The 70,880-nt window shown below is 37.9% G+C and overlaps 2 protein-coding genes and 2 pseudogenes across 2 annotated transcripts in view; 2 read left to right on the top strand and 2 right to left on the bottom strand.

The window, feature by feature from the left end:
• ADGRL2 (adhesion G protein-coupled receptor L2) overlaps positions 1-20,702 on the bottom strand; it is a 416,957-nt gene extending 396,255 nt beyond the window's left edge. Inside the window, exon 1 of the mRNA XM_037739295.1 lies at positions 20,614-20,702. The gene's annotated coding sequence lies outside the window, so the exon portion shown is untranslated. The remainder of the gene's footprint in view (positions 1-20,613) is intronic.
• Positions 5,053-5,493, top strand: LOC108305752 (annotated as a pseudogene).
• A 22,444-nt stretch (positions 20,703-43,146) lies between the features above and the next one.
• LOC108305760 lies at positions 43,147-44,905 on the top strand (annotated as a pseudogene).
• A 635-nt stretch (positions 44,906-45,540) lies between these two features.
• LOC108305898 (60S ribosomal protein L36-like) lies at positions 45,541-45,987 on the bottom strand. Its single transcript, XM_037739424.1, has one exon. It carries the CDS (start codon positions 45,957-45,959, stop codon positions 45,642-45,644), a length of 318 nt encoding a protein of 105 aa, XP_037595352.1. The 5' UTR covers positions 45,960-45,987; the 3' UTR covers positions 45,541-45,641.
• Positions 45,988-70,880: the final 24,893 nt, after the last annotated feature.

The raw sequence follows: 70,880 nt of genomic DNA on the forward strand, positions 1-70,880 counted from the left end.
CTTCATTATTCAGGCAAGGTAGCCAAACTGACTTATATTCTATCTCAAGGCTTTTAAGTAAATCAAAGTTTACTTAGATATCTTGTGACCTAAAGTCTGGTCCTCCAGTTACATCACTAGTCTGTCTTGATGAATGTCATCTTTTTAAACAAAAAATATATTTTATTCCACTCTGAGGAGCATGTTTTCTCTCTCATTCTACCACTGAACTTGGGCAAGTCATTTGAATTCTGAGAAACACATTTCCTAATCTATTGAATGAGCATGCTGTATTAGTCTCTAAATTGTGATCTTCCGGATATAAAATTCTGATAGTCGGCATGCAGAACTGCAAATCAGGCAGCAGTTTGCCCTGCTGCTGGTGTTCCTGAGAGCCTCGTGCATATTTGCCTGGGGCATCTCTCTGCCTTTGCCCTAAGTTAGGTCTAAGAGTCCAGGGGTCTACTCTGGGCCTGTCTGTCCCCTTCTTGTCTATGCTGGCCAGAGAACAGAAGAAAGATTTCAAGAGAGAATGAGCTATATTGAGAAGAATAAAAAGTTTGAGATGGATTAGAGCCACTGAGATGCTTCTAGAAATAATGGGCAAATGTCCTAATAACTCTAAAAGTTCCTCTGGGGTTAGTTTACAATTCAAGGCTTTGGCGCCCGTTTGGTCTGACAGGCTTTGCTTATTTGCACATGTACTCTTAATGGTACAGTCCTATTCCAGGCTGGACATCTTAAGTACAAACACTAATCTATGCTCCGGAACAGTCACCAGCATGTCTGATTTTGAAAAAAGCATCACATTATATTACTGTCCTAAAGTCAGCAGAAAAATAAACGCTCAAGTGCAAACTAAAAAAGCATGTAAATACAAGTTGTTTTAATACGATTTCTCTTGTAAAGGCAATTTGATACACATACTTCTTAGGAACTAAAATAATAGACATCAATAATACATGGCTACACATTTAATTTGCTTTGCAGAAGTAAACAAACATGCCTGTATTTTTCAGATGGAGTCTCAAAACTTGGGAAACATAGTTTGAACTTTTAAAATGCGTTATTTTAGATTACATCTGACAAACCTGCATTTGTATCCCTGTCTCTGATATCACCTGAACGGACATCACTTAGGCTTAATGAGCCTCGGTTTTCTCATCTGAAAAATGGAGACAGCAATCCTTAGCTGCTTCTTAGGGACAATGTGTGGTTAACAATACAGGATGAATTTTTTTTTTTTTTTTTTAAACAGTCTTGCTCTGTCATCAGGCTGGAGTGCAGTGGCACGATCTCTGCTCACTGCAACCTCCGACTCCCTGGTTCAAGTGATTCTCCTGCCTCAGCCTCTCGAGTAGCTGGGATCACAGGCACATGCCACCACGCCCGGCTAATTTTTTGTATTTTTAGTAGAGACAGGGTTTCACCATGTTGGCCAGGATGGTCTCGATCTCCTGACTTCGTGATCTGCCTGCCTTAGCCTCCCAAAGTGCTGGGATTACAGGCATGAGCCACATCACCTGGCCTGATTAAAAAAAGAAAATAAAACTGTATAGAAACATAAATTAATATGTTGATTTTAATTAATAATGATTAACCCTAACGAAATTCTAATTGCATTATTACTGGAATTATTTTTAATCCAAGAAGAAAGTTGGAATTTCATTCATTTACCATGAAAAGCTTTCTCAGATAACATTTACACATTCCTTCTTTTGCTTGAGGAGACTGTTGAATAGGTGGGGTATAGGAGGTACTCACGTTTACCTTCTACCTCCAAGAACTGCACTGTGTTACAAATATGTTAGAGCACACAGGGGCCAGGGCTGATAGTGCTGTTTCTTTCTTGTTGGATTAAATTCAGCAAGCATTTATTGGGCTCCAACCATGTTCCAGGACCTTATTCACCACAGTCAAATGGATGAGTGTACTAAGGGCTCACTACACATAGAAAAATGATTTTCCTGTGTAGATATCCTTTTCCCAAAAACATGAGTGTTGGGGTGTGGTGAGGACAGAAAGGCATACTTGGGAAAGTGAAGTTCAGGCATTGGTTGCTTAAGATCTTTGTACCAACAGACATTCAACTTATTGTAGAAGTTATAGGATAATGCCCTGTTGCTGAACAAAGGCTTCAGTGGCCTCTGCTAAAATGTAAGGTCCACTCTGCTGATTAGATAGAATCATTGAACCTTATGCTACCCTATATATACAATAGAATCCATAAGCACCCTCCCAAGAGGGGAGGCATTTAGATGAGATCTCTAAGACTTAGGTATTGTATACCATGAATGAACATGAAAGGCTGGTTGCATAAATAGCCATTCATTCTGTCAACAACATTAATTGAAAACTCAGGGGTGCATAAAGCCCCATTCTGTTTTATTGAGTAAGCCAAAGAATACCTTCACATCTGTAGTAAAATATTTCACAACTGTGAAACTGAGGCGTGAGTGCCACTGATGTGAAGAGGCTGCTTAATGATAACACACATCAGCTGGGACTTTTCCACATAATGTTTGCCTGACCGCTTGTGTGTCATAATTTTCTGCAATATACATGTCCTTTAAACATGTTATGGCACCTATAAATACAAAAATTTGTTCCAGTGTCCTCAGCAAAATACCACCAATTGGACTGAAAACCTTGGCAATGTATACTGGCAGAGTATTAGCATGTTTGCTATGTAAAGGTCCATGTATTGATATTTCTTTGCATTGTATAAAAGCTTCAGGTTTTGAATAATTTTGTTACATGTACAGGGTGAAAAAATCTAAATTATTGTAAGACCTTTAGAAAGAATATTTATTCATGCTTAATATATTGTTTTTTCTCTAATCTTTCCTTCTTTCTTTCTTTCTTTCTCTCTCTCTCTCTCTCTCTCTCTCTCTCTCTTTCTTTCTTTCTTTCTTTCTTTCTTTCTTTCTTTCTTTCTTTCTTTCTTTCTTTCCTTCCTTCCTTCCTTCCTTCCTTCCTTCTTTCTTTCTTTCTTTTTTTTCTTAAGGCAGAGTCTTGCTCTGTCACCTGGGCTGGAGTGCAGTGGCGTGATCTCAGCTCACTGCAACTGCCACCTCCCGGGTTCAAGCTATTCTTCTGCCTCCGCCTCCTGAGTAGCTGGGACTACAAACGTGCACCACCAAACCCAGCTAATTTTTGTATTGTTAGTAGAGACGAGGTTACACCATATTGGCCAGGCTGGTCTTGAACTCCTGACCTCTTGGTCTACCCACCTTGACCTCCCAAAGAGTTGGGATTATAGGCGTGAGCCACCGCACCTGGAGACTCTACTCTCTTTCCTAACCTACACTTTGAGAACAAGGAATGATGTCTATTTTACTTTATCAAAGAATCTATCCAAACAGCCAAAGGCCTAAGTCCCTTCACGGTCTTGTCATATTAGTTGTGTGTCTGTGGTGGAATAAATTGCTTGACCTTGCCGAGTTTGCCTGAGACCATTCTGCCCCACCCATCATTCACCTCTGCACCTTGAAGGCTGCTTACTCTGAACATTTGTGACTCTGAGAGTGAGGACATTTTTCTGGCTCTGAGAATATGCTCAGTTTACCAAGAAATGCAAGCCAGAAGTACCCTACAGTTGTTACCTCTGGAGGCAGACTTCAACCAAAGATAGGTGGAGAGTTGGTAGAAAAATATTCCAGCTTCTTTATCCCTTAATTGAGTTAACACTGGGTTTCATTCTGTACCAGCTTTCATAGATCCCTAGCACGACCAAACTTCCAAGCTGGAAACCACCTTAAAAACACATCTTTTATTGGCTTTCCTCCCTTCTGTCTCATTCCACACTCCCTATCAATGCTTCCTGGGATCAGCTCAAACAGTGGTTTGACTTAAGATTTTACAGCTTTATGATGGGTTTATTGGGGGTTATGAAATGCATTTTTGACTTATGATATTTTCCACTTAAGATGGGTTTATCCAGATATATCCTCATTGTAAGTCGAGGAACAATGGAATTTGCATTTGAATCCTTAACATTTCTAGGGGAATCCAGTTAAGGTATTTAATTTTCTCATGTGTAAAATGAAAACGATAATGCCTGTTCTAACTATCCACAATGTTATTATGAGGATCAAATGGGATAATATATGTACACATGCTTTGAAAATTGTGAAACACTAAATAAATTCACATATTTTAATCATTATTGCTGTTGCTATTGTTTCTTAAACTTTAATTCAAACATGTAAAATATTTGCAAATATCATTTTTTCTTTTTTTTTCATATGTACTTTCTGCTTTTGTAGAAGGAATTGTGTTTTTAGCAAATGTAATTCTTTAGTAGTGAGCTAAATAGAAAAAAATAACCGAAAGTAATATGTAAGATAGGAAGTTATTGACAAAGGGTAGAGAATCAGTACCACAGGATGAAGAGAACTTTTCAACTACTACTGTAACACCCACAACACCCACATAACCCTCTCCCCCAAATGACAGATGTCAAAGACAAAGGATTAGAAAAGAGACAACTGGCTTTTCCCTATTGTTACATACTTTTCTCAGGAAGAATATCTTTCCATCTTTTCTTTGTTTGGAAGGTGCCTTTTCATTATCTTATAAATTCACAGGGCAGGGACTGTGCTAAAATCCTTATTTTGTAGAGCTCTTTAAAAATTCAATCGTGCTATTCAAATATTCAAAAAGATAAGGCAAAATCGTCTCACTAACCAAAGACAGACAGATGGGGGACAGACAGAGGGAAGAGTTCAAGAAGTGGCAGTTGTACATAGCAGTGTCTACTCATCACCCAAAAGCCAGGACCAATATTAAGGCAGAAAACTAGAAACTACTTTACCCTGTGTGCTGCTTCACCAATAAAAGCAAATATGTGGGAAACTTTTCAGGAAAAAAAAATTGTTGTGCCAAAATTTCTGTTGCTTGATCCGCTTTAATCACTTCACTCATAAAACCTGTCCAAAAAAAAACAACAACCCAAATCCCCGGGATTGTGGAAATAAAAATTCATAAATTAAGATCACAGTTTTCTCCCTCTTTGAGGAAGATGTGGTTGTAGGTGGTGCAGAGCTTTAGATCTGCCGCTCCTGCTCCTGACTCACCGGTGTTTGCTCTTGCCGAGGAACAAGTCGGTCAGGGAGCGACGCGGCAGCCGTGGCTTTTAAGGATTCTGGAAAAACACCTGTGGCACCGGAGATGGCAATTCACTAAATTGGAATCACTCTAAAGAGCCACAACATAAAATCTCTGGAGAAGGTGTGTGCTGATTTGATCAGAGGAGCAAAGGAAAAGAATCTCAAAGTGAGAGGACCAGCTCGAATGCCTACCAAGACTTTGAGAATCACTCCAAGAAAAACTCCTCGTGGTGAAGGTTCTAAGATGAGAATCCACAGCGACTCATGGACTTGCACAGTCCTTCGGAGATTGTTAAGCAGATCACTTCCATCAGTATTGAGCCGAGAGCTGAAGTGGAAGTCACCATTGCAGGTGCTTAAGTCAACTATTTTAATAAATTGATTACCAGTTGTTAAAAAAAAAGGAGCCTAGTTCCCAATGTATAATGGTATTAGAAGGTAGGACTTTCATAGGTGACGAGATCATGAAGCTAGAGCCCTCATGAATGGGAGCAGTGCTCTTATAAAAGAGACCCCAGAGAGCTCCCTCACCCCTTCTGCCCTGTGATGACTGGGAGAAGACAGCTGTCTATGAACCAGGAAGCCGCCCTCACCAGATGCTGAATCTGCTGGCGCCTTGCTCTTGGACATCTCAGCTTCCAGAACAGTGAGATACACATTTCTGTTGTTTATAAGCCACCTAGTTGATAGCATTCTGTTACAGCAGCCCAAATGGACCAAGACACTCAGATAAGAACTATGCTTGGTAATATATTTAATAGCCCAAAAAGCTGTGAAAGCAAATGCTAAGGAAACACATTCATATTGCAGGCTTCTGTAATTATTTATATCTTGCTAAACTAAATAAGCTTTATTAACGGAATGAAGAGCTTAGCACTTCAGTTTTTGTGACATTGTAATTTTCTTAAATGTTAATCAATTTTGACCACATTTGCCCCAGTACTGAATGTACTTCAGTGCAAATTTAGTTGTAGCTTGTGGTTGACTGCCATGTTGAAATAACGATCTTTGGTAATTGTTAATGATTTTAATGAAGTTGAGTACATTCATAGCAGTTACAGGAATGCCACCCTACAGAATGAAGCCTGTCATTATAGTCACAACTTGCGTCCTGTAAAAATATTCTTGAGATGTACAAGTAGGTACATTGCTTACAATCCTTCAGTTGTCTAAATGTTATTACTCACATGTTTACTGGGAAGGTACAGTTAAGAATTGTCCTCTAAATTTGTTCCCTCAAAGGCTTTTGCTTATCTTCATTTTATATATTGACTGACTTTTTTTGTGTGATCCTTGGTTCATAAAAGGAATTGCATTTCTCAGTTTTAAACTGGATTGAGGAGGTTACTTTTTCCCCTCTGCTCCTGTAATACTTAGCTGGTACTGCTAGCAGAACACATGTCACGCTCTATTATAGATAGCTGTAGACGTGTCTGTCACCTCCATTAGACTAGGAGTTCCCTGAAGGCAGTAACCACCATTTCATTTTTGCCTTCTTAGCACCTGTCAGTCCCTGACATCTAGTCAGTGCTCAGTAAGTGTTTGGTGATTGAATCAAATAGACACAATGCAGTGTTTTTATATTAAATGTGTTTGCTGCTTCACATTGCACAAGTTGTTATTCTATTATACTTAGATTCTTGTAAAAGAATAGGTTTTTAAACCAGAAAAGCACAATCACATTTGGATTGAAAATGATTTACTTTTTCAGTGTAATTGGTTTTTAAAAGCTGTTTGCTGTCCAATGGCTTATCAATTTTTAAATATTTTCTTTCTGAAATGTAGAATTTCAAAAGATTTCTAATGTTTTTAAGATGGACTTTTACATTGTCAAGAGGACACATAATAGGTGAGACCAATCTTTCACCTGCTAAGATTGAGAATTCCTACTACGTTATGATTTGTTCAATTCAAGCCACTGGTTTTAAGAAGGAAAAGGAATGGAATAAATGTTTTTAAAAACTGCAACTGTTGAAAAGTTCTGTAATATAATCTAAAATAAATATACCAACTTAACTTATCCTTATAATAAGGAAACTGGTAGTTTCAAAAACCATCTGCAGAATAAATATTTATGGAGCAGAATGACAACTTGACTTATCCAAAGCATTGGCATACATTTTCTTAGTTAATGTTTGATGAAGCATTTCCACTTTCAATTCTTCAGTGAACTCAAAGAGGGTTTCAATAACTATTTTTGAAAGATAATGAGGCCATGATCCCTTTGCAGATGTTTCACTCATCAAATAATTGTGATCTTTCTTCCAAATCTCCCTGGTTGCTTGATTCCTATTTTCTTGTTTATTGAGCAGTGATTTATGAAGATGAAGAGAAGTGCCAGACAGATCATGATTATCAGATGTTTCATCTAACTCCAATGTACAAAATCTTGTACTCTGCATTATTATAGATTCAAAAGTATATTTATAAATCTAAAAACTGGAAGTTTGTACTCCCCTGAGGCAGTGTATATAAATATATAATAAACAATATTCTTTATGTGTTTCTACTTACGTACTTAGTTGCGTATCTATGTGTGGAACTATACAGAAGCCTCGATTTTTGAACTCTTTGAAGCTTCTTGCTTATGGTCAGCCATGCCAAAAAACTTCGCAAAATTTAGTCATCATTTTACCTTACAAAAAACTGGAGCCTCTTTAGATTCATTACTAAAGGAAAATCATCTCAGATATGGATGGAGATACTCTTTTTTAATGGTTTTTGCTTAGAAGCATAGGTACCCTTTTAAAGTGTCTACAGAAGGAACCCAAGAATATGGTTTTTGCAGAATTTTCCTTGGGGTCTGGAAAAGAGACTTGATTTTTTGCTGCGACTACACTAATCTAATTATATTTTCAAATATTTTGAAGTATAGGAATAAGAGGTAATAGAGCCCAGACCCCAAAAGCTACATTTAAATAAGATAGTCGATAAGTTAGTAATCACAAACAAGGCAACATCAACAATAATCAAGTGTATACTATGCACTAAATACTATTGTAAACACTTCATGTATTAGTTCATTTTTTTACCCACAGTGATCTCATGAGTTAGATACTGTTAATAGCCCTGATTTCCAGATTAGGAAACTGAAGAGGCACAGAAATTTAAATATCTTACCCAAGTTCACAGCTCTAGTAAGGGATAGTGTGGGATAGAAACTGGAGCAGCTGGTCTCTAGGGTGATTATTACACTATTTAATAGTGAGCAGCAGGTGATATGAGAACTTTGAGCTATGTGTGTTTTATCTTGCTACTGCCCGTATTTCCTATAATTGCTCCCCAAACCATCATTCCGTTCTAGTCACTTTGACTATATTGGTTCTAGTTTTGACAAATGGGCTAAGAATACTGATAATCAACACCTATCAAATATAAAACCAAAATGAACAGGAGTTATTTGGCATCCTTTTTGGCATTATTAATATTCTTTTTATTTTGACCATCCTATTTCCACTTTTTAGAAATTAATGAAAATGGCTCCAGGTCATAAACAGAAATGTAATTGGGGTGAACGTGTTGTCCAAAAAAAAGAATAGGAGAGTACTCATACCCAGCTACCTCCCTTCCCTGAGAAGGAAAATTGCTCTACTTTGGCCATTCCCACGCCCAGGCAGCCAAGAGCCAACAGTTTACTGATATAAGGAATCCGAACATTCTTCCTTCCCTGCCTGCACCCTCTTCCCCACCCCTACAAGCAAACTATAAGGACGAACTGACCTCTGGTGCTCCAGAGCTTCCTGTAGGACCAAGCTCTCACAGTTTTCAGCTGAACATGCACTCTTGCTTAGGTTTTCTCCTTTGCCCTCTCCTTTCTTCCCCTTCTCCAAAATCATTCCCTTAGTAAATCAGTTTTATAAGAATCCTTTTCTTAGTTTCTACTTTTTGAGATCCCAAGTCAAGCTGAATGATACTGGAAGTGGTCCTAAGAAGCAGAGATTCGGGAGGTGGATGGCAATAAGATTCTTATCACTGGTGGCGGGTGCATTATTGCTAGTCCCTGGCATTATATAGCAGTGTGATTGGTGAGATCAGAAATCAGCAAACTATGGCTGTGGGCCAAACCCAACTCACTTCTTTCTGTAAATAACATTTTAATGGAACACATTTATTTAACTATTTTTAGACAGAATTGAATATTTGAGACAGAGACCATATGATCTCAAAGACTAAAACATTTACCATCTGGTTCTTTACAGAAAACATTTGCCTACCTGTGGCTGAAATTTTCACCCATGGTGGCAAACTGGCCTGAGATACAGGTGTATCTCAAAATAATGAGCTCAAAATAATAAGCAAAAGGCTGAGATGCAGTAGGTAATGCAATGTCTCTGGCTTTGAGAGGTATGGGGAAATTGGAACTCTAAAGATATGGCTACCTTTTGCTAAATATCACTGAGGCATTGAAGTGATAAAATAATAGGCTATATTAGTTATCTACTGCTTTGTCACAGATTATCACAAATTTGGCAGCTTAAAATAACACAGACTTATTATCTCTATGTTCTCATGGGTCAGGAGTTCAGGGATGTCTTAGTTGAGTTATCTGCTTTAGAGTCTTTTACAAGGCTACTATCAAGGTACCACCTAAGGCTAGGGTCTCACCAGAAGGCTCAACTGGGGAAGTATCCACTTTCAAGTTTATGTAATTTTTGACAGGATTCAACTCCTTGTGAACTCTTCACTGAAGGCCATCCTCAGGTTCTTGCCACATGGGCCACTCCAGTATGGCAGATTAATTGATCAAAGCCAGAAAGAGGGGGATTATTCTAGCAAGAAGGAAGTGACAATCTTATGTAGTCTAATAATGGAAGTGATGTCCCATCACCCTTCCCATATTCTGTTGGTTAAAAATAAGTCACAAAGATAGCCCATACTTAAGGGAGTGGATTATACAATATCATGATCACTACAAGGCAAGTCTCATTGGAAGCCATCAGAGAGTCTGCTTCATATACAGACTCAGTTCCATTATTCGGAATTTAAAGCAAAATTTGAAAGTCAGAAAACCTCATTAGCATCATTTAAAGAGACATTCTTCTCTTGTAGCTAGAGAGCAGACAGATTTGGAGATCAGCCTTATGGCTCATTTGTAGAAGTGGAAGAACTTTAAAGGAGGCTAAATTCTCAGCCAAGGCAAGTTTCCTTTGCAAAATTTAGGCCTCTGAACAAAAGAAGTAGTACCCTGAAGTTTGGGATAGGGATATCTGAGTAGATGAGCATCTTATAACTACATCCTCCCCTGAACATGTGTGGCTCACAAAAATGGCTAGTAAGTCCCCTTTCCTCTTAATGGAAGAGAAACCTCCATTCATGAAGTCTATGCCAAAATCTCAAATAAGGCAGATGCCTTATAGGACAGTCCTCCAGATCTGCCTGTACCTTCCCTCAGGGAAGTCAGACTGATAATTTGGGCCATATTTCAGCATGACTTAGCCAGAGAATTGATGGTGTGCTAAGGACAGAGATGAGTTATATACTCCAAGGGATATCTAGGACTTGACTGCAGTATACCCAAAGAGTATGCCTAGGAGTGAATCCTGAGGGTCCTGGCAGAATATAAAGCTAGGCAATGGACAGTTTTCCCATATGGGGTTGTTTTGTTGTAACACAGGATTTAATACCTAACAAAGTCTTATATGATAGGTCTAGTATAAGACTGGGATAGCTTTTGGTAGCTTGGAAAAACTGATGGGTCACATGAAATGAAGTAGAGATCCCGACACTATAGTAATAGGTTGTAGAGAAAGAAATAAACCCATAAAAAAAACTGAGCATGAAAAAATGGGTTCATTACATAAGACTGAAAAATCCATATCTGACTGTATTCCTCAGGAGAACCTGGAGGACATGCTGTTTATTAACATGATGAAGAATTTGCTGATCAGGGAGATTCCAGCATTGTGGAGAAGCACAGTCCTTCTTAAATCAGGGATAGTAGGGGTCCATTGTAGCAAGAGGGATGGTAGGATTCCAGACTAATAGGGACCACAAGGAATAACTTAATTGTCAGAAGCAAAGTGAGTGCACTCACCACACTGGGACACTGAGTTGAAATGGCTGCTGTGTAGGTGGGGGTGGGAACTATCCTAAAGTATACATGGAGATGGTTGCTACGTGAAAGGGCAAGATAGACGAGTCACCAACAAGGGTATTGTTTCATATATATAATCAAGAGATAGAAAATAATGAGCAAAAGGCCGAGATCAGGTATCTCAATGGAAAGTCATAATTTCTTGTCTTGTCTTCATACCTGAGTGAATTCTCATACCCAGAAACTATTGACTGAAGGAGATGCTGGTCCCCATGACACAGGAACTGCAACATTACAGTAAGTGTGTGACTCCTCAGTTCTTCCCCAAAAGGACAAAGAGATATTTACTCAGAAAACTGTACACTGGAACAAAGGGAATGCTCAGATCTTCTTAGGATTGGTAGATATAAGATATGAGTTGATGCTGGTAGCACCACCATGGGCCACTGGTTAGAGTATGGGCATGCAAGTGTCAGGAAATAAATGGAGTTCTGATCCAGACTTATCTCACAGTGGGTCTACTGGGTTTACACACTCACCTAGTAGTCATTTTTTCTAGTCCCTGAATGTATAAGTGGGATGAACCAGTTAGAAGTTGATAGAATTCTCCCATTGTTTTCTTTACCAACTATTGTACTATCAAAGTGGAACTCTTTGAAACTATCCTCTATGGTCAAGTTAGTAAATCAAAACCAGTTATCACATCCTGAGGAAAATTGCACAGATTAGTGCAATAAATAAATAAATAGATACTACTCTCAGAATAGATAGTTTCAACGATTTAAAGGATGCATAGGTGAGCATCTCTTATCTGCACATAGCTGAGCAATCTAGACCATATACATATTAGGTGGATCATGGAGTTATGAGTAGACTACTGCCAACTGAGCCAAGTTGTAGTTTCAATCACAGCTGCTATGCTATATGTAACGTATTTACCAGGACAAGTTAACCAGATACAAGATATTGTTCTGGTTATTGTTCTGGCAAATGTGCTATTATTATTATTTATTTTTTACCAATTTACTGTGTGAAAATGTCCTGTTTTTAATAGCCATTAGGGAAGGAGGATCAGAAGCAGCTTGCATATGGATTAATAACAAGAGTCATGATCTTGTCTCAGTGCTATGTGAGTTCTCCAGCTTGGTCCAAATATAGTCTGTAGGGATTGGGATTGTATAAACTTTCTACAGGGCATCATATTTGTGGACCATATGGATAACATCCTGTTAATTGGACCAATGAACTCACTTTATAGAAAAGGAATATAGCAATGCGCACATGCTCATGGAGTTTACTGGTCCTACTACATGCTGGCCCAGTTACAGCACCAGCTTAGAGATGGCATCCTATGAGGACAGGTATTATCTTTCGGCGTATAGTGTGCACTTTAAAGCAACAGATATTATATGGTTCTCTGTCTTCAGTGATTAGAATACTTGAGTACAGGAAAGAGTAAAAAGAAGAACTCCACTCAGCTATCACTCTCAGGGACCCATTCCTGCAACTTCAGGTTTTGTGAGTCTAGAGGTCCTAAGTCCGAGAGGAGGGAAACTTCCACCCAGGGAATCTAAGAAAAGTCTCAGTAAACTTAAAGCTATGGCTATTGCCAGATTACTTTGAGCTCCTCGTGCCGGTAGACTAGCTGGCACAAAAAGTTACTGTATTGGCAAGATAAATAACCTGATTATCATGAGGAGGCAGAAATGTTGCTATATAGTAGAGGCAGGGAGCAATGTGTTTGTCACTCAGGTGATCTGTTGGGCTGCATCTTGGTATTCTCATGCCTTGTTTAATATAACAGGCAAGTACAGCAACCATAACCAGATTAGGGCCTGGTAATCAGGTGCTCAGACTCCTAAGTGATGAGAATTTGGCTTACCCCTTCAGGCGATCCATCTAGATGTGCAGAAGTCCTCACCCATAGGAGGAATATCTAGAAGAGTGATGGAGGCTTAGATGATGCTTATGTTATGGCCTGAGACACATTGCAGCCCTGGAAGTTACAGTTTGTTTTACTCATCTTTCTCTTATACAGGGGCGCAGGACATGTGACTAACCAGAATCCTGAAGCTATTGTGCCTGAATGGAGTCAACGAAATGTCAGAAGCAAGTGGTTCTGGGCAGTGCAAGGGGTGGCCTGTAGCGGCTGCTGTTGGCATCACTCTTGTTCCCCAGCGGCTGTGTTTTTGGCTGCTAACAGCTCATAGCTCTCTCATTCCCAAAGATTAGCCCTCAGCTGAACCAAGCCAACTTACCTGAGAATTATCCTCCCTGGGGATGAGAGGAGCTAACTCTGTGGTACTATATATGCTCCAGAGCTCCCCCAAAGACCAGGCTCAGCTAAAGCCAGTTTTCATCCTTCTTAGCTACCTTCCTCCCTGCTTCTGCCTATTCTGCTCCTCTTGCTTCCCTTCCCCCGAGAGCAATCCCTTTGTAAATCATTTTCAGAACAACTTTAATCTCTGGCTTTGCTTCTAGGGATTCTGACTTAAGCACCCATCTTCTACTATTAACTATACTGGAAACATATTTTTTTCTACCCATATCACTCTCATCCAACCTGATAGTATGCATGTGAAAGTTTGCGTACATTGAGGTTGCCAGGTGTGTTTTGTTTTTAATTTTACCCCCTCAACTTAAAATCTCTCTTTAATTTATGATCATAGCAAACGTTCTCATTTTCAATTCTCAACCTCTCTCTAACTCGTAAAAACTATTCTATCCTTGTCATTCTCCAAGCCTCCCTCTACACTGATGCGAGCTATTTTTTAAAGCACGATTCTTATCATGTGACTCCCCTGCTTAAACATTTTGGTGACTTTCCACTGCTTCCTGGATGAAGTCCCCACTCTTTAGCGTAACATACAAGGCTTTGTTTATTGGGCTGCAGTTTGGAGCCGAATTATGATAGACTCTCCCTCCTACCACGCAGCCTGTACACCATATGCTATCATCAGTCAACAACGTCTTCTTCCCTGAATAAGACACACTCTGGTTTCAGTCCACATTGGTTCTTCTGCCTGGAGTGGCCACTTCTTCCTTTTCTGCTGGTTGAATACCTACTTATACTTTAAGATGCAGCTTCATTTATTAACGTTTGTTTGTGAAATTATCATTCACCAATCTAGCACCTCTTTCCAAACTCAAAGAAGTATTAATAACTTCCTTGTCTTCTTATAGCACTAAGTACACACCTGTATTATGATGCTTGTGAGATTCTTTGTTATTGTTTATTAACATGTTTTTCACCTCCATACAACTTTGAATGTGCCAAGAATCATGTGATTTGTCTTTGTACATCCAGTGTCTCCCATATGGCTTAGTGTTGGTCTCAAATAATGTATATTAATTGGAGGAAGAAATTTTCTTGTTCTTAGATCGCTTCACAGCCTGACAAGTTGATTGGTTCTGTCCTTGCTCCTGTCTTCAGTCATTTTCCTCTTGCTGGTGATTTTGAAGCTGAAGAGAGTCTCTGGACAGCTGTCTGTTCACCTAAGTCTAATGACTCTGCACAGCTTCAGCCCATCATTGCATGAATTATATAACTTTCCTTCTATGCACTCAAATACATTCATGCTCCCTGTGATTTGTAACTAAGGAGGGTTAAGAAATAAACTTTTAGCTAGGTGACCTGAATGCAAGCCAACATTTTCTCTCTCCTTGAAGGTGGTAGGAAGTATGGGGAAAGTGAGAGAAAATTGCTTGACAAGTAAATAAATCCCCACCTCCTTCATAAATTTCTCTCTGTGCTGTACTCACTCTGAATGTCAATTTAATTGGTCGGTTTTTCTGCTTCATCTAGGCTTACCTATAAGCAGAAAGTGATGCTTTTTACATTTTTAGCTTTTTCTAAATACAATTATTTCTTTACATTTTTGAGGGGCTGGGTTGTGAATCTAGCCTAAGGGAGTTCAAATAAACATATTTTTAACCCCAATATATTATTGGAAATTATATTAGTGATCCTTGATTAAACTAGAAGGTAAAAGCGATAATAAAAAAGCCCTGCATTATAGGAAACCCAACGGTTAATGTGGCATAAAACACGGTTATGAGACTCTGGCCTGATAATATTCATTTTTTTTTTCCCTCCAGCCACATTCTCAGTCTCAGCTCCTTCATCTCCCTCTGACTTCAAAGGAATCTCTGCATGAAGAGGGAGGGTGCACAATAGAAGAATTGACCCGATTGTCCCCTTCTGTTTGGAAATGGGTAAAGATTACAGATATGTTTGACTTTTTCCTGTGCTTTGGACTCTATAATGTCAATTACCTCAAGCAAAACTGCCTACCCAGTTTGGATTATATCAAAATTGCATAAAATTGGAAACAAGACATTAATAATAATCCGTAATGGTGTAACATAATAGAATACATGTTTATTTTCATTGGCTTTAGCTGGTGCCAAAATGAAAAAGTAAATTAGTTTAGAGATTTAAATTTTATATTTATTATATCCTGACCTTTTTGCTCTTCCCCTACCACTTCGAATTATGAATGAGGTAATTAAAGAGTCTACTTATTTTTTTTGTTCTGCTACAGCCCATTTTTGCCCCCTTAAATGTGTTTGTGTGTCTGTGAATGTGCGTGTGTGTATGTGTGTATTGTGTGCATTGACTATTTTAACCAAAGTGTGAAAATGAAGTTGTAATGCTAAAGGCCAAAGGAATGAAGTAGCCCGATCTGTTAATTAAAAGACCGTGCTTGAAGTATTAACCAGGAATCACTGTTGGACTTTTCATTCCCAACCCAAAATGAACAGGCAAGCACAATAATCCCACATCACCTCTGGAAATGATGTCAGGAAATGTTTTCTCAGAGTCAGCTACTGGTCAAGACTTACATCAAGTTAAACAAAATAATGAAGGATCAAGATTCTAGAAGGGCCAAAAGTTCGAACAGGAGACCTTTAGCCCCTCTGCCTGCAATGCATAATAATACTTCCTGTTTGTTTGATATGTGCTTACCATACCCTGAAAGAAAAAACACTTATAACTTCCATATTAGGGACTAAGTCCTCTGTTCCCACCCTTCCTGTTTAGGATTATTTTCCACAGAAGTGAATCAATGCAGTTTGAACTACAGAATGAATATGGCAACAAGAACAAAAACCCCAAATAGACCAATCTGCCTAGAGCTATGTCTCATTAAACTTCCAGAATATCTGGGAGTGTCCATACTACAAAAGAATTATATACAACTATATATGAATTTAACTCAGGTTGGCTTGCAGTTTAAATGTCTTTAATAAAAACTCCACTTCCCTTATGTGAGTCTAGAAAGATCATACAGTTTACGATTCACCAAAAAAGTGTGTAGCAATAATAAGAGTGGAAGGCTTGACCTCTCAAGAAAAGCTCTTTCCTTTTAGCTGTTTCTGCCCACAAGTACAGTCATCTGCAGGTAAGTAACATGTAAGTATTTTTATCATTACTAAAAGAGTTTGGGCATATATAAAATATAAAGGAATTTTAAAATGAACTGATGGTTGTGTAAGCCTCCAGCTTTATTGGCTTGTCATTATTTTTCAGCCAGCCCTTGGGCTTTACTTCTTACTGCCCCGAGAAAATAGAGCAAGAAACTTGAACACAAACCTTTCAACCAGGTAACTCTAGAGTTTATAAGCAGTGATGAATGACATTTCCTCAGGAAAATCTTAGAAATTATCACTGTTGCTCTTTTTATTAATCCATGTTTAACCTGAAGCTAGAAACTATGTCCCCTTTATTTCCGTCTCTAGAATTTCTGTTACCAACTGTGCTGTGTTGAAGTTTATATGACAGGCCATTTCAACACTTTTGTTTAGTTAAATAGGAGTGCATCACTTTTAAAGAGAAGCACGATTGCCAAAAAATATAAACAGCCCTAACTTTGATTAATATAAATATTTTAAAACCAGAACATTCTGTTACATCTTACAAAAACAATTCGGATGTAGCTGATGGGAAAGAAAAAGTGCTTTTATACATTAGACAAATCCAACAAAATACAGCTGCAGACCAAATTTTAAGTAAATACGAATTGTTTGTCTTTTCAAAGGACTGTGGTATTTACTTAAATGGAGTATTCTAGAGTACTTTAAGTTTCATTAGTAAAAATGAAAGTTTTAAAAATAGTTTTATTTTTGAAGGATCCCGTTTAAGTTTCAAAGTTCTCTAATTTAAAAATACCATTAAAATTATTCCCCCTGCCCAGTGAGGGTTATTTGCTAATAAGCCACTGGACAAGAGATGTGTGAAGTGAATAGATGAAGAAAAACGTCGACAGCAAAAGGGAGGTCTATGGGGTGAAGTTAGTTTATTAGGCCCTGTTTGTCACGAATGGCCCTGCTGCACATATAAAAGCAAATCCCTCTACCTTAGAAGATTAATTCTGAAGGAGGCAGTCTTAGGTCAAAGTATACATAAGCGTGTGCCTAATCTCAGAGAAATCAGGCTATTTTCTCACAGCAATTAAGCAGAGGTCTGGGGTTTCACCCACAGTGTATTTAAACACAGGATACAATTAAACCCCAACGTATTAATATCTTTGCTCTGCAAAATTACCCAGGAAATAGATTTTGCCCTCTTTCAAATGAAAAGCAAGTCAAGTTAAGAGAATAACTTGATTCTTAGCTAAGTTGCTTGAAATAAGAGTATCATAATTTCTTCTAATTGCAAATGTCTTATAGACAGAGTTCTTACTTTACAATAAGGTAAGAGTTATAAGCTTTCTAGTTCTGTTAATCTAAATAGCAAACCTTAGAAGTGTGCTTGAAAACGCATTGTTTTCAAACTGTAATTAAAATTCTGACGCAACATATGAAAAAATCAATTCATTATAAAAATCTGAGAACTCACTATTTACCACCAACAAAATACCTTCAATGGGAAGAAGCTTTGCAACCAACATGAATAGTAAAAAAGAAAATGTAAATCTTAAGCAATCAAGTGTTTGGAAGGGATTGCTTTCTACAGAGGTTTTTCTTGAAATTATTTTATTCATATACTCAAAGAATGCATCTTCTAGGGAAAATTATAGCCAGTTTAAAATACTGCTTCACAAAGAAAAAATAAAAACAACAAAGCAACTTTTACTTGTACATCAGTTCCCTAAAGGCAAAAAAATTGAATAGTATAAAAGTTATGTTAAACAAACTATCACCTTTATTCAGATCTTGAAAAAATAACCTTTCAGGTACTAAACGATTTTTAGTACAAATATTGTTACTTCTTTATCATCTACATATCAAGTTAATATTCCAACTTACTGCCCAAACTAAATTCTTTGGCTTTTTTAGAGGATAGTAGGGAAGGAAGTTAGTCTTGGAATAGGAAAGGATATAAATCTATAGTTTGTCATTTATATGGCTGAATCAATAGTTTTTTCTTTTATATAAAAGTTTCTAGCAAGATAGTTGTTGGTGTGTGGCACAACAGAATATCCAGTGAGAAATCCTTTAACCCATGACACATGGGGATGTTCTTATATATTAATGAAATTGAAAGAATGAAGCAAAATAGGATGAATCAGATGTGGGAGAGAGTGTATTGTGTGTTGGGTGTTCAGGGAGGCTGTGTGGTTGCTGACATATTTTCCCATCTAACACTCCATTGTTGCTTTTAAGAGGAGCTGTGTACTTAGGTAAAGTGCACAAGGCGATGTGTCTTTGAAAGCACACTATAACTATAAATAGTTTGGGCAATTTTTTGATATGTGGTGGGATATGTGAGGAGGCATGCAATCTGAATTTTATGAAGGATTGTTTCAATAGGACCAATGACTTTAATAGTACTTCTTGCTGACATCACTGGCAAATTGGTCTATTCTGTAACCTTTAAAATTGCAGCATATCCCAAAATGAGTTACTTATTAAACAAATGTTCTTTTTCAGAGTGCAACTGACCTTTAAATGATTATTTCTCAGCACTTGCAACAAAGATTCTCACCTCTCACCTTTATACTTTTGATGCTACAGTGAGTGAATTCATAACCTTTTCACAACATGTAAGGAACGTGCAACACAACATGGAATTACAATCATTAATGAGCACTTTTTCTTTTAAGGGGGAGTCTTATTACTTACAATTATTAAATTATTGCAATACACAGAAAAAATCGTTATTTTGATCAATCTGCAATCATTTTAGAAAATATTAACTCCAAAAACACCGAAGAATTATTTACTGCTAGTGACAAGTTTCTACGGAAGTTTTCTCCCTTTAAGTTATTTTTTAATTTTTATTTTTTGAAACAGAGTCTTACTCTGTCTCCCAGGCTGGAGTGCAGTGGCGTGGTCTCTGCTCACTGCAACCTCCGCCTCCCAGGTTCAAGCGATTCTCTTGCCACAGCCTCCCAAGTTGGTGGGATTACAGGTATGCGCCACCAGACCTGGCTCATTTTGTATTTTTAGTAGAGACAGGGTTTGCCATATTGACCAGACTGGTCTCAAACCCCTGACCTCAGGTGATCTGCCCACCTTGGCCTTCCGAAGTGCTAGGATTATAGGAGGGAGCTACTGTGCCTGGCCTCTTTGCCCTTAACTTCTAAGGTAGGAGTGTGTGTGTGTGTGTGTGTGTGTGTGTGTGTGTGTGAGTGTTTGAGTGTGTGTGTGCTCGTGCATGTGTGGTGGGGAGGGGGTAGTCAATAATGCATTGAATTGAAAAAATTTTGTCTTAAAAGTTTAGGCACTTATGCAATATTTGTAGGCAATTTGATTTAAGCCTCCATGCAACTAGCACAGCACCCTTTCCACTAACCTGAAGGAAACGTTTTAAAACTCCAGAAGTATTGATGAAATATACATTGTGTAATGTTAGAGATTTTAAGATTGTGCTTTCCTCAGAAATACACACATTTGTAAAGATGAAATGAGTATAATCAAGTCGCGGTTATCCTTAATTAAGTGGTGATGGTAATTGTAAACTTTATTCCTTAGGAATCATATCAAATATAACACATATTTAGAAGAGCTAATGCTTTCTGGGATCTTTTTACATTAGTAAAGATATCCACATTACTTTAAGTCTCAGTGGGACTTGAGCAGATAACCTAGTTTACACTTTAGTAGCTCTGCTGAATCTGATAAAGATTTCATTAGCTTAAACATTTTCCAGCTTAAAGAAACTGATATTCCAATCTTGAAAAATTCCAAGGAAAAGTTTTTGGTTTAAAGGATAAAACACTTTTAATAGGCTAGTAGTTTCTACTTTACGTACATTTTACTATAACATTAATGTACAAATACCTGCTTATGTTTAAGAGTAAACTTTTCTTCTTTCAAAGCTGACCTTATTTGTAAAATATTGTTTTAGAAAGGTGTTGGAGTGACTCATAAAATATTTAAACATCAACCCTCTACAGAATAAAAAGGCATTTTTCACTTTTGTGTTCTCTTTTTTCCCCACATCTTTTACAAAGGGAGCATATTGGAATGAATTACAGAGAAATCTGAGAAAATTTTTCTTAAATAATGAAAAATAATTGTTTGAAAGGAATGTTCACTCACAGTTTTCTTTTTGGCTCTGACTTGGTAAAGCATGAGGGCAGCCACAAGCCTTCAGCGGAGAAATCAAAATTAATGTCCTTGGGAAACATTGGGCTCAAAAAGGAAAAAAATAATAATAACAGAGATATGATATACTTGGCTCCCTTTAGTTTAATTTTGAGAAAGGCAAATCAGTTATTATACTGGCATGTAATCACAAAGAAAAATGCACAGACTTAAGAGTAAACCGACTCATTGTCAAGACTTCCAGGGTCTTTTTCATTAATTATGGTGGCTGCTGACAAACAACAGAAGGAAATCAACAATGCTGGATAACCTAATCATCAAGGGCTTCTATGTCTGTAAGCCATTTACATTCCTGACATTGAATATTTATCGTGAGTGATACTCCTTTAACATAGACCATATTTCAGTCAGCTCTCAGCACTCCTGACCTTCTTCATACCCACATTCCCCTTGCCTTCATCAAGGCTGCCTCCTCAAGCATCATGCCTGTTGGAAAACTGGGCACCCAGCATCATGGCAGTTTCTCAAGTGCCCACTCATTTTTCAATACCCCCCCTTTTTTTTTTAACACGAGTTCAGCATCCATATACTATCTGCCCTTTCACAGGGAGCCTCCAAGACACAGTTGTGTTTATTTTGCACTTATCAATACAATGTAAATCAGCATGGGCTTACCTCCTTGGGGTTAGTGAACCTACCTTGTCTGTGAGCACAGACAGCACTTTGGTCACAGATGTGACTGGTTAACTGTACAAGCAAGGAGGATAAATCCACATCACAATACTTCATTCACCAAGGAAATCTGCAGTGGATTACGGCTTCTCTATGGTTAAGTCTGGTCTTAATTTACTGCTTTTATTCAGTTTTCAACCACAAACGATCCCCTTATGAGGCATTCACTATGTAGAATTGACAACTCTTTTTATCTACTTGAAAAATATTTTTGGATAATAATTTATGGTTACAAAATATTTTAAGCAGTTTGAATAGTTATATTCTTTCCATGCTTAACGATGCAATATCCCCTGTAAAAATGGAATGCCAGGCAATCTGGTAATTTTACATACAGTATTTATAACAACAGAGCAATTTGGCCATATAGAAACACAAATTTTAAAAAAAGCTGTGCATATTTCATAGGAAGCCTTTTAAAGACTTTGTTTTAAAGCTCTTAAATTGCATCTCAGGAGAAAATCAGAGTTGAGAACAGTGTCTAAAGGCCCTATATATGGGTGAAAAAATAATCTTGGTAAGCAGTGTATTTTATTTATGTGTTATTATGCTTAAAATAGCATATTTTGAACACATTTCAGAAGGAAAAAAGCTACAGATTCCTCTGAAGATACAAGACAGCGTTCATATGCTGTTTATATTTTATACATGAAACCAAAATGTGTGGGTAGGTTTGCACTTTTTCACCATCAAATATATTCTCTTAATTTATATTCTGAATTAATGCTGTCTTTAAAAAATCCATTTGAAGATGCTCATTATTATCGGGCATGGAGTTGGTCTCGAGGTCTGATTGCCAGTAACTGGAACTACTCTAGAAATCCCTGATAGACTGAAAACACGTAATATACCTGAAATAAGGAGCAAGTGCTAGCATCAGTTTGTCATTTTAGATGCACATTTCCTAGTATTGCCAAGCAGTGACCCTGTAACTGAAAACGGAACCCATGTAAATAAGATGGAGTGTATTATATAAATGGAGACAATGGAAGCAGTGTGGTTGATGTTCTTTGAGATGATAAAGTCCCTTTTACATTACTTTAGATTAAACCATAGGTACACAGAGATTTGTAAGTTTCCCCTTGGCAGAATTTGAGCACTTTCAGACTCATTGATAGTAAGGGATTCTTCCCATTGCAGAATGAACTCCCCATAGGTAAACAAAAGAAAACATTCAACTGAGGGACTAGCTGTGTTTTCCTCATTAGCGGCTATACCGTCTTGAGCAGGGAATGAGTGTTTGGGGAAAAGCATCCTTGGCATTAACAAGAAGGAAAGGACATTGCTTTTACAAGGAGGAACACTTTATATGATTTTTCTAAAACATCTCTCTTCAAGTGCCATATATAAATCATATTTTTTAAAAAACCAAATTATGCTTGTGCTTCAGGGGGGAACTACATAAACATGCAATAGAAAAATAATGAACGGTATCACTTTGGTTAGTTAACCAATTATTGCATCTTCATGGACTCAGGTACTGTTTGAGTTGCATCATAAAAACAGGCGGGGTTTGTTGTTTGTTGTTTTCATTGGTTTGAAATTTTGCTCAAATTAAAAAAAATTATTATTATGATTATTTTAGAACTTGGAGTAATCTGCCTTTTAATCTGGTAGCTATGTTTCATTATCTTAATAGATGTTCTAATGAAGGTGTAAAAGAAAAGGTTAGAAAGGAGATAAATTTGGCAATGGTAGCATCAGATTTAAATGCCACTTAACATAATCCCTAAATCATTGATATTAAAATTGTTTCATTAACAATATTACAACAACCCTCTGTTCAAACACATTAAAATATAGATAAGAACAACTTGAGTAACGGATTCTGGAAGTTAGGAATTAGGACGAAGGTGATGAGCTAGACTTGTCTGTCTAGGCAAAAATAGTTTCTAATCACTAGCCATAGGTCAATGAACAATAGATTCTCTAGGAATATTTGGTAGATTCTCTCTGATATTCCCATACCTGTATCCCTGAATACGAGTCTCATTTTTTCTTCCTCTTCCTGCCAAGCATTACATGTGAGGTAAGAGTGGGAGGGGTCATTTAACAATGAATTTCTGCATTGTCTAACCATTACAAAGTTATCCAAGCTATCATGTTGTTTTCTAAGCCACTGTGCAATTTCAAGGTTTTAATGATGCTTACAATGTAATACCCTGTGTCATTTATTTCTTGAAGTGAAAGCTAGTGCCAGCCTTTGGAATTCATGTAAAACAAGTAGCTCAATATGGTTTGAAGAGAGAATGAAAACTTGATAAGCAATTAATCTACTTTAAATGCTTTCCTAATGGTCTGGACTTTTTACTGATTTTTTTTAAAATTCAGATTTATTCAAAAGAAAATAAAATTAAACATAGATCCAAAGTTTTGTATAGCATATTTGTTAGAGTGAAACCCACATACACAGTGAGGCAGGGAAGACTGAATATTTAAATAATTTGAAAATAAAGGTGTGTCTGGTTGAATAGTAGCAACTTGAATTTTTTGCCTAGTGCTTTGAAACTATGGGAAATATTTGAAATGGGAAACCAGATACATGAGTATAGAGAAGGGGCCAACTTCCTAGCAATAATCCTGTGAGTGACGCTTGGTTTGGGAAAAGAAATGGTCCTGTCTGACTGCTGATTTGCAGAAGCTGAAGCTTAAGAGTTAGGACAAGCCAGAGGCATCACTGTGACTCCAAGCTACAAAACAGAGCTGAGTCTGGTTGGTATGTCTGTCAGTGTATCACCAAGGAGCCCAGCGAGACATTAGAGAAAACTCACCAGCAATTGTCATCTTGTCTGAGAGACAATGCACACACAGAGAAGATCTTTGTGGGAAAACCATGTGAAACATACAGAATTAAGATCTAAGGTGGAAGGACTCAATGAGTCCAAGAGTGGAAGGGGATGAAAGAAAGGACTGCATCTCAACGGTGAGTGCGGCCAACAGAACTAGAACCCAGCACGGATTCATGCAGGATATCAAGAATCAAATGCTACAGATAAAAAGATCATGGCTTTTCTAACTCAGCAGAGATAGTGCCTCTCCCCCAGTCAGCAGTGTGGTATAGGGCACAAATGACAAGTCCAAAGAGAGGAAAATCAATGAAAGGTTGAAGAGTTACCAGAGTAGAATTAACCGGGACAGTAATAGAGTCAGAAAGCTTGCTCTTGAGTAAATGTGGAAGGATTCTCAGGAGCTTCTGCAAGCAAGGAAACTTCAAGAGATTCTGCTTGTAGAAAAAAGATAACCATGTCTGAAAAGACAAACATGGGATCCAATATGATGACTTCTATAACCAGGACTAGGACTGAGACTGAGATCCCGTCTATTTCTTAGTGAGAAAGTACTGGAAGTTAAAGAGAAACTTATACTAAACTTTAAAAACAACTCATAAAACTTATGTAATAAGTATGATAATTACATATATAGAGAGAGATATACATATATATGTGCAAATGCCTAAATTAATTGCTTGGTAAACATATTGCTTTACCCAAATTTTTTAGTTAAGAAGAACATTGGTTGCTAACATTGCAAGCTGCAGAGCACTTACTCTGGTGCCATGTGGAAACACGTGAAATGTGGATGTGCCGAACTAAATATTCCATCACATTTTTGGCACCTAGCAAAGGCTGTCCTTGATGGAATCTGCTGCACACTGGTAACCCAGATAAGCACTACATGCCTATCTTCTGAATGGGGGTAGTCTCTGATTCGAGTATTGCCAACTAACCCAATTTTAGAATAGCACAAGTTTTAATTATATGTTTCATTTAACTGGCACCTGTCCTTGGAGGCTGTAATTAAAATCTAAAAAGCTATGATGTGGGAACTATTATTATTTATGATTTATAGGGAAGCAAAAATAAATAAAGAGAGAGAAAAAAGAAAGCAGGAAGGCCAAGAGGTTTAGAAGAGTGGTACAAGTGGAAGACTAAAAATTCTACTGGTGAAAAAGAGCAACGTTTTAATTACCTAGAAAACAGATAGAAAACAAAAATTCAGATCATTGAATTTTTGGTGTTTGAGGTATGAGTTTAGTAAACACCCACTTTACACACCACTTCATGCTGTGTGTAGGCCACACCTCTCTTTTCCTGGGTAAACTGAAAACAAAAATCTCCTGAATAAAATGCTTAACCCTGAGAATGAGATTTTATATAATAAGTTCCATCAATTTTTAAGTCCATACTATTTCACCTGTTGAAGAAGGAAATTCTGAAGAGGGAAGGGGTTGCGACATAGATGAAACATAAAGGATAATGTGTTGTTAATCAAGATGTTAAGTAGTGGGTATGTGGTTATTTTTTTAATACTACTCTGTTTAGTATAAATTTGGAATTTTCCATACTAAAAAGTTAAAAGAAATTTAATTTAGAGAAGCATTCAGACACGAGTGCATATTTATTTGGGTACATTAATTCATTTTTTACTGTAAAATTTGGCCATAAACACAAGAAAAGAACATCTTATATTAATTATATTATATTACTATATTTGCATTAATGATCTCACTGTAACTATACCAACTTCTCCCAAAACCAGGAACCAAAAATATCTGTATATATTTTTCTAGTCTCTGCATTTACAAGCAGGCATTTTATAACAGTCCTGGGTTTCTAGACTAAATGCCAAAATATGCTTCCCGTTTAGATCAAATTCAGCTTTAACTAAAAATAATTAGCCCTTGCTCCTATTTCTAATGGAAATGTAAGACTCTTAACTATTCAGTGATAATAGCACTATTAGATACCACTGCTAACAGTGACTTATATGAAATAATTAGACTGTTTCTCTTGTGGGTACGTGCAAAATTTGTCCTAAACCAAAGGCAAAACAATAAAAACTACTGCTTTTTAACCTTTCCATGAATTTAAATTAAAAAATGTGTACTGGAACTACACATTAATAAGACCTATTAAGCTTAGAAGAATATTTTACATTCATCTGTACTTCATCAGACAAGTTCATGACCTCAGTAGAATGACTACAGCTCCTGCAGTTTTTAAACCGGCATGGGGGAAGACACGAAGTATTATTTTATAATCAGAAAATTTTACTAGAATTGACATAAACAAGAAAACACACTTCGGCATTGAGTATGTGTTTTGAAATTAGTCCATATAAAACTAAAGGTATTGGGTGGATTAACTTTTAATCTTCTTGCTACTTTAAACAGAAGCAACTAAAGAGAGCTAAGTATAATGCCCTGATTTTATGCTTAATGTAGGAAATTTAGGCGCTAGCCTTTACTTTGCAGCTGGAAGTACACACGGAGGGGAGTTAGGAGCCTTATTTCACAGTATTCTAAGTTATCTGGTAATGACAAAAGTATATAATGTTTCTCACCAAGATTTTTGTTTTCCTAGCTAAATGGCATCCATTTTGGAAGTTTCCTAATGTTCATTTTTGTCCTGCCTTTCCCCAAGTTTCCTGTTGAACGACATTGTGTGAAAGCTGTTACTATTCAGGCTATTGCTGCTAGTGAAGGTCCCAGGAAAGCAGTGAAATGAGTCCAGTTGCATCTCCACCACGCAGCCTGAGAAAATTTTATCCACAGAGCTGATTCATGCTACTTCTTTGGATCTGCTACTGGCAGCACAATAAGGGATGAATGAAATAAGCACTCAGCAGCTGAATGCCCTTAAAGACCACTTGGGAACTTTATTTGGTGCCAAATAAAGTGACCTGCCAGTGTCAGCTGCGGGAAGCATATTGTACTGGGCTCCGCAGTCTGTCCCAGTTGCCCATTCATTTCTGAAGAAATTTTCAGGTATTGAATTTTAATCCATGATGCCCAATTATAATTTGGGACCCTTTTACACTAGAGGCTGGGCTTCACCCCATTTGGCAATTAAGTCAGAGCTGCCTAATACATGATTTTAATTTCCGGAAAGCAGGTGCTTCCTTTGGTCAGTCACCAATCTCTGATTTTTCCTTCTTCTGCAGCTTAAACCATTTTCATTTTCATACCCCCTCCCCCACCACTCACTTCTGTGAGTATTCACTGAATGTTAGATGGTTTTCCTACTTAAGCCTATAGGAATTCCCTTAGGCTTCTTTTGAAAGTACTTATAACTTTTAAAAAAATTTCATTTTGTAGGTGTCTGTTTCATATCCACTTGGTAATAACTTACTATAATGCTTTTTCAAGTAATCTGAATAAAGGCATGTTTACAACATTTTCTAACACTTGCAATTATGAAGCAGACGCCCCAGGAATAGTTACTGTCTGCATTAACTTTCTTTGTCTCCTATTTTTACCAATTCAATTAGAGACTTCTCTAACAATTGAAAAACCATTGTCGTCTGAATCTTTGAGACTATGTGTCTTCTCTAACCAGTATTTAATCATATAAAATAAGACTTGATAGATCACCTTATAATAAGAGAAACTCAAATATAAGGATTCAAATATGAGGTACCTGATTTGGAGGCAAATATTGCACAAGCCAAGTCCTATCTAAAAAGTTCTCCTCCGCACACATGCACTAACTTGGTGTAGTCTTATCTTTCAAAACTACTTTGTACAGGATGGAGCCAGTACCAGTGAAGCCAGTAGAGTTTGAGCCAGTAAGGGACAGCTTCTTTATCCCTTCCATTGCTATGAATGAGCTGTCTACTTCACTATTTCCATTCCCACACTCGAATTGTAAAATGCTATTGCAATGTCATTGCTGGGATGGCTATTAATAGGGTTAAATTTAAATCTTTGATGATCATAGACAGACCTATGTCATTGATGAGGAGGTGAGTAAAAGGGAGGAAGCAACAAAACAGAGCAGAAAAAGGAAAAAAAAGTTATAAAGACACAAGGGAGGAAAAAAAGTTAGAGGAAGAAGAAGAAAAAAAGAAGGTACCTAAATTGGGGACACCAGTTTGCTTCATCTGCTCATCTTTTGGCTGTCCTCTGCAGGCTGAGATCACAGATTCCTCTGCTTCCTATCTGGACTCTCCTGAATGCAGTCACATAATTAGCCAAGGATTAGCAAAACCTGATAGCCTTTAATGGGAGCCCAGGGAAATGCTTCTTTTAAAAAGAACAAATCAACTAAATTCTGAATTTGAAAGATAGGAAATCAGAGAGCTTTGCAAAAGTACTCTATTGCCTAACAAAATGATTTATTTAATATTTCCCTTAAAGAGTTAGCCCTCCTAGATTATAATGACCATGATTTGATTAAAACATGTGAAATTGTTGTTGGTAATAGTTCTCAAAGCATATTTGGTAGTATTTGTCAAACGGCATTCCAATAAACATTCATGTCCTGCTAGATATTAAGTGATGCTTTCTTTAAAAAACATGCCCTTACCAAATACATTTGAAAACACAGCAAATAATGTTTGCCCTCTGAGTGACTCACAATGTTTATTACCATATTGTAAGTTCTGAAAAGTTCTACAGTGAAAAAAAAAATCTGTTTAATTTTGTTGAACCCAGCATTTTGCAAAATAATTTGGCCAGGAAACGTTTTTCTCCTTAAACCACTCTAGTAATTTGCATTTTCTGTAATACAGTTATAAAGCAGTGTATTCCAGTAATGGTGTTTATGATTTTGTTGTCTTTACTCTTGTTTTGAAAAGTAGAAATAGCTAAAATGCACAGTAAGTGTTATCTTTGAGACCTGTAATATTAAAGTTTAATACGTCTGTTTAATGTGAAGTTAGTAAACTTGGACATGAGCTTTGTGCCTTATGACACTGTGCATTTTTACCATGCCTGTTTACTTTTCTGTATCCCCCATCAGCCTCCAAGCTGTTTAAAAACAAAATCCATGTTTTGTTTTTCATCATATCTCTGAGAGCTTTACCTAGTGCTTGGCACATTGTAGGTGCTCAAGAAATAAACGAGCAAATATTTGTTTGGATGAGTGAATGAACACTGTAGTAGATATAATAAGAGGTTTAAAGCCATAGATATAACCACATTAAAATGTGGGTTTAGAAAAATAATGCTTGGCTTCAAAGTAAAAATAACTGCAGTAGAAGTAAGAATGAATAAATGGAACTTAATAGCTTTGTCAGGTGCCAATACATTCCTCACCAATTACTCTATTGTCTGATGCTTCATTGCTCCTGTTAGCCAGTCTGTTTGAAGTCAGTGTTCATTCTATTCTATAATTTTTCAATTTGTTTTTAAGTCTTTATATCTTCAATTATCTTCCAATAACTATTTCTTACCTGCTATTTACTTTTTGTTGGATGACTTCTTAAAAGCAAAAGTGACAGTGAACTTCATACATCATAAGATGCTCTGAAAAGCTTATTGATGAGATAAGAAAAGGCAGCAAAGGCTGGGGGGTGTGGAGCCTGTGGAAATTCATTCAACAAATATTTATCCAGTGCCTATTTTGTGTTCTACACAATGTATATGGTCTAGAGAATTCAAGGTCAGCCAAAAATATGAAGTATTCATAATACAGCCAGAATTAAGACTTATCAAAATTTTAACCCTCCCATTCTGTTTATTTTCTATAATGACTTAATATTTTTAGAGTGATGATTTGATGTGTAAAATTTTTGTCTTATCTATTATGCTCTGCTTTTACAGAGGCTTATCTTTTCTATCTTGATAATGCTGTCAGCTTTCCTAAAGTTGTACAATAATTTATGGGCCATATATATATATTTATATATTTAGCTGGAGTCTTGCTCTGTCTCCAGGCTAGAGTGCAGTGGGGTGATATTGGCCCCCTGTAACTTCTGCCTATAAGATTCAAGCTTGCCATGTGTGCACCTATGCAACAATCCTGCATGATCTGCACATGTGCCCCAGAACCTAAAGTACAATTAGAAAAAAAAAAAGATTCAAGCAATTCTCATGCCTCAGCCTCCGAATTAGCTGGGATTATAGGCACCTGCCCTCACACCTAGCTCATTTTTGTATTTTTAGTAGAGACAGGGTTTCACCATATCGGCCGGGCTGGTCTCGGACTCCTGATCTGAGGTGATCTGCCCACCTTGGCCTCCTAAAGTGCTGGGATTACAGGCATGAGCCACCATGCCAGGCCTGGCCTACTGTATATGTTTTAAAATAAAGTTTTAGTAGAATACAGCCAGGCCTATTCACTTAATGTTGTTTATGACCGCTTTGATGTTCCAACAGCAGAGTTAGGTAGTTGCAACAGGGATTGTCTGGTATACAGCTGAAATATTTACCATCTGGGTCTTTACAGAAGTAATGTGTGAATGTCTTGCCTATATAATGCTTGGTAATTTGTACTAGAGAAAAATGATAATTTGAGTGAGAGCGAAATGATTGATAACTGAAAAAATTAAAGATCTCTCCATGGATATGATTTTGTTTCTATAGTTGAATATGATGTAAATATTATTCTAGGAATTATTATCCAATAAAAGTAATATCCAGACCAGTGCAGTGGTTCATGTCTGTAATCTCAGTACTTTGGGAAGCTGAGGTGGGCAGATCACCTGAGGTCAGGAGGTCAAGAACAGCCTGGCCAATATGGTGAAACCCTGTCTCTACTAAAAATACAAAAATTAGCCCGGTTTGGTGGTGCATACTTGTGGCCCCAGCTACTTGGGAGGCTGAGGCACGATACTTGCTTGAACCTGGAAGGCAGAGGGTTGCAGTGAGCCAAGATTGTGCCACTGCACCACTCCAGCCTGGGAGACAGAGTGAGACTCCGTGTCAGCAAACAAACACACACACCAAACAAATAAACAAAGAAACATAATATCCTCCGTGTTAAAGATCTGAATAAGTAGCAATTAGAGTTGGATATAACTTTTCAGTGCTGTTCCTTCATTCAATATCTGTAAGTACAGACAAAAAAACCCCAGGAATGTCTAACTTTTCTAATAATATATTTTATGCTGGGAACATAGCCAGATTCCAAGATGGTCCAAGTGCTCCCTGATTCTTGATACTCACTTCCTTGTTTAGTGTCACCCTACAGAAAGTAGGGCTGATTTGGGTAACCAATAGGATATTGCAGAAATTTTAGTGTGACTTCTGAGGAAGTATGATTTTGTCACTTCTGTTTGGCTTTGAAAGAATCAGTTATGATATGTTGAGAGGACACTCAAACAGCTCTTTGGAAGGGTCCATGGAGCAAGAAACTGAGCTTTCTGCTAACTTCCAGGGAGAAACTTAGACACCTTGCCAATACCCACATGAGTGAGGCATCTTAGAAGCATACCTTCAAGCCCCAGTCAACCTTTAGATGGCTGAAGTTCCTGCTAACATCTTTTTTGGCTTAATTTTAAATATTGAATTAAATTTGTTTTTAGAGACAAGGTCTGGCTCTGTCACCTAGGCTGGAGTGCAGTGGCACAATCATAGCTCACTGCAGCCTTGAACTCCCAGGCTTAAGCAATCCTCTCACCTCTTCCTCCCCAGTAGTTGGGACTACAGATGTGCACCACCATGTCTGGCTAAGTTTTTTTTTCTTTTTTGTAGAGACTGAGTCTCATTAGGTTGATTAGGATGGTCTTGAACTCCTGGCCTCATGTGGTCCTCCTGCCTCAGCCTCCCAAAGTGCTAGGATTATGGGAGTGAGCCACTGTGCCTGGCCTACCTGCTGACATCTTGATGACAGTCTCCTAAGAGACCTTGAGCCAGAACCACCCACCTAAGCCACTTCTCAATTCCTGACTCAGAATCTATGGTAACAAAAGTTTACTATTTAAAGCTATTAATTTTTAGAACAATTTGTTATCCAGCAATAGACAACTAGCATGGGTGTGGGTGTGTTTGAACACTGGATCTACCACTTCCTAGATGTGTGACCCTGGGTATATTAATTTATCATGTAATTTAATTGTCTCATCTGCAAAAATGGGGAAAAAATTGTCTCTGTCTCACAGCATTGTTGTGGGGAATTCAATGAGATGATGAATGAAGAGACTTTCTAGCATCTAGTAATTGCTAAATAAATAATTATTCACTTATAATTATTATTAGAACTGAAAGCCAGTACCCACCTAATAATTTCTTCAAACCTTTTATTTGAGTGTGGGCGGGGGGTGAGGTAGGGAACTAAGTGACTACATAGTGGAAATTTAAATAATTTTTATCCTATATTTGAAGTTTATAAAATTTGGAAGACTTAAATTGAATGTGATAGATCAGCAAAGCAAGTAATGAAGAGGCTATTGTCAGTCTACCTAAAAATAGGGCCTCTGTTATTACTACATAATACTATGTACTAACAGCAGAGGATGGAGAACAGGCTGCTATCTAAGACATAGGTAAAAATGTTCTTGGGTAATCCTAGCCACAAATTTAAAAAAGTGAATTGAATAATTCAATTTTTGGTCTAATTTGCTAAAGCCAAAACCATACATATCGTTTTTTGGTAAAAATAAAAGATAAATAGCAAAATAATATGATTCTTTGCAGATTGTTTGAGTTATCTAACCCTTCTTTAATCCCAGGGATTATTGAACAAAACCAATGTTCATTCAAAAACACTTACAAAATCTGTTGTGGATTACCAATATCATCAGTTAAACCTGTTTCAAATTTATTGCTTTCATTCAGGTTAAATAATAAAAGAGTCCATTTGTCCCGCCACATGTATATACACGAATTTAGCTTTCATCATTCTCTACAAGTTTAATCCAGTGATTTATGTTTTTTAACGCATATTCAGAGAATCTGTTGAAGAAACTCATCCAGGCAGACAGACGAGCTAGATGGGATTAATAGGATGTGTGCAGGATTTAAAGCTGGTTGATTCAGTTCAGAGTAAGTTAAAAAGAGAAAAAGAATATAACACCGTAACCCTCCTTGAGGTTCTACTCATTTTAATGACTTTAGCAAAAGAGAACAGGCTAAGGTCAAGAAAGTTCAGAGACAATGATCCCTCTTTCTAGAAATACATTGCATGGAAAAAAAAGCCATTCCTTCAGTTTTCTTTTTTTAAACGGTGGAAAATACCACCATAAAATTTTTTAGAGAGAAAATCTGCCTTCTATTTTAGCCATCATGTTTATGGTTAATTCTGAGGTTTCAAAATTCTAGATTTTCTTTTCAAAGCCATTGTATTTCAACATACAACAGAAAAATTAGAAAAAAAAGGGCAAGCCGACTTAAAAAAGAAAAGTATTACAGTAATGTAATACATGTAAGCTCTCAGATACAAGGAAATACTATGACTTATCTGGTTATTTATGACTTTGAACATTTAAACACCTTCAGTTTAAGTCTTGCAGGAATAAACTATTGGAATCATAGAGGGAAAAATGTCTTTTTCCCAATAGAGTGAAGCCCATTCCACTCTATCAGCTAGTTTTGTTTCAATAATATTTTAATTTTTACACACATTAAGAACTCCCTTTCATAATACTGTTCGGTTTCGTGTAAAAAGCATTTTAACAAAAATGCTCTTTTCCACTTACTTCATTCCAAACACAGAGGACAAATGGGGACTTTATAAGTATATTTTAGTGCTTCATTGGACCCAATATATAATTCTCAGTATTTCCGCCCCTAAATTTGTTGTAACTTTCATGGCTTAATAGAACATCTTGGGCCATGAAGTGTTTTGTGTTCATTAACTTTTAAGGAGGAAGATAAGTTCTATCTTATTTTCAGCATTTGGGAGAGAATGTCGAGTGCCCTGCATATTTTCCTGATTTTATCCATGATATAGATCATAATAAGGTCACACAAATGGGAGGTCGAATTCAGTGCTGTACAATAGAACTTTCTGTGGTGATGGAAATGTTTTATACCTGTGCTGTCCAATGCTGTAGCCACCAACTGTATGTGGCTGTTGCATACTTGAAATGTGGCTAACACATTTTGCTTATTTTAATTCCTTTAAATTTAAAGAGGCATATGTTGCTAGTGACTACCATGTTGAACAGCGCAGGACTAGATAATTTATGACTAGATTTTAAAAAAGAACAGCTGATTCCACAGCAATTGATTATCTTAGCTGTTAGCTCCTACGACTCTGATCCCCACATTGTTAATAATGTCTAAAAATATCAATCTCTATGTTATTTTTAAATAAGTTGAGTATACTAGAGAATATCTGCCCCTTGAAGTAATTTGCATATATAGGTACTACAAGATTTATTTAGCTAGTTTGTGAAAAGTTGAGCTGCTCAGATGAAATTTAAATTTACTTGTTTCAAATTTATTATTTATTAATATAATTGAATGTCTTTATTGCCTTAACACCATGATTAATTATGAAATTTCTTCAAACTGAAGTATCAAGAATTATTTTCAGAATAAAAAAATGCTATCAGATAATTTCCTATTTATATAAAATAAATGAAATATTTTAAGGATAACATTTAGCTTAATAGAATCACCAGCTAGGCTCAAAGGAATCACCCTTTTCCTGTTCTTTCTTTCTTAGGCTTTCTTATAATGCATATTCATATTTGCCAAGAGCAGAGAGAAGCTTTGTTCCAGGCAAAATATACCTGGGAGATACCTAATATCGTAGTATCTTAAATATTGCCTACATGATGATTTCAGTTCCAAGAAAATCTGTGGAATAGAGTTCCATGTAAAGCAGGGAGGAAGACAGAACATAATGCATGCAAAATGTTCAATAGACTCCTGCATTTTCAGAGTTGGCTAGAGTTTGACTTATTATGTTAATTTACATTTTAACCATATTACTCAAGTATAAATCATCACTTTATTATTTTCTGGTCTCAACTATGATGTACTACCCTAAGATTATGAACAGGCCATTTGGATTCAGGTTTTGTTTATTTGTTTGATTCTAGTGAGATGAGTAATATCATTATTATCTGCTGTTAAGTTATTTTAAAACTATGTGTTTGACCAAAACTAATCGGGAACAACCAAATGGCAACCAGTACATGTTTGTGGAATAGGATTATTTTCAAAGTTTATAGAACACCCTGGAATTTCCTTCTTATAACTCTCTGTATGAAAACTCCTTGTTTTGTTTGTTTGAATTTATAGACATATTACCAAAAATAGAATATACGCTTTCTGTACTCTAAATTCTGTATTTTCTTTCTCCACTTATAGTTCTCTACAAATTACTCCTCTGCTTCTGTACCTCTCTGTAAAGCTGCAATATCTTAACTACTCCAGTCCTAAATCTATTCCACACAGCCTGTCAATCACATCACCTTCCAAGGTACTTCACTGCACACAAATCAAGTTTGAGTCGTCTACTTCTAATCAATAGAGCCTTATAGATTGTTTTAGTGTACCTAAATCACTTCCCAGAAAATATCTCGCCATCTCATTTCTAATGGGAAAACATCAGATGCGATTTCAATCTGGGCCACTAAAGGAGAAAGGCTAATGTGCTTTTCTGGTCCATGTAGTTCTTACACGATATAAGAAAATGTTTTCTCTCAAGTCAATGACACGCACACAACAGGAACATTTTAACTAGGGGCAGTGTGAAATGAGGGAAGATGGCTGAAGGAAGCGTATACTGCCAGAAGTTTTCACCACGGCAGAAAGCTTGTGCATGGCCTCAAAACCTCTGCAGCGTGGTCAAGGCAAGCAGTTCAAAAACACAAGTGCCTCTTTGAAACAAAACTGCCTGGAAACCCTTTTTTTTCTCTTTAGTAAATCAACAGCAACTGTGGCTACTAATGGTGCTTTGAATACTCTAACAACACAGTTCATTCATCATCCATATTCCAAAGATATTTATTGCTCTGATAAGATAGTTAAATAGCATGCTAAGTGCTGTTCTTAACATTCTGTCCTGTTCTGCAGCTAAGGAGAGTACAGACAAAATTTGTATTTATATGTTGCACTTTCTAGCTAACAAAATACTGTCATATACTTCATTTTATTTAAACTTCATAGTAGCACTATGTCCCTGAATCACAGGCAGGAAACTGAGGCTCTGATAGGTTAACAGCCTCAGTTTCCTGTGTTCAAAGAGCTGTTGTCTTTGAGATGAATCTGTAAATGCGGTCAGATTACAGAACCCATCTTCTTACCATTATAATATATATATAGTTATTTGCATCCACTGACTTTTTTGATATTTGAAAAGAAAATTTAATTGTGAAAGAAATTAATTTTGTGCTGGATGATTTGTTATCAGAATTACAGCTTCTCTCAGGCAGTGCTGGAGGTTGGCATGCTTATTCTGGCTAATGTTAGGCTCTGCCTGAATTAGTATGGAGGCAGTTTTCTGGAGCCAGACATATAGACTAGCGTCAACCGAACATAGTCCTTAGTATCCTCTGAGAACACTTGACTGTGGTGAGCAGCCTCTCAGGTGGCTGTCAGTGATCCCTCCTCCTGGTATCCATGTATAATTCTCTTCCCTTGAGCGTGGGCTGGACCTAGTGACTTGCATTTTTCTAATGAACAGAATATGGCAAGAGATGAGATGTCACTTCTGAGATCAGACTGTAAAAAGACTCTGGCTTCTGTCTTGTCCACCCTCACTTGCTCTCTTCCTTGCTCATCCTGATGGAATCTAATGTCATTCTCTGGGTTGTCCTAAGGAAAGGCCCATGTGCAAGGAACTGAGGGAGGCTCCAGCCAATGGATAATGGGGAAATGAGACGTTCAGTCAGACAACACACGAGGAACTGAATCTTGCCAACATCTATGTGAATAAGCTTGAAAGTGGATCCTCTTTCAGTCTCATCTTGAGATAACTACAACCCTGGTGGTCATCTGGATAGCAGCCTCCTGAGAGGCCTGACTTAGAGAACCCAGTTCAGCTGTGCCCAATCCTGACCCAAAGATAATATGTTGCCTTAAGCCATTAAGTTCTGGGGGTAATTTGTTACACAGCAATGTGTCACTAATAAATTGACTTTAACAGAATTCCTTTTGCCTACTCTTTACATACCACACAATGCCCTTCCCACCATCCACACCTAATTTTGAAAAAGGATTTGACGTCAGTGACTATGAATATATGCATAGTGGCTGCGATCATTGTTTTGGAGTTAGGAACATCTGGGCTGTGTCTGGATTTGCTATTTACTACCTCTAAGCTAAAACAGAAAATATTTCATTTCTTCAGTCCTCCATTTCCTCATCTGTAAAAGAATCTACTGACACTAAACTACCTCATAGGGTTGTGTGTGTGTTTTATTAATGAGTTGATGGAAACAAAACAAAATATTTAGCACTTAGTAGGCACTTAGAAAGTGTTAAATATTACAACTATATGTATTTGGGTGTAATTGAAATTTTTGCTTATGCAAATACATGTTTGTACAGGGAGAGGAAATTCAGTACTTATAGTTATATGATGTTCCTGTTTTGAGATGTTAGGCTTCTTATAGGCAGGATGGAGATTTAATAGGAGAAACAGGAAATGTTCGCATGAGAGTTAGAAGACTTGAATTTTATTTTCCTTTTAGGTCTTCACTGAAAAAAAAAAAGAGTGAGTTTTTAGCTGTAAAAATCTGTTATATTTCTGTATACCTTGTAAGTCACCAACCTACATATAAAGTAATGCTATCCACATCATGCAGGCCATATTAATAAAACAAATAAAACAAGTTGATTGTCTATTCCCCATTCCTTGAACTTCTGTTTTCTTTATCTCCTCTCTTTCTTCCTCTTTTAGGTAATGCTTTCTAACATAGGAGGTTGGTAATTAACCCCAAATGTTGGCCTATTAATTAAGTAATCAAACAACTCCATTAAAAATGGAAATAATAGTGACACAAACACCAGAAGGATGTCAACAAACGGCAGTGAAAACCATTCTAAAATATTTTGTAAGACACAAAAACAATCTAAGTGCATGGTAATAACTGATGTGTGATGTCTTACAAATTGTAGCCAAGTTACAATGATTTTCACTAGATGTTTCTCAAATCCTATGGGTGACACGAGCCCATTTCCTCTGTCACATTTCTGAAGAGATAATTGCACGAAATACTGTAAACAGTCTAACATTCACAGGTCATATTGAGAAATGTTTATAGATATTGACAGTTAAATACAATGTATCACAGCACCAGGCACAATATGGCATCCACCTAGCAATAAGCTTTCACAAATCAAAGTCAAAAAAGTTAAGCTTTGGTAATAAAGAAATACAGACATATTGTTGAATGGGCAAATGAATAAATGAAGGAAATATTTGTCAAGATTATGGGTTTGTATGAAATATTATAGAAATGATAATGAACATAATTAATTTTTCTTTAATATTTAAGGTTTTATATATTAATCCCAATGTTTAATTTAGAAATTAAACAATGATTAAACCAAAATAGGAAAAGCAATTCTCTAAATACTAGAAAAGTAGTAAATACAAAAAAAATTTCCTAATAGTTACTAAATGTTGATATCAATTTAAAAAAAAAGCTGAAAGAATTTTAAAGTTTATTAAAAATGAAAATTAAATTTGTTAAAATTTTAAATAATAGAAATATCTACTGGGAAGTAGTTGCAAAGAAACAAAAACTATATAATTGATATTTTCCAGCTGAGACTATACAATTTAATATTTTAGGCTAAATGGAAAGAAATAAAATGTACTTACATTTTTTAGACACATGAACCTTTTAAATTTACCTATAAAGAAAGGTTTACACCAGGCGAGGTGGCTCACTCCTGTAATCCCAGCACTTCGGGAGGTTGAGGTGGGCGGATCACCTGAGGTCAGGAGTTCGAGTCCAGCCTGGCCAGCTGGCCAACATGGTAAAACCCTATCTCTACTAAAAATATAAAAAATTAGCCAGGCTTGGTGGTGGGCACCTGTAATCTCAGCTACTCGGGAGGGTGAGGCAGGAGAATCACTTGAACCTGGGAGGAGGAGGTTGCAGTGAGTCAAGATTGTGCTGCTGCACTCCTAATGTCTCAGTCTTCATTTGATAGTAATTTAGTACATTAAACATATGCGGTCTGGGCATCATTGTTTCCTAGTTTACCTTTGAAAATATGGGTGAGTGGTGTCGATTTATAGACATACTTGTCAATTTACATATGAAAGAAAATTACTGGTGTTTTTAATCAAATCACCTTTCTCAGCTACCCAAGAGCCTCAAACAATTTTAACTAATTTATATTTTAATTATCCACTTTCTTCCTTGAGGGCCTCTTTTTGCACAATTTGGTTTCCCCTCTCTACTGATAATCTCTATCTTCTATTCATTATTTATAAAATTGTACTTCTCCTTGTAACCAGAACTATGTATTGACGACTGTGAATGTTGATTGGGTTAGCTGAGAAGCCATTTATTTACGTTTGTGGGGGTTTGCATTGCAAAGCCTTGGAATGAACTATAGCAAAACTCTGTTTTTGTAGGGAGCCAAGTTTCCTCAATATGTAATAAGAATGTCAACTTTTAATAATATCTTGTCCACTTTGGAAGAAAAAAAAAATTTATGCCCATGTTTTTGTACCTTAAAAAGTATAATTTTAAAGCATTTGAACTTTTTAGAGACAGATTTGAGTCAGGAGTGTTCTTATATAAATGATGCTAACTTTTGTGTTTTGTCAGTTGCTCAGAAAGGCATGAAGTTTGGGGCAGCATAACAGAACAAAACGAAGCAGAATCTTGCTCTTCTAAGCTCTGTATTTTTGTTCTTTGCTCAGATATGGGCCAGGACATAGAGCATTAATTGTTTCATGAAAACCCTGTAATTAAAGTGCTATCAGTGCAAAATGATTAAAACTGAAAGAAAAGATGGGGCATGGTGACTCATGCCTATAAACCTAGCAATTTGGGAGGCCGAGGCGGGCTGATCACCTGAGATCAGGAGTTCAAGGCCAGCCTGGCCAACATGGTGAAACCCTGTCTTTACTAAAATAGAAAAAGTAGCCTGCCACGATGGCAGATGCCTGTAATCTTAGCTACTTGGGAGGCTGAGACGGGAGAATCTGAGAGATGGTGGTTGCAGTGAAGCAAGATCGCACCGCTGCACTCCAGCCTGGGCAGCTGAGTGAGACTCTGTCTCAAAAACAAAAACAAACTGAAAGAAAAAAACAATAGCAGGAGAGAAAATGATATACACAAAAGAGAAATCTTACCGTAATATGTATTTAGCACCTATTAGCTCATGCACTGTTCCAGGTCTGTGTGTTATTATAGCAGTGAACAAAATCAACAAAAATCCCACTGTCTTGAGCTCATATTCTAGTGTGGGAGGGCCACTTAGATAAGGGAGAGAGACAACAAATAATAAACATAAGGAATATATGTGTTAGACCATGAAAGGAGCCAAGTAGAAAAGAAAGAGCAGAGCAGCGTAAGGGTGGTGAGAGCGTGTGCTGTGGAGGAAGGGTGAGGGTAAAGGTACTAGAGAGGAGGTCATGGAAGGTCTTAAACTGAGAACAGGACATTTGAGCAAAGACTTAAAGGAGGTTTGGAAATCATCCCAACAAACATCTGGAGGAAAAGCATCTGAGGTAGAGGGAACAGCTTCACTGAAATCTCTAAGGCAGCATGTGTCTGGTGCCAAGAACCGCAAGAAGGCAAAAGTGGCCGGAATGGAGCAGCTAACAGGGAGAGAAGGGAGATAGGTAAGAGAAGAATGTGTCTGGAGGACCGCTGGCAGTACAGATAGATCATTTAGGGACTTGCAGACCATTGTGAAGATTAACTTTCACTGATTCCCGAATGACCCACGTTTTGCCTCTGCCTCTTCTGCCACCCGCCCCTCCTCCTCCTCCACTTCCTCCTCTTCCTTCTTCACCACGATCATCTTCCCTAACAGGGCATTTATCTAACACATCGTGATTTGAACAATCATAAGATTCTAAACTTTTGGGAGTGTATTTCCACAATTTTCTTATTCTCATCAGTTCTATTCAACCCAAAAAGATGTGTTGAATTCCCAGCACATATGTGCAAAATTGTGTGTTTAGTCTGTTTTAAAAATAGAGGCCGTCGCCTATTTGATTCTGACTGTAGAATCCGGCGCTCTAGGCTGCCATTGAACAGGATACAGCGCTAAGCGTTCAGTGTGTATTAACTCAGTCCTCACAGCCACGCTGTGAAATGGATGTTATAATTTTTCCATTTTACAAATGAGGAGAATGATGCAGAGAAAGGATAAGTAGCTCATTCAAGACACACAGACAGTGAGCCACAGAACCAAAACTTGAACTCAGGTAAATTTGACTCCAGTGTCTGTGTTCTTGGCTCTTTGTAATACTGTCTTTTATTGTCATAATCCTTCACAATACACATACTCTTTACAATGTTTTGTTTATTCACTGTTAACTCACCGAGTATTTATGAACATCCCACTGCCTTGTCACCACTGTTAGGCATTGTGAAGAAAGGGCAGTTGAGAGCCTCTATGGTATCTTTGTCCGGATTAAAAAAAGATCTCTCTTCTTTGAGGCCTTTTACTTTCTTTTGTCAGTAAATTATCATAATATTCTGATCTTTTTTTCTTTTTTTTTTTTTTTGAGACGGAGTTTCACTCTTGTTACCCAGGCTGGAGTGCAATGGCGCAATCTCGGCTCACCACAACCTCTGCCTCCTGGGTTCAGGCAATTCTCCTGCCTCAACTTCCTGAGTAGCTGGGATTACAGGCATGCACCACCATGCCCAGCTAATGTTTTTGTATTTTTAGTAGAGACGGGGTTTCACCATGTTGACCAGGATGGTCTCGATCTCTTGACCTCGTGATCCACCCGCCTCGGCCTCCCAAAGTGCTAGGATTACAGGCTTGAGCCACCGTGCCCGGCCTAATATTCTGATCTTTTAAAGAAGACATTTAACTGCTATTGCTGAAAAACTATCATAATAAATACACAATTTTTTTAAACTCCAAAGGTAGAGTAAATACGAAAGCCAAACTATTAAAGTTGTTTGTGATGTACATAATGCCTCTCAGATGTGGTGGCCTTGTGAGGTACATGACCTGAAGATGCTCCTGGCATAATGCCCCTGGATGAACCAAATAAAAGATAATCAAACATTGCTCCCTAGAGATGAAAAACAAAACACCTGCACTGGGTCAGAAAATTACTTTTCTACAAGACTTTTTTGAATTTTATTGATAGACTCTTTCAAAACCTTTCCACATAAGCTTAGATAACTCAGCAATGTTGAAAATTATTACTTGAATAATAATAAGTCACTAAAGTTATAGGAGAATATTCCTGTCATTATTTAGGGATTACCTTTCATTTTTATTTTTACTTTTTGAGATGGAGTCTCACTCTGTGACCCAGGCTGGAGTGCAGTGGCAAGATCTCAAGTCACTGCAACCTCTGCCTCCTGGGTTCAAGTGATTCTTCTGCCTCAGCCTTCTGAGTAGCTGGGACTACAGGTGTGCACCACCTCACCCAGCTAATTTTTATATTTTTAGTAGAGATGGGGTTTCGCCATATTGGCCAGGCTAGTCTCAATCTCCTGGCCTCGTGATACACCCACCTTGGCCTCCCAAAGTGCTGGGATTACAGGTGTGAGCCACCTTGCCCAGCAGATTACCTTTTATTCTTATCAATTCTATTTAGTTCAAAAATACATGTTGAATTCTGAACAACTGCAAAACTGTGGCAGGAACATTAAAAAAAAAAACATGGAGCACAGCCTATTGGACGTAGACCATGTGCAGTAATGTGCTAGAGCACTACTGAACTGTACATGATACAAATTCTTCATCGTATTTATATCCATCGCAATTGACACTAATCAGCTACCAACTTAGAGGAGCTTGTTTCTCTCACTAAGATTAGAGTATACCTATACCATTAATTTTATATTAATTAGTATTTATCCTTAAGAGATTTTAAAGCAGGACTGGTTATTAATTCCATCTTTACAAATAAAGAAAAGGAAGTTCAGAGAGGCTAATGGTGAGGTCAGGTCCAAACTCAGGAATTTCTGACTCCAAAGCTTACCATGCTAGGCTTAGCATAAGGCGGGAAGATGACCAAATCTAAGCCTCCTTACAGAATGACAGAAAAATTTGAGGTGAAGGTTTTAGGAATAAGAGAAAGCACACAACCAGAACAGCAAACTAGTAAACATCTTACCTACGCCAGATTCCAGCTTGTTTTTATCTGACCCAGACCAGGCACAATTCCTTATTGTTTGTGAGCCAATTCAAATGCCTGAACTCTGAACCGTAATTTTAAATGTATGACATAGTCCAAGAACTTGGTGCAAGGTTCATTATATTGCCTTTCTTTTTCATCTGTACTTGCTTTCAGACTTAGATTCAGTGCTTTAGAAAGGGCAATCTAAAGATACTAAGGGTTATGAAATGAGAATGACAAATGTGTATTGAAAGTTAACCAGGTACCAGACACTGTTATAAACACTTTATTGTATAAACCCTCATTTAAGAAGTGGGAATCAGGCTTTTTTCCCTTACTCTATAACAAATTTCAATAGCCGAGGCAAAATTTAGAAATATCTGAAGCTGAAAGACTGTGTGAAGAATGAATATGAAGGAATCTTTGCACTCAAATTCTCCCATGAAGCAATATGGCCTTGAAGGTATTGTCAACAAACCAGTGGGTGAGAGAGTTCAGCCACAGATATAAGGGAGAGCACACTATGAAAGGTGTTATAATTTGATACAATTCCGATATTCAAGTGAGTATTTCTTACTTATTCATGTGAGAAATAACTTTTTTGAGTATTAACACAAATAATAAATAATTACTATCTGGCAGCTAATGAAAAGAATTTTTGTTGTTAATGTTCTTATATTGGTTCTTAGTTCCTATTCCTCTTCTTTTTAAAAACCTGTGTTCATGCTGTTTTTCCCACCCAAACCCTTCGGGAATAGCGGCTAAATTTTATGCCTCGTTGAGTGTTCTAGTATTTACCTTCTACTTTGCACATGGAAGACGCTGTTTATTTTATTCATTGATGATTTTTTTGAGCATCTACTGTGTGCCAGTCACTGACTTGTGTGGTAGGGTACAGTGGGGAATAGATGCAGTCCCTGCTGAAACTTTCACTGTTAGAGAGAAGCCAGACAACAGGTGATTTCATAACCGTATAAATACAATGGAGGGCAAAACAGAGTAACAGAGGTACAATATCCTCAGTGTAAGGTGATCAGGGAAGACTTCCCAGAGAAGGCGACAAACATTCAGAGATTATAAAGAAAGTAACAGCTAAGAGTGGGCTCCTTCCACGCCATTCCAGACAGCTGCTCCACTACTTTCTCTGGGCAGCCACCAGGACCCGCAGCCCCCAACAGGCCTCCTGGGCCAAACTTCACTTCTTCCAGCAGCTCCAGGTGCTCTGAGACCTTGTAACAGTACTTCGACGGAGAAATTGGAGTCATCTTGCAAGCCTTGCTTAACTTCTCCGGTGAGTCAGGACTATGTCAGTGGCACCCATCAGGAAGACATTCGAACTGGTATTGATCGGTTTATCCAGAAGTTTCTGGATATTGCAAGAGACAGAATGCTTTTTCTTATGAAAAAGATTGCAGGCATTTGTTTAGAAACCAGAGCAGGTTATCAAAGAGGATGTCTCAAAACTAAGGAATGAATTACAGTGGAAATGTGCACTAGTCCAGAAGCACTTGGCAAAGCTGAGCCGTGGGCAGCAGGTGCTGGAGGACAGCCATGTGCAGCACAAAAAGCTGGCCGACATTTCTCAGGGCTCTTTGGCCAACCTTGAGGAGGCCTCTACCAACATCCCCACACCTCTGAAGCCAACCTGAGCAACAGGCAAATGTGGTCAGCCTGACAGTGGGTTTGTCACATATCCCTTTTCCTTTTCTTTTTTCTTTTTTTTTTTTTTTTGAGATGGGGCTTTGCTCTGTAACCCAGGCTCAAGTATAATGGTGTTATCTTAGCTCACTGCAACCTCTGCCTCCTAGGTTCAAGCAATTCTGCCTCACCCTCCTGAGTAGCTGGGATTACAGTTGCCCACCACCAGGCCCAGGAATTTTTTATTTTTATTTTTTTTAGTATTTTTAGTGGAGACAGGGTTTCACCATCTTGGCCAGGGTGGTCTTGAACTCCTGACCTCTGATTCACCTGCCTTGGCCTCCCAAAGTACTGGGATTATAGATATGAGCCACCATACCCAACCTATATCTCTTCTTGTAGACTTGACATTTTGGAAGAACTCTGTGCCAGAGAATGAGTTGATTTTAATTTTATGATTTTATTGAAAAATTTTCCACTATTTTTATGAACGATTAATTTCTTGAGTACTTTATAAAATGTCTGTAGCTTTAGTACTAAAATTTTTTTGTAGTAAAATTCTTTTGTAGTAAAATTTTTTTTTTTGTCTTTAGCAAAGTTTATACTGTTAGTGTGACAACATAGATTCTTTTAATGTTGGTTTTGCTTGTTTTTAAATTTTGTATGACTTTTCATCTATGTATGTTTCTTTTTTTTGGGGGGGGGTGCAGCTGTTTTTTATTTCAGGGAGACAGCAGGGGAGGGGGCTCAGTCTTTCTTGGCAGCAGCTTTCCTCCTGGTGGCCAGGACATTGCTCAGCTCGTCCCGCTTCCTCTTGGCCCGGATGTGTGTCCCCACCCTTTTTTTGATGAACTTGAGGGCCCGTTTGTCCTTGGAGACTTTCAGCAACTCCATGACGCGCCACTCGTACGGGGCAAAGCCACACACCTCCCGGATCATGTCCTGCACGAACTTGGTGTGTTTGGTCAGACGCCTGCGGCGGCGGCTGTGCCTGGGCTTGCTCACGTTCTTGGTTACCTTGTGGCCCTTGTTGAGGCCCACGGCCATAGGATACCGAAGAGCCATCGCTGCTACTCTCCAATGGCGACCGTGGCGGGAGCCATGTATGTTTCTTATGGTCTGATATGAAGGAAAAATTATAGGCTGGGTGTTGTGGCTTCTGCCTATAATCCCAGCACTTTAGGAGGCTGAGGCAGGTGGACCACTTGAGGTCAGGAGTTTGAGACCAGCCTGACCAACGTGGTGAAACCTATCTCTACTAAAAATACAAAAAGTTAACTGGGTTTGGTGGCAGGTGCCTGTAATCCCAGCTACTCGGGAGGATGAGGCAAGAGAATCACTTGAACCCAGGAGGCAAGGGTTTCAGTGAGCTGAGATCACAACTGTACTCCAGCCTTGGCTACAGAGTGAGACTCTGTCTCAAAGAAAAAAAAAATTGTAATAGCCTGAATATCAGGGGTAAGGATTTTGGTCGTAGGCGTTTTATGATAATTACCCCTCAGTGGTATGTAGAAGAATATGTAAATTTGCTCTGTTTCAAGACTTGGAGCTACCTCAAGAAGAAGAAGCTAATACAATATTTGTAATGTTTCCAGAGCTCTCCAAATGGGGAATTTTGGGTAAATAGGTCAGAAGAGGATTAAAATATCTTGGGTTAGTGTAGTAATATTACAATAGGGTCCTTAGGTTGATGTTAACTTCTTTTGGGGGTAAATTTATATTTTGTGTGGTGTTTGCTTACTTTTTTCAATAGGGATGTAGTGGGAGCAGTGATGTGCTAAATTTCAGTATGTTCTGGAGTAATGAATCAGTTTAATGGGGCAGACACTGTTTTCAGTAGCGTAACAATGGGGGCATAGGTGAGCTATGAGGGGCTAAAGCTTGCTCTGATCATGTCTGTTTTGAATTTTGTTTGGTTATATCATATTTGTTTTACGTTTTGGGAGGAAAAATATTTTGCATTAAGAAAGGTTATTGCCAGCGGGCACAGTGGCTCACACCTGTAATCCCAGAACTTTGGGAGGCTGAAGCCGGTGGATTACTTGAGGTCAGAAGTTCGAGACCAGACTGGCCAATATGGTGAAACCCTGTCTCTATGAAAAATATAAAAATTAGCTGGGTGTGGTGGCAGGTGCCTGTAATCCCAGCTACTTGGGAGGCTGAGGCAGGCGAATTGCTTGAATCCAGGAGGCGGGGGTTGCCGTGAGCCAGGATTGCACTAACTCCAGCCTGTATGACAAGAGCAAAACTCTGTCTCAAAAAAAAAAAAAAAAGAAAAAAAAAGAAATAGACACCAGTGTTGTTTCTCTGGCTCTCATTGGGTGAAGTTTTCTGAGTTTTATACAGTCTCTTATTAGATCGCATTAGATCACATCGCTTTACCCAGGACAAATGCTTCACTGTCTTCTGACTGGCAGTACCCCTGTGGCCCTGTGCCTTGGCTCATTTTGTTTTCTTCAGCCTTGAAAGCTTCTTCCCACATGCACTGACATCCACTCGTGCGCCTGTTGCCTGATGCCTCCCGGTCCCCATTTTGCTGCCTCCCAAGGGTACAGGGCTTTTATCTCTTCTACTGACCTTGCTTGGTTCTCCCTTGTGGGCTAGTTCTTTGCACCCGTCTCTCTGCCCCTCACGAATTGTACACCCATGAGAATTAGACATTATTTCCCTTAAATATACAAGGATCATATAGTCTTTCTCTTTTTGTTGTGTGTGTATATGACATCCAGAACACGGACCTGTGATTACCAGTCTGACACCAACAAATCCCTCAGTTAGAATGTACAGGTTAAACAAAACTTTTAAAAGCTCATATAATAAGACCTCAAGGCTGTTAACCTGGTTGTCTCATGGTTATTAGAAACTCTGTTTGGCAGCTTCATATTTCTTGACTAAAAGCCTAAATAACCAGCAGGTGTGGTGGCTCATGCCTGTAATCCCAGCACTTTGGGAGGCAGAGGCGGGAGGTCATCTAAGGTCGGGAGTTTGAGACCAGCCTGACCAACATGGAGAAACCCCATCTCTACTAAAAATAAAACAAAAACAAAAACAAAAAAACTTAGCTGGGCATGGTGGTGCATGCCTGTAATCCCAGCTACTCGGAAGGCTGAGCCGGGAGAATCGCTTGAAGTGGAGGTTGCAGTGAGCCAAGATTGTGCCATTGCACTCCAGCATGGGCAACAAGAGCAAAACTCTGTCTCTAAATAAATAAAAAATGCCTAAATTCGCTGATTAAGTTTTAGGCATTCTTTCAAAGGGGTTCTGGTGAAAAGATTGGTAACTTCTATTTAGTGCTTAGTGAAAATATTTTGAATTGATGTATGTATCAATTATTGTCATTTCTTTATTACATTCAAAAGGTTTTTTGCCAAAAAAAGTAATAGCTAAGAGGGGAAATAGGACAAGTGAAAGGAACTACAGAAGCCATGGCCTTGAACCCAGCAGCAAGAGATCAGTCAGTTCTGGGAATCTCATGTATTTCATATGGTTAGAAGAATAGTGAGATCTTTACTGCTGAGATGGGGGTGAAAGCAGAAGACAACTCACAAATGGCACTCTGCCAATATTTGGTTTTGATGCTGATGAGGCCATTCATAGGTGCCATGATCACAGCTGGAATTCCTATAGGTGTGGCTGAAAAGAAAGGGTCTATTTGAACTAGTCATTATGACAAACACCAAATACCTCTCTTGTTCTCATTACAAGTTAATCCAGGAACTGGTGTAAAATGGGTGAAGAATCCAGCTGTCATCTGTTTTTTAACCTGTCTGCTGGAATTGTCAGAGGTTATTATTAGAAAGCAGGAGGATTCTGGTCAGCAGACAAATATTTCCCATATTCTCCAACTTGTGTGGATATCATGGACATGGCCTTTAGATAAATGGAATCTGACACTTATAAACTACCTGCCCATACATAAGCAAAACAGCGTTGGTTCTATTTGCATTTTGCAAATGAAGCATCAACTGCAGGTATCTATCCCACTGTAAGTAGCTTTTGCCTCTCTCTGGCTTTCCTAGCTTTAAAAACGTTTCTGCAAGATGAGTGAGGTACTGAACTTTGAGGAAGAGTCCACCGTAATAACAGTAAAGTTTAATGATGCATAACTTTGAGAGACTGACAAATTCCCAGCCAAAGTATTGATTCTTACAGAATTTATGAAGCACATGCTGTATTCTGTCATTATGGTCTTTTTTTGGCTGAAAGAATCACGTAAAATAGATTTTTAAATGAGTGGTAATAGCCAGACATAAAGAAGGTATTGATGTGTGTCACGAAGGGTGAAATAGCATGCCAGATTAAGGCATATAACAAATCAAAAACAACAGTACCCTCTACTACTACAAATGTCAATTTGCTTTTCCTTTGCATCACCCCTTCTATTTACCACTTTACGCATTTACAATTTGCCTTCTATAGACCTCTTCTGAAGAGCATTAAAGATGTGAAGAATTTTTGCATAGCTGCAAATACTGCTTTGGGAGATACTAAAAGTTCAAAAACCGGTTGCTTAAATTTGGCAAAGAAATTTGCTCTTATATGTAACAATGCCCTTTGCAAAAATAATGCTAAAAGCTTATAATCTAATCTTTATTATATGCATATATAAATGTTATGTATAGTGGATCAAGATTTGATATTAAATTTTTTTATCGATTTGATAATTTTTAAATAATACTGAAATTTTTTATGTGTTTTTCAGAAACATTAAAAATTTATTCTTCCTTTACATCTTCCAGCTAAGCTCTTTTCTGTTCCCACATGATTGCCTGGAAGTCATCTCTACACTAACACGTTTTGAAAAAGTATGGAATTCATTCCTTTCTGTCTGTGAATGCACTCTTCATATTAATGCCTATGATCAATTAGTTTCTCAAGAAACAATTGAAATGTAAGTCTTTGTCGTCTCACAATCATTTTGTTTTGACATATTGGGGGAAAAAAGTGGCTTTCAAGAATAGTAATTTAAACTTTGATTTTATGCTTCACTTTGGAATACATGTTTATTAAATGTGTATCTCGCTGACAGAGTAATCAATACAGATTGTGTAGCACATTAGAAGAAAACCACGTCTGAGATTATTAGAGAAATTAAATGGTTTTAGTTTTGCTTACTTGAGCAATATGCGAAAATTAACAGTTTAAAACCTTTCATGTATCTGACTAGGCTTAGTCTTAGACAGAGCTCATGGTTTTGTTTTGGGTTCTTTTTGTTTCTTTTCTTTTCTGTTTTTTGTTTCTAAGCAAAGTTTCTTATACTCTGTGTGGTTAGCATTCATCTAGTAAACATCAAATTACCTGAAATCCTAATTTTAAAGACTAACATTTATAGAGAGAGATCCACACTTAGATGGGAGACAGGAGGGAAATGGAAATTGATTGAGTGGCTGCGGCTTTCCCTGAAAAGCAGTGCTGTGTTTCCATCACATTCCAGAAACCTTTACAGAGCAAGAAAGAGAGGTCATCCAGGTCTAACTGTGCTAGGAACCAATGGATCCCAGACGCAAATATATCTCCCATGCACCCAGAAATCTTATGAGAATCAGCCAAATCCTTCTTCGAACAGCTGCTTCTCAACAATTCAGGAGTTTATCAACCTAATATAAAAGTAACTTGGCAGGAAGAAAAAGGCTGAGACTCTCAATAGACTCTTCTCAGGCCTAGTGGAGCCTGAAGAACTCTTCAAGGTCTTAGTCAACAGTGAACAGAGGAATTTGAACCAGCACACTCATCTATACCACAAACAAGCTGCCGAGAGAGCCAGAGAGGGGTCAATTTTTACATAAACATTTTTTCCCAGGCCACACAAAGGCAGATTCAAATAAAATAGGACAAGTTCTAGATGGAATATGAAAACAAAAACTCAGGGAACAGGAAAGTGATTCCTTACTTCCAAATAATATCTCTCAAGCAGTTCCCATGAACACATTACAGTTCACCCCGGGGAGATTTCAATTCATGGGATCTGTTTTTCATAAGTTTTCCAAATGGACGTTTTTTAAAAGAACAACTTACAGTTTGATTGATTGATGTGCTAGAACTAAAATTTTAAAAAGCTATATATTTCAGAAGCATGTTTTAAAAGGTAGCCATACTCAAAGATATTTGAAATGCAGAGGCTGTTCACTCACACCTAGATCTTAATTGCCTATTTTTTTTCAACTCAGACCCAGCATTCGTTAGACACTATAGGCAGACTATACACATATTATGTATACATAAGTGCACATAATCACAGCACTTGGTTGTGACAAACTAGTTTTACTAAAATGGAAGATTTAATAGATGAAATGAGGAAATATGTCAATGTAATAGCATTTTAGATTTTGCAAATGAGCTATTCCTAAGGCAACATGAATTGCTTTGCTTTTATATTTCCACAATCGTTTGTTCATTTGACAACTAACATTCAGAATCCATCTTTGATCTTGGAGGACTTGTACAAATCAAAGTACAGTAAATTCTTACTCTTGGGGCCTCAAAGTGACACTCGACAAAATCTGTCTTCTGACAGAGTCCTTGGCCTGTTGAATATACAGACCTTCCACAAGACCTGGTGTCAGGGCTACTCTTTAGCAGACTTGAAAAGAGGGCTTTCAACATTACTCTGTGCCCCACTTCCCATCAACCATCTGGGACACAAAAATTCTAGTTTCTACCTATTGAGGATTTATTATGTGACACACACTTACGTGTATTATTTCTGATCCTTACATCAACTTGCAGGATCAGAATGACATTCTCATTGCATAGAAAATGAAGCTCCATAGTACATCTTCTAAGAGGCAGAGCTGGGTTTTAACCTTGGGTCTGACTTCAAAGCCCCTCCTGAAGCCAATAACATTGTCATGTCTCAGCCTGAGGCTTCCCTGTGGAGTTCACACCCAAACTCGTTCTTCCTGTTTTGACTCTAGATTCCCTTCCTGGAGCTTTGGCTTGGGACACTAATCATCTGAATATAGGCAGTAATGAATTTTTTTTTCCTATAAGAGGTTAGAACAGAAAGCGTGTAGGCTCCCACCTCTTCTATTAGCTTTTGTTACAAATTCTATCTACTTTCTGATTGGGACATTTTGGAAATGATACCTTTATGCAGAGGAATTGTAACAGGATAAATCTCGAACAGCATGGCATATTGCTGATCAGGCAGACAACATGACTGCCAATTCGGCGTGCTGCTAACATAAGCCATTTGTGTTGTGAAAAATCCTGTTAGGTTCTTAGAGCTACAAAGCCTGTGATGAGAAATTGTCTTTATTTTGCTTTGTGAATATCTGCCATTTGATTTTCACTTTGCAACATAAACTGACATCTCTTAGGCTTGTAACAGAATTTTTCCACTGTGAATAAGTCCCCGAAAGCATGCTCGATTGGTAGAACAGCCTGATGTTCTGTTAAAAATCACTGGAAATTAATTTCTGTTAAAGACTCAGCTTTGAAATTTACTGTGTTACTTGGGAGAGCCATATCACCTCTCTAAACCTTCATCTATAAAATGGCTGTCATGAGAATCAAGTGAGATTCTAGCTTTACAAACTTTTTTTTTTTTATGAACTGTTAAGAATTATACAAAAATAAGGGCATTTCTGGGCATCATTTGGAATCCTATTCATTCCTTTCTGAGAAACAATCTTGCGATGTAAGACACTGACTTGCATCTTCCATCTGTGCTATCCTTTGACCTTACCCTATAATACTTCTCGGATTTTCCCCAAATTTACCTCTGCTCTGCCAATAATCAATATGTCAGGAGCTTCAGACATGTTCTCCTTGGGTTTCCTAATTCTGACCAATGGCAAATCTTGAAGTTATTAGGTAGCAAGGGCTCATTTATCAAATCCTTACCAAGAAGCTTTTTCTGTGGGTAATTTTTTCCCTTTTCTATTAGTTCCCAGTTTATCTTGTGTAATCAGTGATTACTGTTTACTTGGGATAGAAGGTAGGGATTGATAGAAGTGCTTGAGGAATGATGAATGAAGAGGATATCTCTGTCACTCATCTTTTCTTCCCATTTGCTTCTCACTTGGGGGTAACAGGTACCTCTCATGCCCATTAGACTGATTCTTTCTGTAAAAAGTACCTTAGTGCCCTCTACAGGTTGTGTGAATTTCTCATCCCATGATCTTGTTTACACGTGTTTTCTCCCTCTACCCTCTCCTAAAACCACTGGTGGCTAGGTTTTTCTCAATGATGCTGGATTCCAGGAGGATTGCTTATTTATAGTATTTTCTTAATTGTATTTATCTAATGGGAGTATTGAAGAAAATGGTGATTTCAATCGTGTGTAATTTGAGACAGAGAATTGATCCCAACTATTTTGCCTGTCAGTAGTTACTAGACCATTCACAGGTGATGAGCTACAGAAGACATTTGCAGGTGAGATATCTGAAACCTAAAAAGGTTAAGTAACTTTGTAAGGCTTCCAAAATTATTCTGTGGTAGTTGCAGGGCCAGAATCTAGGTCTCCCAGCATTCATTCAAACATCCTTCCTTTGTTTTGAATAGTTTCTTTTCCATATTTTCAAAAGTTTCTGTTTTGCCCTCCAATTGTGTACCGCAAAACCTACCCCAAAGAGCTACTAACGTCATCCATTTGGCTTCAGTAGGTAACTGATGGATTAGGTCTTCCAGCATGTCAAAAGGATCTGCTTGGTAATACTAATCTAATTTGTAACTACATCCTGGTGCCATTGCAAATATCTCAGAGGTCAAAAGTATAATTTAGTGAGAACCAGAAAGTGCAGTAAACACGGGAGAGGGCTCATTGCTTGATTTACTTGAAAGCTGCCTAAAGCAAAGCACTCCAACATACAACCTTGTAATGAGCTTTGGATTGAAAGGCAGAAATCTTTTGGCTTTTTCTCGTTTTTACAATCTGGAAATTCTTCAACATCTTCTCAGCTTTCTGTTTTTTGAAATGTCATTCACTCATCCCCAAGTTAATTGACATCATCAGCCTGGAGTTTATCTTGCTCACTCCAAGTGCAGCATGTCCACTGACTCAAATCCTCAAGAATTTGGGACTCATGAAAGTTTTTCATTTTTGAAATTATTTAGATTTGGAATACAATTTTGATGAAAACAGTGCTGCATTTTAAACTGGATCCTTGGAGAAAAATAAAAACCTTGGAATACAATTAAGTCCTGAAGATCAAAATTAAGAGTGAAAATATCTAGATACAAGTTCTGAGAGGCTAACTCAAAGAGGACTTTGGAAAAATACTTAAAAATGGCAAGTCAACCACAAATCTATATTTGTTCAGCTTCTGGATTTCCTCTTGCTAAGTAGTTTTAAAGCTATTTAACAGTATTTAATTGACATTTAACTCACTATTTTACTTGCTTCAAGTCTTTCATACTGAAGCGCACCCAATTATAACTTGTACATGAAAAATTACCTTAGCCTGATTTCCAAATGGCTAAATAGTTTGATATAATTTCAACTAGAATTCTGTAATATTGATGCTGCAGGTGCTGGAGCAGCATTTTCCAACTGTCAATTATGATCCTTTAGTAGGTCATGAAATCAACTTAGTTGATTGTGATTAGCATTAAAAATAATAAAAAAAGAAAGGAAGAGAATTGCAAGAACATAAGAAATTATGTACGAGTTAAGTATTGTTATGTGAGACTCTTTCTTCAGTTGTGTGTGTATTTGGATTGGGACATAAATTATATTTCTTTTGTGGGCTGTAGTCAAACTGAGAAACATTATTTTAGACTGCAGTGGTTAAGAGAAAGAACTCCTTCCCGGCTGTATGAATCATTCTGAGACTTGATTTTCTACTCTGAAAATGTATGTAATAAGACTTTCATAATAGGGTTGTTGTAAGAATTAAGAAAAACATAAAATAACATTGATGCACAGTGTCTGACATAGTAAGAATCTAATATTATTATTTTTGTGGGAGTTATAATGAGAATTATTTGAAATCGTTTGAAATAGTAAATCAAAGCTCTGACACTTATCCCTTAAATCAAGTTCCCTTGTTGCAAACTTCTACCTCCCAAGCACATAGCCCCTGGGAAGGAGAAGCTGGGCATTCCCAAGATTAGAACAAAGAAGCCATTGATCAGTTTTAAATCTCAAAAGCTGGCTCCTTTGACTTCTTTGCCAAGACAATAGTCATGAAATTTGGATTGAAGAAAGAAAAAGATTTTCTAAATTCCTTTATTTCTTCTTTAACTATTGAGAAGCAATCAGACTAATAATACTAGAGAGTCTTAAATGAAAGTGTGTTCAGGGTAGGTTAGGAAGAAGTCGGGAAACGCCTGGCCCCTCAGTTCCCATTGGATTCTGGGTAGAAGACAGGGAAATAGGAGAACCATACTCCAGCTTCTCCAGTCTTCACCAATTCCTGGTGGTTGGGGTTGAGCGACAGAAGAGTATAGAGATGTTCTAGAGAATTTGAGAGGAGTGGTGGGGGGACAGGGCCTTTTCCCCTCCAAGAGGACTTGTGAAGCCATCACCTCACAGGTTCCTTCTGCTTAGCTATTGGGGCTTTTACATAAAATTAAATTCAGTGGCTTACTGTAGAAAGATCCGAATTTAAGCCCTCAGAGTCTCCCCCAGCTCTTGTATGGTATGGTAGCTATCCAGAAGTTTCTGAGTTTCCTGTGAAACAAACTAGGGGCATATGGCTGGAAGTAGGTGAAGGTCTTGCCTGGCAACTTGGCCAAAGCAGGTGGTCTAAAGAAATGGAAGCCATCCGCAGAAGATAAAGATCCAATTGGGAATCATGATTTTCAGTGAAAGCAGAGAGATGAGGCTTGATCAATAAGAGGAGCTGGCTATTGGGGCTCTGAAACACTCTAAGCACTGAGTGAACAAAACATGAATGAATATCACTAAAGGCAGTGTCTAGCAATGGAGGCTGCAGAATGCCTTGGGGTGGATAAGTCATTCCGAGATGACCACCTCCGGGAGAAGGCCAGACCAGGAGAGCTTAGGACACCTCTTCAACTCCAGGACTCCACCTCCCCTAAGATTACGAGCACCTCACTCATTTCACATAAATCCACATAATTCCAGGTGGAGAGGCCAGAAATCTGACAAGTATTTATCTTACTCATTGAAGTCGAAACTGAGTTACATAAGGAGATGGGTTGAATTGCCTGATAAGATTGAATCAACAATGTAACTGAAATAACTTTTCTAGACTACCCAGTGGGTGTGGGATTATGAAGAAGTCCCAATCAATTAAAAAGAAATAAATGCCATTTCTTTGCACATCTGAGCATGTTGTGAGAATATCTGTGATGTTCCTAATTTATCATTATTATTGTGCTACATCTACGGGAATTAAATTTTTCTAAGTCTTTATTCACTCCCGTCTTCATATCCCAGAGTATTTTGAGTAATAACTCTTTAGATACAAAATTAACTATCTAACTGAGAAACCTTTACCCAAGAACCTCAAGTATTGAGCCAACCCTAAATGAATATTCAAAAAGAAAAAAGGAGTAAGCCAGCCTTTGTATTTCCAAATAAAATGCAGCCAAGTCCACGTGTAACCCATAGTGCTGAGCAGAAAGAGAACGGTACAATTTTAATATTTACAGAAGACTTTGCTGCTTTGATAGTCAGAATTGAAATTGAACCAGAATTCTTGCTTTAGAATTTTCTTTCTTCCCTACAATTCCAGGGGCAGATGGTGATGGTGGTAGTGGTGGACAGGAAATAAATCGTTAAAACAAAACAGGAAACGGTACAGAAAAAAATCTATTTTTAGGAGCACTCATCTGTTCAGAGCTATTCCTTTCCCCTCACACCCAGTGGCAGGATAAACGGCTGCTCCAGGCCTGTGGACAGTAGAGAGAGCAGGGGCTCACTGACACCCAAGACTGGCAGACCATCAAGTATTGATGGTCAGGACCCGGCCATTGTGTGACCCGCGGCTCTTCTTTTCCGTACTGCAGGAGGCAAGATGACCTAGGAAGCAGTAGAGTTTATTGACAGTGTGGGGGTTAGGACTTCTCACCCCAGTTAGATAAAACTGGGCTCTAGTCCTAGAATCGTCATTTACTAGCCATGCGAACTTTGGAAAATTAGGTAATCTTCCTAATCCTGGTCTCCTTCCTGTTCTAGAAAATGGGGATAACAACTGAAGTTCTCCATAAGCCTATTGGAATTTAAATAATTCATGTAAAGGATATGTTTTAGTATCTGGAACTTAGATTCTTATTAGAAGTCAGTTAGGCCAGGTGCAGTGGCTCACGCCTATAATCCCAGCACTTTGGGAGGCTGAGGCAGGCAGACCTCTTGAGTCCAGCAGTTCAGGACCAGCCTGGCCAACATGGTGAAACTCCGTCTCTACTAAAATACAAAAATTAGCCTGACGTGGTGGTGCAAGCGTATAATCTCAGTTACTGGGAAGGCAGGAGCATCGCTTGAACCTGGGAGGTGGAGGTTGCAGTGAGCCCACATCATGCCGCTGCATTCCAGCCGGGGTGAGAGCAAGACCCAGTCTCCAAAAAAAAAAAAAAAGAGTCAGCCTTATTGTTTGTGTCCTCCTGGGCAGCTATAAGCTTGAATCCCACTACTTAAATGATGTTGGGTAAAATATTTTAGTTTTTTGAACCTCAATCCCCTTACTTGTAAAGTGGTACTAACTCACATTATGTGAGATTATTTAGAGATTATAAGAAATTAATGTCAAACTCTTCTTTTTCTCTCCTTTCTCCCTTTGTTCTCTTCTGCTCAGTGTGTATAAGAAGACCAGAAAGACGTCAAAGGAGACAGAAGCAGCGATATCTTGCGACCTGGGTCTTTGTTGTATATCTAGGCTCTTGGAGAATGAGTAAGTCTGAGATATGAGTAGAGAAAGCAGATGAGAAACCGATGGAAGGGCCATCACAGAGCGGGAGGGAATCAAGAGTTAGTGCAGAATTAGAAATGAGAATTCTGCTAACCTTCAGGCCATTTGATATATCACTGTCAGAGTTACCTTTCTAAAAATTCCGATCTTGCTTAAAAAAATGCAGTGGCTTACCATGAAAAGTCTAATTGCATTGAAGGCCACCTACGATAGAGTTCCAGCCTCCCCTGCAGGATTATTGGCCGCTGTCTCCCCATGTGTGCCCTTCCTAGCAGGGAAGGAGGAAAGGAAACTAATGAAGACGTTATTATTGAAATACAGTTGGCCGGGCTAGGCAACTTGCAAAAATTAATTTCAGGTACAGAGAAAGGAGTGATAAAATTAGAAAAAGAGAAGTCGCAGATGACATTAGGCTTCTTTTTACTGGATATTAAATGAACTCTGATGGCAGCGAGTTCGGAAAAATGCAAATATCCCCCAATTTATATTTTCTAGGTTCGAAGACGTAAGTAACTATAACAAGCACCATAAATCTTACAACAGGGAAAACAGAAACATTTCATTTTTATGACACATTTTGATTTTAAAAACATATATGAAGAACATTGTTTTCTTCTTCTTTATTCAATAAATATCTATTGAGAACTCAATATATGCTAGGCACTGTTCTAGTAATGAGAGCTACATCAGAGTAAAACAAAATCTCTGCCTCCCTGTACTTTACTTTCTAGCTAGAGTCAGAAATAAACATAATAAATTACTTAATTTTGTAGCATGGTTGCAGATGATAAATGCAGTGGATCCAGGGTAAAGTGGGATAGGGGGAATCAGGGTTGACAGATGGGTTGGGGTAGAGGTTAGCATCTGAAGCAGGTGGGTTGGTGAGAGCAGGTCCCATTGGGAAGGCACCATTTGAGCAAATGTCTGGAAGGAAGTAAGGGAATGTACCCTGTGGCTCTCTAGAGAAGACTCTGCCAAGCAGACAGAACACCCCGTGTAAATACACTTTAATGGAAGCATTCCTAGTGTATCAAGAAACTTTCAACAGACTGTGAAGTTGAAACCGAGCAGGCAAAAGGAGATGAGTTTAGAAAAACCCGGGAAGAGGGAGAGGTGAGATAACCTATGGCTTCTCAGCACATGTTGAAGACCTGGGCTTTTGTTCTGAAGGAAATGGAAAATCATCACAGGGTTCTGTAGATTTTTAAGGGGTGTTGCTGACTGCCTTTTGAAAATAGACTGTCAAGGACAGAGCTAGAAGCAGGAAGATGAATTAGGAAGGCTATTGTGTGAAAGGATAATGTTGATTCCAGTTGGGATAGCAGCAGTAGAAGGGGTAAGAAGTAATCAGAAATAAATATGTATTTTAAACAGAAAAAAATATGTTAATACATTGTCTTAGTCCATTCATGCTGCTTTAACAATACTGTAAATGGGTGGCTTGTAAACAACAGAAATGTATTTCTCTCAGTTCTAGAGGCCGGGAAGTCAAAGATCAAAGTGCCCGCAGAGCTGGTGTCTGGCAAGGGCCTGCCTCTTCATAGATGGTGCCTTCTCCCTGTGTCCTAACATGATGGAACGAGTGAACAAACTCCCTTGGGAATTTTTTGTAAGGTCATTAACACCATTCATGAGGGCTCTGCCCTCACAATTAAATCACCCACCAAAGGCCCTATTTCCTAATAGCATCATGTTGGGAATTAGGATTCTAACACATGAATTTTGGGGGGAGACACAAATATTTAGACCATAGCATGTATGTTCTAGGGTCACATTAATTGGGGAAATACAGTCCTACATGCTAGACCACTTATCTTGAAGTTCAAAATAAACATTATCATATTATTAAGGCTTTGTAAAAACAGCAAAACAAACAAAAAACAGCAAGATAAAAGTGTTTAACTTTGACCCAACATATTCGAAACTTTTAGCTAACATAAATGGTTGTTGACAGACATCTGTTAAGATTTCCAAGGACATCAGTTTTCCATAGAATAGAGGAAGAATTGTTAAGATAGGGGACTATGATTTTTATAAAGCATTATTTCCTGAAAAATAACTATTGTAAAATCTGAAGAATCCATTGCTGCATTATAAATATCCCTTATATTTCTATTGAGCTTTGAAGTATTCTTATGTGGTTATTAAGTAGGCATTCAATAGCAATAATGCCAGGATTCTACTTATTGAATTGATAATCAAAATAATAGCCACTGTAGTCTTAGATTTTATGCCCAATTCCCAGGGTGGAAATGTTATACAAGTGTTATTGACCTTACAATTCTGAAAATGTCTTGCAAATTAGGGCCTAAATGTTTAAATTATATCCTTACCCTTGCACAGGTTTGAAAAGTTGGTTCTAGATGAGAACGCGCTTTTATTCACTGCTGAAGCAATGCGTGTCGGCTGTAACCATGCCTCGCCTAACAGCAAAAGAATGTTCAGAAGCATGCCCAGTTAATTGAAACTACAGGGGGCATTTAAGTAGGCAAAGTGTTATGACTCAGTTAAAAATGTGTCCGGGATATCAGAATTACCATCCCCTACTCCTGCAAAAGGCACTCTGGGAACGGTAATGGCCACGAGTATTAGGCCTCTGGCATCCTTTTAATTTCCTCATTGCTGTTGCTCTCAACAGGCTTGGAGAGATACATACATTACCAACCAGAAGAACTGGGGTCACGGTTGTGAGTACGACAGTCTGATGGTGTTCATACCTGTGGTATGGGGCGAGAACCCTAAGCCACGGGCATGAGGTTTTCACGTGAAGTTCCCCAAAGCTAATACTTTTTGAAAATTTACCTGAAAGAATAATTTAAGTAGCAAAAGTATAGTCCCTTTCATCGAGGACCGTTTAAGTCTGGGGTAAGTTACTTATAGTTTATTCCAAGATATTGTTTAGAAAAGATATTTCTAATACAGTACGCTGATTATTTTAAATGAGATCATTAGCTACATTTGATCTTTCTTTCTTATTTGAAATTTTATCAGTTTCTTATAATTTCTAGAAAGCGAATAGCCTATGTTTGCCATCTGTGAGTTTGTCTCTTAGGCTGAGGTGTTTGCCATTGTGGGTGTGTGAAAAGGCGAGAGTTCAGGGTCTCTGCAGGCAGGCATGAGTGAGATCTTATAATACGCTGGTAAAGTGCAAGTGGAATGTTCTTTTCATCTTACCACTAGCACAATCTGGTACCTACCCCACGTCCAAGAGCTGGCCTAAGTAAGAAAATTATAATATATGGGAAAGAAAGAAATGTCAATTTGGACATTGATTGCATTCTGGTTCTTGCACAGGAAAATCAGTCTGTAAATATAATAAGCAATAGCAATGATACAACACACACATATTATTTTTAGATTTCTACACATTCCCCTGCTAACCCAAAGACATAAGAGAAATAAATCACTTTTTATAGGTATCAGAGAACTTCTTATAAGATTATTCATATGGTTTCTTATTTGTTAGCTGTTTCCCCACAAATAAATTATAAGTTCTGGGGGAAGGGAAAATATGTCATTCACTTTACATTTCCATCTGGCCATGTGGAAGGACCTCAAAATGTGATTGTTCACTGATTGATTGTATATACCATTAGGCATAAAATTAAGCTTTTAAAATTGTACTTCATTAGGTATTTTTTTCTCTTTCTCTTATTACCACCCCTTTGTCTCAGTTGCCACCATTTCTCCCTGGATTATTGGTCTGTCTGCTTTCTCTTTTATTTCCTTCCAACAAAAGCAAAAATGATGTTAGATTGATAGTTAATTCATATAATTTCCTTCCTGAAATCTTTTATTGCCTTTTCCCTTTCCTGAGAATGAATCTTAATACCTTCGAATTTATTACCAGAGCCTGTCAGTGCCTGTATGATCTGGCCTGTGTTTATTTTTTAAATTTTTTCCTTGGGTTCCTAGGGCCTTTATACAGGTGATCCCCTTTGCCTGGGATGCTCTCTCTATCCCCACAATATACACAACCAGATCCTTCCCTTCTAAGGCTTCTGGACTTTTGTGATCATCCTATCTAAAGCTGGTCACCTCTGTTAGTGTATTGTTTAGACATTTATACATTTCCTTCAAGCACTTGCTATGCATTTGTAAATTTCCATTTGTCTGTATTTTCCATGAGGGAAGACAGTGCCAATCTTGCTCTGCATTTTATCTGTAGTGTCTAATTCAGTGTCTGGCATGTGGTAAGTGATCAATACATATTTGCTTAAAAGCATTATGACAAAAATCTAAAGTAAAATATTTTTCATTAAATTCCATGTTCCTAACTTTATACAATTGGAATGAGTTCTGAAAAACCAATCACCTACAATGAACAGACTGCAACATTTTTAGGAAAAAGAGTTTTAAGATTTAGTCTAGTCATAATGATGTCCTGGCTATTATCCTCTGAAATTGGGAAATTAGAAATAACCTATTCACCTCCCTTTTCTCATTTTACAGATGGAGAAACAATCATAGAAGTTAAATGACCTGCCTGAGATCTCCAAGCTAGTTAGCAGTACAACTAGAATTCGAATTTCTAGTTTGGGGTTCATTTCACTATGCCACCTGTTTGGGAGAAAAATACCTACTAGATTCTTAGAGTCACCAGTCATCTTTAGTTTTAGAATCTCAAAAAGAAAAACGCTAGGTCCTAGAGTAAAGGATATAAGAGAAGTTGTCTGTGCTGCTTTTGGGATTTGCCTTTTAAGGGAAGAAAAATGCCTTTTTTTGGTTTTTTTAAATCTTTTTCCTTTTCATTGCTGGAATACAGATGTGATGGCTAGAGCTAGAGCAGTCATGCAGGATCCCTGAAATGGAAATCATAGATGTCGAGAATGACAGAGAAAAAAGAGAGTAGTGGCGAGGGTCCTCGTGTTGTCAGCCTGCCCTCTTAGCGCTGGAATGCTGGGAGAACTACAGGAGAAGGAAATGAATGTCAGTCCAGTTTTGGGTTCCTTTATGATAGCAGCCTAAACTTATAACATGCCATATAATTTGGTACCTAAAAGTGAAATGCTGTCCTAAGAAAAGCCTAGAATATGCAGCATCCGGCGATCAGGGCAGTGATACAGATATTAATGGCTGGAAATCTGAGACCCATGTGCAAATGTTGTAAAATAATTGGTGATATTGTTATCTGCTGTATGTTGGAAGTGAGACCAGATGCTGACATGCCTTGTAGCTCTAGAGCTGTCAGTATGAGTTTTACAGTCTTGGTGAGAGAGTTGATGGCGGCATCATTTTATACATTTTTGGAGCTGTTTTTGGTTGTCACAGTAATTGAAGGAGAGAATTTAGTGGACTAGAGGTGGTAATGGTCTTACAAAGTTTAGGACATAGTCTCACACAACAAATAATTTATCTACATCCATCATGACTTTCAAACTGCTGGAGGGTTCTTGGTAAAAGTTTGGGTAATTTATAAGTATACACACCTAATTCTATTTTACCTCCAACACAAAGATTTTATTTTGCACTGATTTTCCCAGAAAAGTAAATTAATAAGGGAAGATTTTATGTTGTCTTTGTTGTTGTTGTTTGAGACAGGGTCTCACTCTGTCACTCAGCCTGGGGCCCAGTGGTGCCATCTCACCTAAGTGCAACCTCTGCCTCCCAGGCTCAAGCCATCCCCCACCTCCACCTCCCAAGTAGCTGGGGCCACAGGAAAACACCACCATGCCTGTCTAATGTTTGTCGTATTTTTGGTAGAGATAGGTTTCTGTCATGTTGCCAAGGCTGGTCTTGAGCTCCTGAGCTCAAGCAATTTGCCTGCCTTGGCCCTCCAAAGTGCTGGGCTTATAGGTGTAAGCCCCGTGACAAGTCCTTTATATTGCCGTATTCCAAACTTTACTGAGTTGTCATCATTTCAGAAGATCATCTACAATAATGATGCCTATAATGAGTCATCGACATAATACCTATATTATGAGGCTGCATTTGTGGTTACTGTATCCAGAGATTCCGTGTATAGATGCAACATCTCACTACTTCATTATGTCTTCTGGGGTGGTTGTGTCTGAACATCTACCATGAAAAATTTCAGAAATTACATGTGCAAATTTCAGATTATGTCCTCAAAAGAAAGAAACATGCATTTCCTTTCCTTTTTTTTCCTACTGGCTAATGATATACATGATGGCTGGAGCCAGAGCAGCCATGGTGGGTCAGGAGATGGAAGCCACAGTTGAAGAAGACAGAGCTATTACACAGAGGGAGGCTGTGTCTCTGAGATGGTACAGCTGCTGTACTCCAACAACCCTGCCTCTCCAAACTGTTACGTGAGTGGAAATTAACCTGTATCTTGTTTGAGCCACTGTGTTTCAGGGTTTCCATGTCATATTAGCCCCACGAGATTCCTATCTAATATAGATGGAGGGAGCAAAATGTGAATAAAACCTAGTACAAGCCCCAGAGCTTTTTGTTAAATACACAAGCCCAAAACATTTTCAATGATAAATATTTAAAAAGCATGATTATAAAACTGAGAACTTGGAAGGATATTTTATTTATTTTTTCCTATCTTTTCCCGTAATCAAGAAGACACAGCCAGGCACAGTGGCTCATGCTTGTTATCCCAGCACTTTGGGGGGCCAAGTTGGGTGGATCACCTGACATCAGGTGCTCGAGACACGCCTGGCCAATGTGGTGAAACCCTGTCTCTACCAGAAATACAAAAGTTAGCTGGGCATGATGGTGGGCACCTGTAATCCCAACTACTTGGGAGGCTGAGGCAGGAGAGTCACTTGAACCTGAGAGGCAGAGGTTGCAGTGAGCTGAGATGGTGCCACTGCACTCCAGCCTAGGTTACAAGAGTGAAACTCCATTTCAAAAAAAAGACAACAACGCGGAAGACAGACCTAGCATAAGAAACTTGGGAACTGAAAAAATAGCAGTATTCTTTGTAAAGATAAAATGCTTTTTATTAGAAATAGTCATACTGTAAGTCCTAATTCATGATTTTAAAAGGTACAGATGTGTAGAAGTTCACAGCAAAATTCTTTTGGATAATGTTATTCTTACTTCACACAGTATTGCCCACTGAGAAGCTTATATTTTCACATAATGACAGTTACATAATTATGTTGTGATTTAAAGACCAAATACTCTTATGCAGTGCCTAGCTCAGTGCCCTTTACACAGTAGGTTCTCACTAAACACTTAGCTGCATGTATTTCATATGATTATATACCTGAATGGTGTACGGCTGTATTGGTTACCATTTTATTTTATCAATATATTGTTTATAGAACAGACCAATTTAAATATCTTAACAAAACAGCTCAAGAATTCTAACTACTATACATCTGATCATGTTTGTTAAACCAAAATATGCACCAAAGGAAAACAACAACAACAAAGACACAAACAAAGAAAAAACCTTAGGATCATGGAAACCAAGTGGGTTTCTAAGAGTCAGAGTGAATGCTGAAGGTAGAGATGAGAATAGAAGTTGTGGCAGCTGATTCCCCATTTCAGCACTTGGTTTTAGCTGACCACATTTCCTCCCTCCTTAGAGAAAATCGATGCACAATGAAATTATCTGTACTCATCTCTGCTAAATAAATAGGAAATATCTTTCTTGTTTCAAGACATCAGTGTGAAACGATTGTTCACATGAAGAATTTGGTTTGTTTTTCTTCAACGGCTCTTTCATTTTCCATTTTGCCATCTTAAAAAAAAAACCAGTAAAACATTTTAATAAAGTGAATGAAGAGAGACTACAGAGGCCAAATAGAAAACGTAAAAATCATTTAGAGAAAATTTCACTCAAATATATATTGCAGAGATTATTCAGAAACAACAAATGTTTGGATGTTTATTCAAACTTGTAATTTATAAAGGAAGTTGAATGTAATTAACAATGTAAGGGAGACGAACAGTAAAGATAGCAGTTTTCAGGTGGATGCCTATATTTAGCATCTAAATGTATCACTTTTAAATGGCATGTCTGAGATTCATGTGCTTACGTCTGCACAGATTGAATCTGTGTAAATATAACTTTATTTACACTGTTGAGATGTGCAGTTAGGAAATTTTACAAATTATGTCTGGAAGTGCATTTAGAGTGCCCATGATGACATTTTTACATGTTTAAATGTTAGGTTTTTTTTTCCTGGGTGTTTTATATCCTGCCTCTAATTTGTATTTAGATTTCAAACCTACTTTGCAGGAGCCATATCTAATTCAGTGTTCTTTGCACCGTCGGGCATACCACTTGTACTAAATAACTGTTTATCATCGAGTGCCTTAAAGTAAACACAACATAATTTCATCTGCCAAAATCCTGCTATGCATTTATATGTTGCTTTTAAAAACATATAACCCCAAGTAAATCACTTAAACATGGTGTGCTGTACAACTTGGGTCTGCTGTCTGCTGCTTTTCTTATTATTCTTCCAATGTTGCTTTTGTTTCTACTTCCCCTCCTCCTGTCTACATCAAACCACTTTTACTATAAATTTTGAAAAGGTACGTTTTCAGTCTCTGATAAACCTTTACCATTCAGAAGAAAAGTTGAAAGAAAGGAACATCGACACACTCTTACACACCCCCACCACAGACACACACACACACACACACATACACAGACACACACACACACAGACACACACACACACACAAGGTAAGGGTCATAATCACTACAGAGCAACAACCCAAAAGTAGAGGCATTTAGCCATGGAATGGTTAGCAACATAAGTTTAATTTGAAAAAGATTAGAGAACCAAAGAGATATTTAAAGTTTTTTAAAATCACTCTTTCACATCTTCCTTTGTTGCATCTTTTCAGTTCTCTCAAAGAAACTTGACAGCTCTGGGAAAACAAAACCCTTCAACATTTCTTGAAGCTTAGAGTCTCAGCCCTCAAAAAAGAACTCTTTCTACATTGTACACACTTAAAGCCGAGTTGGACTAAAGTACTAAACAACAGCTCAGTAGCAGCTATTTTAAATCACGTAAGATTCATCCAGAGATGCCAAAAAGCTTAGAACCAGCAGACCCTGATTGTGGGTTAAAAAGAGAGGTTGTCGGGGGAAGGGGGAGGAAGAGGGAAGGTACTTAAATGGATGTTCATGTCATTGAAATAAAAATCACAATATTCACCTCGTATTTGAATTCACAAAGAATGTTAAAAATAACTTGCATTTGATTCTGTAACCTTTGAAAAAACTTGAAGAATAGTGGCATTATTCTGTTCTTACCAGCCACCAAATAGTTTCAGGCATAAGCCATGCAAAGTGTCTCTCTCAAATGGGCCATGATTCTTAGAATCGTAGATTTATAGACCTAGAAGCACCAATGGAAGGCAGTCAGAAACTGACTAGTTCAAGAATCAGAAAATCTTGCTAGGCATCTGTCTCAAATACTAATTAAATCTAAATTGAACAAGCCATGTCATCACAGACTCAATTCCCTTATCTGAAAAATGGGAACAGTTTTCTTAGTCTTGTCTCAAAGATTTTATGTGGCTCATATAAGAGAAAATATGTGAAAGTGCTTTGATCTCATAGAGGATGCTGCAGCTAAAAGGTATTTTCTTCTAAAATAACTTGTAATCAGGTCAGGCGTGGTGGCTCATGCCTGTAATCCCAGCACTTTGGAAGGCACGGGGAGGGAGGGCAGATCATCTGAGATCTGGGATTTGAGACCAGCCTGGCCGACATGGTGAAAACTCCTCTACTAAAAATACAAAAATTAGCCAGGTGTGATGATGCATGCCTGAATCACTTGAACCTGGGAGGTGGAGGTTGCAGTGAGCCAAGGATGTACCACGGCACTCCAGCCTGAGCAACAGAGCAAGACTCCAAATCAAAAAAAAAAAAAATATATATATATATATATATATATCTTTTAAAAATGAAGTAAAATAAAATAACTTGTAATCAGCAGACAGAGAAGATCATGGAGCCCATTTTGGTAAGGTGACACTCACATTTTAATGAACAGCACAACCAGAATTCAAATTTGGGTTGACGATAGTCTAGAAAAGGAGATTGTTCTCATATATTCATGGCGAGGCTTTGTCTGGAGAGCCCATGATCTAAACGTAGCCCAGGTGCTTTTCTTCTCCATGTTCTATTTTCTTTTAGGTTAGGAAGTCATTAAGACTTACAGGAATAGGCAAAGACATCCTGCCCACCAAATCTGAAGTGCCTAAAACAGTGATTCACAGCTAGCGCTCTTTGGACTCCTAGTGTGAGGGTGGGGGTGGGAGGAGGGATATGGAGTTATTGCCAGAATAATGAACACTAAGCTCTGTAATAGAATAAATTATAGTTTACACACATTTGCATGACTATGCTTCCAATGTATGTAGCTGCTATTAAGATTGTTCAGATAAAATTAATCTAAATGCCTCTGGAATTCAGAGTAGCTCTTGGTATTTTATTTGCTTTAAAATTAAAGGATTTTTAGGTATAACTGCTAGGAAAAGAAGCCTGTAGACTTTAAATATTTGGGGAAGATTTGGCCTAATTTCTTTCTTCCTATGCTAGAATGATATGAATAGGTAAACTGGAAGACAAATTCAGAGGAACATATTTAAGAGCAAAAGAATTTGACAGCCCTCTCTCCAGTGAAAAGTATGTGAAATGGCCAGGTGCAGTGGCTGATGCCTATAATTCCAGCACTTTGGGAGGCCAAGGCAGATGGATCATGAGGTAATGAGTTCAAGACCAGCCTGGTCAGCATAGTGAAACTCTTCTCTACTAAGAATACAAAAAAATTAGCCTGGTGTGGTGGCACGCACCTGTAGTCCCAGCTACTTGGGGGAATGAGGCAAGGAGAATCACTTGAACCTGGGAGGCGAAGGTTGCAGTGAGCCGAGATCACATCACTGCACTCTAGCCCAGGAGACAGTGTGAAGCTCTTTCTGAAATAAATAAAGTATACAAGACCCCATTTATATTTATTTATTTATTGAGATGGAGTCTCACTGTGTTGCCCAGGCTGGAGTGTAATGGCACAATCTTGGTTCACCACAACCTCTGCCTCCCAGGTTGAAGTGACTCTCTCGTCTCAGCCTCCTAAGTAGCTGGGATTACAGGCATGCATCATCACACCCGGCTAATTTTTGTATTTTTAGTAGAGATGGGTTTTCACCATGTTGGCCAGGCTGGTCTTGAACTCCTGACCTCAGGTGATCCACCTGCCTTGGCCTACCAAAGTTCTGGAATTACAGGTGTGAACCACCGCATGGGGCTGCCCATTTTTATTTAAAAGATGATTATGCAAATAATAAAATTATAACTGCTCTTTAGCTAGAGGTTGTTATATTACAAAAATATGTTCATTTATTCATTGGTTTAGATAGATAGATGGAAGGTTTTTTTCGCTGTTGTTTTTGAGACAGGGCACTCTGTGGTCCAGACTGCAGTTCAGTGGTTGAATTGCGGTTCACTGTAGCCTTCCTTGATCTCCTGGGCTCAAGGCATCCTCCCCTCTCTGCCTCCCAAGTGGCTGGGACTACAGGCGTGCGTCACCACAACTGGCTAATTTTTTACATTTATTTTTTGTAGTGGTGAGGTTTCACTATGTTGCTTAGGCTGGTCTCAAACTCCTGGGCTCAAGTGCTACTCCTGCCTTGCCTTCTCTAAGTGCGGGGATTACACGCATGAGCCATCAACCAGCATATTCATTGGTGTTCCTGGCTTTTTTTGGTTTCCAGATGTTAAAAAGTTACCACTAAATTATATGATAAATTTGGTTTTTGTTCAGCCTGAAAAATTGCTTAGAATAACTTGGTAAAACAGTAATCTCTGCAGCTCAGGATTTTATTCATAAAAGCTCAGTGCTTAAGTGTAGATTCATACTCAGTGGATATTGAGAGAGCAGAAGTTTAAAAAAAAGAAAATGTATGTTCTGAATCTGGTACATAATTCTTGCAAATCAGCATTTCCAGGAATCCTCCTAGCAGGATAACTGGAAAAGTTAGGGTAATCTTATTTATTGGGGCTCTGAGGGTTTATAACAAAATGACAGTTATGTATAATATTTTAAACATGAAAAATGAGTAGAATTATCATTGGGCTAAGTAGTAATAGTAATGGAGCTCAATTTATTGAACTCTTGTGCACATTTAAGGTTATACTAACCCTAAAGTGTACTTATTCATATTCCCATTTTGTGGATGAGGAAACTGGAACTCAGAGAAATTAAATAGTATATTAAAACCATAGCGCTTGTAAAAGCATAACTAGAATTCAAACTCAGTTTTAATACCAAGCTTAGGATGCAGACTTCAATTATCTGGGATGATGTAAAGGTAAGAGGGAAATTCAAATAGTTTTTGGTGCCAGTTGGACCTAATGTATGTGACCAGAAGTTAAGTGGTAGGTCCAGGTTTTATGGCATCTAAAGTATATAAAAATTTAAGAAATTTAGGAGCTTATGCAAGTGAGGGGTCCATTGACCTTCCTGATAAATTCATCTTGGAGTTGGTTTCAGGAATCCAGCCAATAACTAATATAGGCCCTTTATTCTAGACACGATTCTAGCTCTAACCTGAAATCAAGAATGCCACTAGGTATTTGTACTAGTACAGTGGTCCTCAAACATCTCCCTGTCCCTGGCGTTTTTCCCCCGATCTAACTTATTAGACGATATAACAAAGTTCCTTCTGTAAGAGTGGCTCATTAAGACATGGGTTCCCAGCAGTAAATGTCACTGCTCTGAGTCGGCACTCACAGCTTGAGGATATGAGAGTTTGGTTTTCTTCTTAAGGCGAATACATTCTTTATTCAGCACCCTAATTATTTATTCCCTGTCTACTATGAACTAGACATGTAGCTAGTTTCTAGATTACAACAGAGAATCAGAGAGAGAATTCCTACCCTAATGAAACTTCTAATTCTTGGAATGTCTATCAGTTATATAATTTCTCAAATACAGTATATAGGTTTAAAAGTCGGTGTATTCCATGACTTTCTTTTTCCATTACCATAAATACAATCTATTAGGTTGTTTTTTCTGTGAAAAGTATTTTAATTCATTCCTAATTCTCCTTTTCTGCCAGGTCCTTCTCTCTTCAAATGTGGATTATTAGAAAATTTTCTTTACAGTTTCTTTCTTCTTTTCACAAGTATTTATTGCATACCAGGCATGCATCAGATAGCTAAGTTTTAATATCTTTCTTTCTTATTTTCTTTCCTTCTTTCTTTCTTTCTTTCTTTCTTTCT

The sequence above is a fragment of the Cebus imitator genome, unplaced genomic scaffold (assembly GCF_001604975.1).
Source record: "Cebus imitator isolate Cc_AM_T3 unplaced genomic scaffold, Cebus_imitator-1.0 Scaffold3, whole genome shotgun sequence".
NCBI classification, from domain to species: Eukaryota; Metazoa; Chordata; class Mammalia; order Primates; family Cebidae; genus Cebus; species Cebus imitator.

What these genes read in the sequence shown, in the direction of transcription:
- LOC108305898 (XM_037739424.1), bottom strand. Translation starts at nt 45,959, where the DNA reads ATGGCTCTTCGGTATCCTATGGCCGTGGGCCTCAACAAGGGCCACAAG.